Source organism: Saccostrea echinata, unplaced genomic scaffold (assembly GCF_033153115.1).
Source record: "Saccostrea echinata isolate AGI-Se365-2 ecotype Australia unplaced genomic scaffold, CSIRO_AGI_Sech_v1 ptg000014l, whole genome shotgun sequence".
Classification (NCBI taxonomy): domain Eukaryota; kingdom Metazoa; phylum Mollusca; class Bivalvia; order Ostreida; family Ostreidae; genus Saccostrea; species Saccostrea echinata.
The window spans coordinates 18,817,937-18,890,000 of NW_026889763.1; the positions used below are offsets into that span (position 1 = coordinate 18,817,937).

At 33.3% G+C, this 72,064-nt stretch overlaps 3 protein-coding genes across 5 annotated transcripts; 2 read left to right on the forward strand and 1 right to left on the reverse strand.

The window, feature by feature from the left end:
- Positions 1–31,027: 31,027 nt before the first annotated feature.
- LOC133186898 (RBPJ-interacting and tubulin-associated protein 1-like) lies at positions 31,028–50,994 on the reverse strand. The gene is made up of 2 exons (XM_061322285.1): positions 50,817–50,994; positions 31,028–33,684 (listed from the first exon to the last, which is right to left on the reverse strand). The coding sequence occupies exons 1-2, from the start codon at positions 50,963–50,965 to the stop codon at positions 33,069–33,071; spliced, it is 765 nt and encodes a 254-aa protein (XP_061178269.1). The 5' UTR covers positions 50,966–50,994; the 3' UTR covers positions 31,028–33,068.
- On the forward strand, positions 38,742–45,849 carry LOC133186897 (SUMO-specific isopeptidase USPL1-like). 3 transcript variants are annotated; one of them, XR_009721098.1, is made up of 6 exons: positions 38,742–38,829; positions 39,017–39,136; positions 40,933–41,984; positions 42,205–42,365; positions 42,831–45,186; positions 45,221–45,849. XR_009721098.1 is itself a non-coding variant. In XM_061322283.1 (5 exons), the coding sequence occupies exons 2-5, from the start codon at positions 39,026–39,028 to the stop codon at positions 44,075–44,077; spliced, it is 2,571 nt and encodes an 856-aa protein (XP_061178267.1). In that variant the 5' UTR covers positions 38,742–38,829; positions 39,017–39,025; the 3' UTR covers positions 44,078–45,849. The 3 variants fall into 3 exon arrangements, 2 of the variants coding, with proteins under 2 accessions (XP_061178267.1, XP_061178268.1); XM_061322283.1 differs by having other exon boundaries at positions 42,831–45,849; XM_061322284.1 differs by having other exon boundaries at positions 38,763–38,829; positions 39,020–39,136; positions 42,831–45,849.
- Positions 50,995–51,941: 947 nt separating the features above from the next.
- On the forward strand, positions 51,942–60,382 carry LOC133186563 (neuronal acetylcholine receptor subunit alpha-9-like). Its single transcript, XM_061321795.1, has 2 exons — positions 51,942–52,474; positions 59,329–60,382. Exons 1-2 carry the CDS (start codon positions 51,942–51,944, stop codon positions 60,380–60,382), a joined length of 1,587 nt encoding a protein of 528 aa, XP_061177779.1.
- The last annotated feature ends 11,682 nt before the right edge of the window (positions 60,383–72,064 follow it).

The window sequence follows — 72,064 nt, forward strand, 5'->3', positions numbered from 1 at the left end:
TCTTTTCGTTGTGGAGATATGCTGAATGGAAATATTTAGGGGCCACCCCTCAAAGTCCTTAATGGGGCCGTTTGACAAAAATTGAAAGGGTGCGTATTGTTTAGAACATTATTCCGACCATCTTTTGTTCAGTATTGCTTATCAAAATATTCCCCCTTTTCGAGATATAAAGCTTCAAAGATTTAGCATTCTGGCTCCTTGTGACCCCTTATTACGTAACATATAATGGGAATCTTATCATATATTGTTGTAAACCGTTAAGATAAGCATCTCTGCTTCAGTAATGTATTACAAATTATTGATCGTTAAAGAGTTATAGATGAAAGACTTTTGGCCCCTCTGAGCCCCTAATTTGAGGGGTCAGCCCCTTTTTCTTCATATCAAATAAAAGGTCTTGTGATTTTGAAGACTTTTTGTTCAACAACTATTCAGAGATTTCTTTTCGTTATGGAGATATGCTGAATGGAAATATTTAGGGGCCACCCCTCAAAGTCCTTAATGGGGCCGTTTGACAAAAATTGAAAGGGTGCATATTGTTTAGAACATTATTCTGACCATCTTTTGTTCAGTATTGCTTATCAAAATATTCCCCCTTTTCGAGATATAAAGCGTCAAAGATTTAGCATTCTGGTCCCTTGTGACCCCTTATTACATAACATATGATCAGAATCTTGTCATATATTGTTGTAAATCGTTAAGATAAGCATCTTTGCTTCAGTAATATATTACAAATTATTGATCGTTCAAGAGTTGAAGATGAAAGACTTTTGGCCCCTCTGAGCCCCTAATTTGAGGGGTCAGCCCCTTTTTCTTGATATCAAATGAAAGGTCTGGTGATTTTGAAGACTTTCTGTTCAACAACTATTCAGAAATCTATTTTCGTTTTCGAGATATGCTGAATTGAAATATTTAGGGGCCAGCCCTCCAAGTCCTTAATGGGGCCGTTTTGCAAATATTGAAAGGTTGCATATTGTTTAAAACATTATTCTGAACATCTTTTGTTCAATATTGCTTTTCAAAATATTCCCCCTTTTTGAGATATAAAGCGTCAAAGATTTAGCATTCTGGCCCCTTTTGGCCCCTTATTACGTAACATATGATCAAAATTTTAAACAATATAGTTGCAAATTGATAAGATAAACATTTTTGCTTCAGTAATTCATAACAAAATATTGCTCGTTCAAGAGTTATACATAAAAGACTTTTGGCCCCTCTGAGCCCCTAATTTGAGGGATCAGCCATTTTCTCTTCATATCAAATGAAAGGTCTTATCATTTTACACATCTTTTGTAATACATGTTTTAACAAAATATTTACAGGTAAAAAGATATAAAAGAAAATGTGTCAAATTTTGCGAGATGTTTGTGAGCTTATTTTTCGAGCCCAGGCGAGCTTCAACGCCATTTGAGCTGGAAAGATATAGATGCCCAATTGCACATCTACAATCTTTCCTCTATCTTCACTGAAAATCTGAACTCAATAGCTTTAGTCGTTTAGGAGGAGTTTCCAGGACAAGCCGACCCTCTGAAAATCAGAAAATCGTCAATATCTCACGACCGGAAGTGACGTCATCAAAAAACAAAAAAACCTATCAAGATCAATTGAATATCTTTTACTTCTGAAAGTTTGGTGTAAATCGGTCCAACCGTTTCTGAGAAATCGCGTGCACAAAATCGGTTGGAAGAAAAATAATAATAACTAGATGAGATCTCGTTGCGAGCAACGAGTGGGTCTTCCGTCCGATTTTTGATAAGATGAAATAAGAATTTGACTGAGATTTTTGTTCAAATATAATGATATAAATAAATTGTTAAGACGAACAATTTTGCTTTCATAATGTTTAAAAAAAATATTGATCATTAAACGGTTATAGATTAAAGACTTTCAGCCCTTCTTGGCCCCTATTGTGAGAGGTCAGCCCCTTTTTCTTGATATCATCTTAAAGCTCTTATGATTTTGATCACTTTTTGTTCAACAACTAGTCAGAAATTCTTTTTTGTTTTCGGGATATATGCAAAAGAAGTATTAAGGGCCGGCCCTTCAAGTCCTAAATGGGGACGTCTAGCAAAAAAATGAAAGGTTGCATATTGTTTAGAATATTATTTTGAACGTCTTTTGTTCAATACTGTTTATCAAAATATTCTTCCTTTTCGAGATATATTGCGCCAAAGATTATGCAATCTGGCCCCCTAAAGACCTCTTATTGCGTAATATATGATATCAACATCATGTTATTTAGATAAAGTGTGTGAAGATGAACTATTTCGCTTCAGTAATATTATTACAAAATATTGATCATTAAAGAGTTATTGATTGTATACTTTCGGCCCCTCTCGGACCCTAATTTAAGGGGTCAGACCCTTTTCCTTGATATCACCTTAAAGCTCTCATGATTTTGAACACTTTTTGTTGAACAACTATTCAAAAATTCTTTTTTATTTCCAAAATATATGCGAAGGATATATTTAGGGGCCGGCCCTTCAACTCCTTTATGAGTACTTTTAGCAAAAATCAAAAGGTCCTATATTGTTTAGAATATTATTTTGAACATCTTTTGTTCAATATTGCTTAACAAAATATTTCCCACTTTTGAGATATAAAGCGTCAAAGATTAAGAATTCTGGCCCCTCTGATCCCCTAATTATGTAACATATGATGTGAATATCATAATATATAGTTGTAAATTGCTGAGATAAACATTTTTACTTCAGTAATGCATTACATAATAATGATCGTTAAAGAGTAATTGTTCAAAGACTTTCGGCCCCTCTCAGCCCCTATTTTGAGGGTCCAGCCCCTTTTTCTTCATATCACCTTAAAGCTCTCATGATTTTGAACACTTTTTGTTCAACAAGTAGTCAGAAATTCTTTTTCGTTTGGGAGATATTTGCAAAAGAAGTATTTAAGGGCCGGCCCTTCAACTCCTTAATGGGGACGTTTAGCAAAAAATGAAAGGTTGCATATTGTTTAAAACATTATTTTGAACATTTTTTGTTCAATATTGCTTATCAAGATATTTCCCACTTTTGAGATATAGAGCGTCAAAGATTTAGCATTCTGGCCCCTTATGACCCCTAATTATGTAACATATGATGTGAATTTCATAATATATACTTGTAAATTGTTGAGATAAACATTTCTGCTTCAGTAATGCATTACAAAATATTGATCGTTAAAGAGTTATTGTTCAAAGACTTTCGGCCCCTCTCAGCCCCTATTTTGAGGGTCCAGCCCCTTTTTCTTCATATCACTTTAAAGCTCTCATGATTTTGAACACTTTTTGTTCAACAACTAGTCAGAAATTCTTTTTCGTTTGGGAGATATTTGCAAAAGAAGTATTTAGGGGCCGGCCCTTCAACTCCTTAATGGGGACGTTTAGCAAAAAATGAAAGGTTGCATATTGTTTAGAACATTATTTTGAACATCTTTTGTTCAATATTGCTTTTCAAACTATTTCCCACTTTTGAGATATAAAGCGTCAAAGATTTAGCATTCTGGCCCCTTATGACCCCTAATTATGTAACATATAATGTAAATATTATAACATATAGTTGTAAATCGCTGAGATAAATATTTTTGCTTCAGTAATGCATTACAAAATATTGATCGTTAAAGAGTTATTGATTAAAGACTTTCGGCCCTTCTCAGCCCCTAATGTGATGAGTCAGCCCTTTTTCTTTGATATCATATAAAAGATCTTGTAATTCTACACAATTTCTGTTCAATATGTTTTAACAAAATACTCATAGTTAAAAAGTTATCGTAAGAAATGTCTCTAAAATTCACTCATGATTCGCTTCCTAAATTTTGACCCCTACCGAGCTTCCATACTAGGCACTTCCGGAAGATTTGAAAACCCAGGTGATCAATGGCAACATGTCCTCTATCATCGCTGAAAATTTCAGCACTCTAGCTTTAATCGTTTTTGAGTTCCATTGCAGACAAGGAGGTCCTCTGAATGTTGATTAAAGGGCGATAACTTGAGACCGGAAGTGAATTTCAGGAAAATGAGAAAAACGTATAAGGATCAGACAAAGACACATCTTTCCTGAAATTTTCAAGTAAATCGATCGAGCCAACTCCGAGAAATCTTCTGCACAAAAATTGTAAAGAAAAAAAAAGAATAATAATAATAATAAAAGTGAAAAAGAAACAATAGAATAATAGAAGGGTCTTCCGTTGGAGACGGAAGACCCTAATAATAATAATAATAATAGGGAAAAAGAAACCGAACGAAAACAATAAGGTCTTCCGTTGGAGACGGAAGACCTTAATAATAACTAGATGGTTCTCGTTGCGAGCAACGAGTGGGTCTTCCGTCTGATTTTGGATAAGATTAGTCAAGATCTTGACTGAGATATTCGTCTGTAAGGAAGCATATTGTTTAAACTATTATTCTGAGCTTCTTTTGTTCATTATTGCTTATCAAAATATTTCCCCTTGTTGGAGGTGTCAAAGATTTAGCATTCTGGCCCCTTATTGCCCCTTATTACGTAACATATGATCAAAATTTTATAAAACATAGTTGCAGAAATGTTAAGATAAACATTTTTGCTTAAATAACTTATAACAAAATATTCATCATTAAAGAGTTATAGAGGAAAGACTTTTGGCCCTTCTGAGCCCCCAATTTGAGGGGTCATCCCCTTTTTCTTGATATCAAATGAAAGGTCTTGTGATTTTGAAGACTTTTTGTTCAACAACTATTCTGATATTTCCTTTCGTTTAAGAGATATATAGAATAACAATATTTAGGGGCCAGTCCTCCAACTCCTTAATGGGGATGTCTTGCAAAAATTGAAAGGGTGTATATTGTTTAAACTATTATTCGGAACATCTTTTGTTCAATATTGCTTATCAAAATATTTCCCCTTTTTGATATATAATGTGTCAAAGATTTAGCATTCTGGCCCCTTATTACGTAACATATGATCAAAATTTTATAATATATAGTTGCAGAATGTTAAGATAAACATTTTTGCTTCAATAACTTATGACAAAATATTCATCATTAAAGAGTTATAGATGAAAGACTTTTGGCCCTTCTGAGCCCCTAATTTGAGGGGTCATCCCCTTTTTCTTGATATCAAATGAAAGGTCTTGTGATTTTGAAGACTTTTTGTTCAACAACTATTCAGAAATTTCCTTTCGTTTAAGAGATATATAGAATAACAATATTTAGGGGCCAGTCCTCCAACTCCTTAATGGGGATGTCTTGCAAAAATTAAAAGGGTGTATGTTGTTTAGAACATTATTCTGAACATCCTTTGTTCAATATTGCTTATCAAGATATTTCCCTCTTTCGAGATATAATGTGTCAAAATTTAGCATTCTGGCCCCTTTTGACCCCTAATTACGTAATATATGATCAAAATTTTATAATATATAGTTGCAGAATGTTAAGATAAACATTTTTGCTTCAATAACTTATAACAGAATATTCATCATTAAAGAGTTATAGATGAAAGACTTTTGGCCCTTCTGAGCCCCTAATTTGAGGGGTCATCCCCTTTTTCTTGATATCAAATGAAAGGTCTTGTGATTTTGAAGACTTTTTGTTCAATATGTCTTAACAAAATACTTCTATTTAAAATGTTATTATAAGAAATGTCTCTAAAATTCACTCATAAATCACGTCCTAAATTTCGACCCCTACCGAGCTTCCATACTTCGCACTTCCGGAAAATTTGAAAACCAAGGTGCACATCTAGAATATGTCCTCTATCACCACTGAAAGTTTCAGCACTCTAGCATTTGTCCTTCTTGAGTTTTTGTGCAGACACAAGGTCTATGTAAAAATCGATCAAAGGGCGATAACTTCTGACCGGAAGTGATTTTTCAAAAACTGAAGCGGCGTTATAAACTTCAGATAGCAACGCATTAACCCTGAAAATTTGAAGCAAATCGATCGAGAGATCTCCGAGAAATCTTCTGCACTAAATTGGTAAGGAAAAAAAAAGAATAATAATAATAAAAAGAGAAGTGAAAAATCAACAATAGAATAATAGAAGGGTCTTCCGCAGAAGACGGAAGACCCTAATAAAAGTGAAAAAGAAACCTAAGAATAATAGAAGGGTCTTCCGCTGAAGACGAAAGACCCTAATAATAAGAAGCTTGAAAAAGAAACATAAGAATAATAGAAGGGTCTTCTGCTGAAGACGGAAGACCCTAATAATAAAGGTAAAAAAGAAACCGAAGAATAATAGAAGGGTCTTCCGCTGAAGACGGAAGACCCTAACTAGATGTGATCTCGTTGCTGGAAACGAGTTGGTCTTCCGTCCGATTTTTGATAAGATGTGATAAGAATTTGACTGAGACTTTCGTTCAAATATAATGATATAAATAAATTGTTAAGACGAACAATTTTGCTTCAGTAATCTATAACAAAATATTGATCATTAAAGATTATAGATTAAAGACTTTCGGCCCGTCTTGGTCCTTATTTTGAGGGGCGAGCCCTATTTTCTTGATATCTTCTTACAGCTTTCATGATTTTGAACACTTTTTGTTCAACAACTATTCTAAAATTCTTTTTGTTTCAGAGATATCTGCAAAAGAAATAAAAGGGGCCGGCCCTTCAACTCCTTAATGGGAATATTTGGCAAAAATTGAAAGGTAACATATTGTTCATAACATTATTGTGAACATCTTTTATTTAATATTGCTTATCAAAACATTTCCCACTTTCGAGATATAAAGCATCAAAGACTTAGCATTCTGGCCCCTTATGTCCCTTATAACGTAACATATGATGCCAACAACATGTTTTATAGTTAAGGAGTGTGAAGATGATCTATTTTGCCTTAGTAATGTATTACAAAATATTGATCGTTTAGGAGTTATTGATGAAAGACTTTCGGCCCCTATCGGCCCTTATTCTGAGGGGCCAGTCCCTTTTTCTTTATATCACCTTAAAGCTCTTATGATTTTGAACACTTTTTGTTCAATAACTATTCAGAAATTCTCACTGTTTCCGAGATATATGCAAAAGAAATATTTAGGGGCCAGCCCTTCAACTCCTTAATGGAGATGTTTAGCAAAAGTTGAAAGGTTACATATTGTTCAGAACATTATTGTGAACATCTTTTATTCAATATTGCTTATCAAAATATTTCCCACTTTCAAGATATAAAGCGTCAAAGTTTTAGTATTTCTGCCCCTCATGACCCCTAATTATGTAACATATGATGTGAATAACATATTATATAGTTGTACTTTGCTCAGATAAACATTTTTGCTGCAATAATATTTTACAAAATATTGATAGTTAAAGAGTTATTAATGAAAGACTTTCGGCCCCTATCGGCCCCTATTTTGAGGGGCCAGCCCCTTTTTCTTGATATCACATCAAAGCTCTTATGATTTTGAACACATTTTGTTCAACAACTTTACAGAAATTCTTTTTTCGTTTTCGAGATATATGCAAAAGAAATATTTAGGGGCCAGCCCTACAACTACCTAATGGGGACGTTTAGCAAATATTGAAAGGTTGCATATTGCTTAGCACATTATTTTGAGCATCTTTTGTTCAATATTGCTTATCAAAATATTTCCCACTTTCGAGATATAAAGCTTCAAAGATTTAGAATTCTGGCCGCTTATGGCCCCTAATTATGTAACATATGAGATTTTTGACATAATATGTGGTTGTAGATTGTTCAGATAAACATTTTTGCTTTAGTAATGTATAACAAAATATTGATCGTTAAAGAGTTATGGATTTAAGACTTTTGGCCCCTCTTGGCCCCTAATATGATGAGTCAGCGCTTTTTCTTTTATATCATATATATCATACAATTTCTGTTCAATATGTTTTAAGAAAGTATTTATAGTTTTGAAGATATGATAAAAAATGTCTCGAAAATTCACTCCTGAATCATGTCCTAAATTTCGACCCCTACCGAGCTTCCATACTAGGCACTTCCCTTCTAGAAAATTTGAAAACTGAGGTGCACAACTAGAACATGTCTTCTATTATCACTGAAAATTTCAGCACTCTAGCTTTTGTCGTTTTTGAGTTTTTGTGTAGACAAAATGGTCACTAAAAATTCGATTAAAGGGCGATAACTTCCGACCGGAAGTGAATTTTCAAAAAATAAAAAAAAAAATGAATAAGGTTTAGATCATGATACATCATCTCTGAAAATTTCAAGTGAATCCATCCAACCATCTCTGAGAAATCGTCTGCACAAAATTTGGACAGAAAAAAAAAAAAAATAATAACTAGATGCGATCTCGTTGCGAGCAACGAGTGGGTCTCCCGTCCAATTTTTGATAAGATGAGATAAGAATTTGACTGAGATTTTCGTTTCGAATATAATGATATAAATAAATTGTTAAGACGAACAATTTTAATTTAGTAATGTTTAACAAAATATTGATCATTAAAGGGTTATAGATTAAAGACTTTCGGCCCTCCTTGGCCCCTAATGTGAGAGGTAAGCCCCTTTTTCTTGATATCATCTTAAAGCTCTCATAATTTTGAACACTTTTTGTTCAGCAACTATTCAGAAATTATTCAAAATATTCTTCCTTTTCGAGATTTATTACGCCTAAGATTATGCAATCTGGCCCCTAAAGATCCCTTATTGCGTAGCATATGATATCAACATCATGTTATTTAGACAAAAAATGTGAAGATGAACTATTTCGCTTCAGTAATATATTACAAAATATTGATCACTAAAGAGTTATTGATTGTATACTTTCAGCCCCTCTCGGCCCCTAATTTTAGGGGTCAGACCCTTTTCCTTGATATCACCTTTAAGCGCTCATGATTTTGAACACTTTTTGTTCAACAATTATTTAGAAATTCTTTTTCTTTCCGAGATACATGTATATGCGAAGGATATATTTAGGGGCCGGCCCTTCAACTCCTTAATGGGGACGTTTAGCAAAAATCAAAAGGTTGCATATTGTTTAGAACATTATTTTGAATATCTTTTGTTCAATATTGCTTATCAAAATATTTCCCACTTTTGAGATATAAAGCGTCAAAGATTTAGCATTCTGGCCCCTTATGGCCCCTAATTATGTAACATATTATGTGAATATCATAATATATAGTTGTAAATTGTTGAAATAAACATTTTTGCTTCAGTAATGCATTACAAAATATTGATCGTTGAAGAGTTATTGTCCAAAGACTTTCGGCCCTTTTCAGCCCCTATTATGAGGGGCCAGTCCCTTTTTCTTCATATCACTTTAAAGCTCTCATGATTTTGAACACTTTTTGTTCAAAAACTAGTCAGAAATTCCTTTTCGTTTCTGAGATATTTGCAAAAGAAATATCTAGGGGCCAGCCCTTCAACTCCTTAATGGGACGTTTAGCAAAAAATGAAAGGTTGCATATTATTTAGAACATTATTTTGAACATCTTTTGTTCAATATTGCTTATCAAAATATTTCCCACTTTTGAGATATAAAGCGTCAAAAATTTAGTATTCTGGCCCCTTATGGCCCCTAATTATGTAACATATGATGTGAATATTGTAATATATAGTTGTAAATTGTTGAAATAAACATTTTTGCTTCAGTAATGCATTACAAAATATTGATCGTTAAAGAATTATTGATTTAATACTTTTGGCCCCTCTCGGCCCCTAATATGACAAGTCAGCCCTTTTTTTTTGATATCATATTAAAGATCTTGTCATTCTGCACAAATATTGTTCAGTATGTTTTAACAAAATAATTATACTTTAAAAGATATGATACAAAATGTCTCAAAAATTCACTCATGATCCGTGTCCTAAATTTCCACCCCTACCGAGCTTCCATACTAGGCACTTCCGGAAAATATCTAAACCCAGGTGCATAATGGCAACATGTCCTCTATCATCACTGAAAATTTCAGCGCTCTAGCTTAAACCGTTTTTGAGTTCCATCACAGACAAGGAGGTCCTCTGAATTTTAATAAAAGGGCGATAACTTCCGACCGGAAGTGATTTTTCAAATTTTGAAATGTTGGTATAAACTTCAGATGATAAGACATAACCTCTGAAAATTTGAAGTAAATCGATCAATTCATCTCCGAGAAATCTTCTGCACAAAATCGGTAAGGAGAAAAAAAAGAAGAATAACTAGATGCGATCTCGTTGCGAGCAACGAGTGGGTCTTCCGTCCGATTTTTGATAAGATGAGATACGAATTTGACTGAGATTTTCGTTCATAAATATATAAATAGTGAAAACGTACAATTTGCTTCAGTTATGTTTAACAAAATTTTGATCATTATGGCACCAAAAACGCAATATTTGATGAAGATTTTAAAATATTTATAGTAGAAGATCGTGAAGATGAACATTACTGTAGAAGGGTTATAGATGAAAGACTTTTAGCCCCTTTGAGTCCCTAATTCGAGGGGTCTTGATATCAAATGAAAGGTCTTGTAATTCTGAAGACTTTTCGTTCAACAACTTTTCAGTTTTCGAGATATGCAGATTTGAAATAGTTAGGGGCCGTCCCTTTAAGTCCTTATAGGGGCTGTTTAGGAAAAATTCAAAGGATGCACATCGTTCAGATCATCATTCTAAACAACTTTTGTTCAATATTGCTTTTCAAAATGTTTCCCCTTTTCGAGATATCAAGCTTCAAAGATCAAGCATTCTGACCCCTTATGGCCCCTAATTACGTAATATTTGATGAAAATTTTCAGATATATAGTTGCAGATTGTGAAGATGAACATTTTTGCTTCAAAATTTAATATCAAAATATTAAATGTTAAGGAGTTATAGATGAAAGACTTTTGGCCCCTCTGAGCCCCTAATTTGAGGGTTAGACCCTTTTTCTTGATATCACTTGAAAGGTCTTGTAATTCTGAAGACTTTTTGTTCAACAACTATTCAGAAGTTTCGTTTCGTTTTCGAGATATGTAGACTTGAAATATTTAGGGACCGCCCCTTTAAGTCCTTATAGGGGCTGTTTAGGAAAAATTCAAAGGATGCACATTGTTCAGATCATCATTCTAAACAACTTTTGTTCAATATTGCTTTTCAAAATGTTTCCCCTTTTCGAGATATCAAGCTTCAAAGATTAAGCATTCTGGCCCCTTATGGCCCTTAATTACGTAATATTAGAAGAAAATTTTCAGATATATAGTTGCAGATTATGAAGATGAACATTTTTGCTTCAATATTTAATATCAAAATATTTAATGTTAAGGAGTTATAGATGAAAGATTTTGGCCCCTTTGAGCCCCTAATTTGAGAGATCAGCCCCTTTTTCTTGATATCACTTGAAAGGTCTTGTAATTCTGAAGACATTTTGTTCAACAACTATTCAGAAGTTTCGTTTCGTTTTCGAGATATGTAGACTTGAAATATTTAGGGGCCGTCCCTTTAAGTCCTTATAGGGGCTGTTTAGGAAAAATTCAAAGAATGCACATTGTTGAGAACATCATTCTAAACAACTTTTGTTCAATATTGCTTTTCAAAATGTTTCCCCTTTTCGAGATATAAAGCGTCAAATATTTAGAACTCTAGTACCTTATGGCCCCTAATTACGTAATATTTGATGAAAATTTTAAAATACATAGTTGCAGATTGGGAAGATGAACATTTTTGCTTCAATAATTATTATCAAAATATTTAACGTTAAGGAGTTATAGGTGAAAGTTTTTTGGCCTCTCTGAGCCCCTAATTTGAGGGGTCAGCTCCTTTTTCTTGATATCACATGAAAGGTCTTGTAATTTTGAAGACTTTTTGTTCAACAACTATTCAGAAATTTCGTTTCGTTTTCGAGATATGTAGACTTGAAATATTTAGGGGCCGTCACTTTAAGTCCTTATAGGGGCTGTTTAGGAAAAGTTCAAAGGAAGCACATTGTTCAGATCATCATTCTAAACAACTTTTGTTCAATATTGCTTTTCAAAATGTTTCCCCTTTTCGAGATATAAAGCTTCAAAGATTAAGCATTCTGGCCACTTATGGCCCCTAATTACGTAATATTTGAAGAAAACTTTAAGATATAGAGTTGCAGATTGTGAAGATAAACATTTTTGCTTCAATAATTAATATCAAAATATTTAACGTTAAGGAGTTATAGATGAAAGACTTTTGGCCCCTCTGAGCCCCTAATTTGAAGGATCAGCCCCTATTTCGTGATATCACATGAAAGGTCTTGTAATTCTGAAGACTTTTTGTTCAACAACTATTCAGAAGTTTCGTTTCGTTTTCGAGATATGTAGACTTGAAATTTTTAGGGGCCGTTCCATTAAGTCCTTATAGGGGCTGTTTAGGAAAAATTCAAAGGATGCACATTGTTCAGATCATCATTCTAAACAACTTTTGTTCAATATTGCTTTTCAAAATGTTTCCCCTTTTCGAGATATAAAGCGTCAAAGATTAAGCATTCTGGCCCCTTATGGCCCCTAATTACGTAATATTTGAAGAAAACTTTAAGATATAGAGTTGCAGATTGTGAGGATAAACATTTTTGCTTCAATAATTAATATCAAAATATTTAATGTTAAGGAGTTATAGATGAAAGACTTTTGGCCCCTCTGAGCCCCTAATTTGAGGGATCAGCCCCTTTTTCGTGATATCACATGAAAGGTCTTGTAATTCTGAAGACTTTTTGTTCAACAACTATTCAGAAGTTTCGTTTCGTTTTCGAGATATGTAGACTTGAAATATTTAGGGGCCGTCCCTTTAAGTCCTTATAGGGGCTGTTTAGGAAAAATTCAAAGGATGCACATTGTTGAGAACATCATTCTAAACAACTTTTATTCAATATTGCTTTTCAAAATGTTTCCCCTTTTCGAGATATAAAGCGTCAAAGATCAAGCATTCTGGCCCCTTGTGGCCCCTATTTATGTGACATATGACGTAAAAATTATAATATAAAGTTGTAGGTTGTTAAGATAAATAATTTTGCTTCAATAATGTATACAAAAATATTGCGTGTTTAAGAGTTATCGATTAAAGACTTTTGGCCCCTATCAGCCCCTAATGTGATGAGTCAGCACTTTTTTTCTTGATATCATGTTACAGATCTTTTCATTCTGCACAAACATTGTTCAATATGTCTTAACAAAATAATTATACTTTAAAAGATATGATACAAAATGTCTCAAAAATTCACTCATGATTCGTGTCCTAAATTTTGACCCCTACCGAGCTTCCATACTAGGCACTTCCGGAAAATATCAAAACCCAGGTGCAAAATGGCAACATGTCTTCTATCATCACTGAAAATTTCAGCGCTCTAGCTTAAGCCGTTTTTGAGTTCCATCGCAGACAAGGAGGTCCTCTGAATTTTAATAAAAGGGCGATAACTCTCGACCGGAAGTAAATATCTCTTAACAAACTTGCCGGAATTAACTTCAGATGTTAACGCATCTACCTTGAAAATTTGAATGAAATCGAACGAGCCATCTCCGAGAAATCCTCTGCACAAATTTTGTAAGGAGAAAAAAGAATAATAATAATAACTAGATGAGATCTCGTTGCGAGCAACGAGTGGGTCTTCCGTCCGATTTTTGATAAGATGAGATAAGAGTTTGACTGAGATTTTCGTTTAAATATAATGATATAAATAAATTGTTAAGACGAACAATTTTGCTTTAATAATGTTGAACAAAATATTGGTCATTAAAGGGTTATAGATTAAAGATTTTCGGCCCTTCTTGGCCCCTAATGTGAGAGGTCAGCCCCTTTTTCTTGATATCATCTTAAAGCTCTCATGATTTTGAACACTTTTTGCTCAACAACTATTCAGAAATTCTTTTTTGTTTTCGGGATATATGCAAAAGAAATATTAAGGGCCGGCCCTTCAAGTCCTAAATGGGGACGTCTAGCAAAAATTCAAAGAGTGCATATTGTTCAGAATATTATTTTGAATGTCTTTTGTTCAATACTGTTTATCAAAATATGCTTCCTTTTCGAGACATATTGCACCAAAGATTATGCAATCTGGCCCCTAAAGACCCTTTGTTGCGCAATATATGATATCAATATCATGTTATTTAGATAAAGTGTGTGAAGAAGAACTATTTCGCTTCAGTAATATATTACAAAATATTGATCATTAAAGAGTTATTGATTGTGTACTTTTGGCCCCTCTCGGTCCATTATTTAAGGGGTCAGACCCTTTTCCTTGATATTACCTTAAAGCTCTCATGATTTTTTACAATTTTTGTTCAACAACTAGTCAGAAATTCTTTTTCGTTTCTGAGATATTCGCAAAAGAAGTATTTAGGGGCCGGCCCTTCAACTCCTTAATGGGGACATTTAGCAAAAAATGAAAGGTTGCATCCTGTTTAGAACATTATTTTGGACATCTTTTGTTCAATATTGCTTTTCAAAATATTTCTCACTTTTGAGATATAAAGTGTCAAAGATTTAGCATTCTGGCCCCTTATGGCCCTTAATTATGTAACATATGATGTGAATATCATAATATATAGTTGTAAATTGTTGAGATAAACATTTTTGCTTCAGTAATGCATTACAAAATATTGATCGTTAAGGATTTATTGTTCAAAGACTTTCGGCCCCTCTCAGCCCCTATTGTGAGGGTCCAGTCCCTTTTTCTTCATATCTCTTTAAAGCTCTCATGATTTTGAACACTTTTTGTTCAACAACTATTCAGAAATTCTTTTTCGTTTCTGAGATATTTGCAAAAGAAGTATTTAGGGGCCGGCCCTTCAACTCCTTAATGGGGACGTTTAGCAAAAAATGAAAGGTTGCATCTTGGATAAAGCATTATTTTGGACATCTTTTGTTCAATATTGCTTTTCAAAATATTTCCCACTTTTTGAGATATAAAGTGTCAAAGATTTAGCATTCTGGCCCCTTATGGCCCTTAATTATGTAACATATGATGTGAATATCATAATATATAGTTGTAAATTGTTGAGATAAACATTTTTGCTTCAGTAATGCATTACAAAATATTGATCGTTGAAGAGTTATTGTTCAAAGACTTTCGGCCCCTCTCAGCCCCTATTGTGAGGGTCCAGCCCCTTTTTCTTCATATCTCTTTAAAGCTCTCATGATTTTGAACACTTTTTGTTCTACAACTAGTCAGAAATTCTTTTTCGTTTCTGAGTTATTTACAAAAGAATTATTTAGGGGCCAGCCCTTCAACTCCTTAATGGGGACATTTAGCAAAAAATGAAAGGTTGCATCTTGTTTAGAACATTATTTTGGACATCTTTTGTTCAATATTGCTTATCAAAATATTTCCCACTTTTGAGATATAAAGTGTCAAAGATTTAGCATTCTGGCCCCTTATGGCCCCTAATTATGTAACAAATGATGTGAATATCATAATATATAGTTGTAAATTGTTGAGATAAACATTTTTGCTTCAGTAATGCATTACAAAATATTGATCGTTAAAGAGTTATTGATTAAAGACTTTTGGCCCTTCTCAGCCCCTAATGTGATGAGTCAGCCCTTCTTCTTTGATATCATATAAAAGATCATGTAATTCTACACAATTTCTGTTCAATATGGTTTAACAAAATACTCATAGTTAAAAAGTTATCGTAAGAAATGTCTCTAAAATTCACTCATGAATCGTGTCCTAAATTTTGACCCCTACCGAGCTTCCATACTAGGCACTTCCGGAAGATTTGAAAACCCAGGTGATCAATGGCAACATGTCCTCTATCATCGCTGAAAATTTCAGCACTCTAGCTTTAATCGCTTTTGAGTTCCATTGCAGACAAGGAGGTCCTCTGAATTTTGATTAAAGGGCGATAACTTCCGACCGGAAGTGAATTTCAAAAAAATGAGAAAAACGTATAAGGTTCAGACAAAGATACATCTTCCCTGAAATTTTCAAGTAAATCGATTGAGCCAACTCCGAGAAATCTTCTGCACAAAAATTGTAAAGAAAAAAAAAGAATAATAATAATAATAATAAAAGTGAAAAAGAAACAATACAATAATAGAAGGGTCTTCCGTTGGAGACGGAAGACCCTAATAATAATAATAATAAAGGTAAAAAAGAAACCTAAGAATAATAGAAGGGTCTTCCGCTGAAGACGGAAGACCCTAATAATAAAAGTGAAAAAGAAACATAAGAATTATAGAAGGGTCTTCCGCTGAAGACGGAAGACCCTAATAATAAGAAAAAGAAACAATACAATAATAGAAGGGTCTTCCGCTGAAGACGGAAGACCCTAATAAACAAATTAGAATTAATATAGAATATGAAGATAACGAACAGTATTCAATCTCGAAAGTCCAATGAAACGATACAAATTTGGAGCAGAACAAACACGGACCTCAAAATTTTAGAGGTGGGATCAGGTGTTATTGAGACTTGAGCATCCCCTGCGCACCGGTCGCACCCGCCGTGTGTTCCTTGTCATAATTGGAAAAAACACGGAAAAATCCGTAGACAGTTCAGTGTATAAATAATGGCCTAACAATGAGAATGAAAAGCATCAGTCAGCATTTGGCTCAATGATAGGTTGTATGTGCTGACAAGGTCATTGTATCGACCGTAAAACTTGCGATATGAGGACTTTAAACGAGGCTGTTGATATCCTTGTTTCTTTAATTTGTTTGTCAATAGTTTGCCTCGTTTTAGAAATTGGTCATACGTAGAGCATGCTCTTGCGTATCGAATCAACTGAGAGACATAAACCCCATATGCAGGCGATAAGGGTATATTGCTACATAAGTAAGGGAACAAATTATAGTGTATTGACCTAAATCAGAATAAAGAAATGTAAGACTTTCCCATAAGAATAAGCAATGTGTTAATAGGATTATAAAATGCGTAAGATACCAATATGTTTATCTATCCTGTGATTTCAATTCAGGAATAATAACCGAACATTGTTAAAAATTCATTATATTCACTCTGTATTAACTTTTGCTTAATACTGGGACTTGGCACTGAGGGGTTATTGTAATGCACTTGTGTGTGGAGGGGTGGGGTTGAGTGCAAGCTGAGTAAGGCAAGTAATAATTTATATCGGCATCGATATGCTCATTTGCCTGATGATGCTCTGCTTTGCGGTGCCTTTGTTAAAGTTTATGTTTAAATCATATTTGATCATGATTTTATAAAATTCAAGGATTGTGTCGAAATTCACTGTATAAGTTTACAATTTTAAAAATTTTATATGAAGTTGTCTCTTTTATATTAGATTTCATGCATTTCACCTCTTAATACAATTTATTGTATAATTCTAAGTTGCATTTTGGAAAGTAATATCACCTAACATAATCATAAGGAAACAGTTGGGAACATTTTTCAAGAGCCTTATATCTTTATATTTACATATATATCCATTTGTGGTATCTCTCTATTATATAAACATGCAGAGAGCAAATATCTTCATACCTGTAGGAAGTTTTTCGAAGGTCATAGGTCATTACATGCCCTAATCACACAGTGCATTAATATCTACATGTAAAAAAAGACTCTAATTAGCAATATAGCTTGTTTTTCATGCATAAAAATGTACAAAATACGCAAGTAAATAATAATCATTTTATTTACAATGTTAACAAGTATTTAATACAGTTCTTGATCGATTTTACATAGAGAATGGAAAACTACGTGTTATAAGTTTAATGTCTGAACTGCATAGTCTCAACGTTTATCCTTATTTTTCTCGTAGACCTCTGAATGCTATGATTTTTTTTCCATTAAACTTTACTTACAATAAATTTGAAAATCTGTTGGAAAATATCAATGTAATGCAAACACGCCACAAACACTTCGGAAGTTCGGTAGGCACACATCCATCATCGAGATCGTTGTCTTAACAATGTAAGCTGTCGCCAGTGTCACCGTGTCAACATCATAATAAATATGCCTTACTGAAATCGTAGATTTTATGTTTCTGATAAAATTTTAAACTTGATTTCAAGTTATCTGGTCCAGACAAGTGTCTCCATCCATCCCTTTCCGACCGAAATTCCTCCCAACTTTTTATTATCAAACATCGTGCGTTTCTTGTGTTTTTTAACATCGAATATGGGTTCTCATGAATACAAAAATTCCCAGACACCAATATGCTCACTATAATTAATCACAAGTAGCCTTTCACAGAATATTCCCTTCAAAACAGAATCCTTTGCCAGATGAATTTGAAGCGTAACCGCTTTTCAAGCCGATTTACACCTTGCGTAATTTGCCAAAATCTACGACGAACTGTTAGTGCAATATTTATATTCGATTGTCCGTCTCAAATGTATATATAAGTAATAAATAACAAGTTTAAAAACTTCACTGGGAAATGAAGTGGGTCGGTACGTGATCAAATCTTCTGAGAAGGCCTTCGGCCTTCACAGGATTTGATCACGAGACCGACCCACTTCATTTCTCAGAGAAGTTTTTAAACTTGTTATTTATTTCTTAATTGAAAATGTTTTCCTTATATAACACTATTTGAACAAGGTGTATTTACACCTGTGTATAAACGTGTTCATCATGTAACCATAATTTGATCGAACTTTTCAATCGTCAACTTCCCTTACTTATGCAGCAATATACCTTCATCACCTGCATACGGGGTATATATCTCTCAGTTGATTCGATACGCAACAGCATGCTCTACGTATGTACAATTTCTAAAACGAGGTAAATTATTGACAAATAAGTTGATGAAACAAGAATATCAGCTGTCTCGTTTAAAGTCATCATTTCGTAAGTTCTATGGTCGATACAATGACCATGTCAGCAAATACAATTTATCATTGAGTCAAATGCTGACTGACGTTTTTTCATACTAATTGTTAGGTCATTATTTACACACTGAATTGTCGACGGATTTTTCCGTTATTTCCCGATCATGACAAGGAGCACACGGCGGGTGTGACCGGTCGGCAGGGGATGCTCACTCCTCCATGGCACCTGATCCCACCTCTGATGTTTGGAGGTCCGTGTTTGCTCTGCTCCTATTTTGAATTGTTTAATGGACTTTTGAGCTTGAATACTGTTCGCTATCTCCATATATTTCATCCACAAAATGTCAAAATGACGTCATAATTGACCGACGTGTTCTTTACCTATGAGGCTTGAAAAAATAAATCCTTTTATATTTGTAATAAATCAGTTACAAATGTAAAAATAAGATATCGGGTATCATTTTAAAACTTTTATTGGGATGAATACGGGTTAATTAGCATGTAATCAAATCTACCACAAAGCCCTTCTGGCCTTATGGGATTTGATCACATGACCAACCCATATTTATATCCCGATAAAAGTTTTAAAAAAGATACCTATTTCCTAAAAATTTCTTGAACTTTTTATTCTTCATGAAACATAACATGACATCCATGCGTTATAGTTCAGTTTTTGCTTAATGTCAACAAGACAAGAAGTTTTCTAATAGTTTAACAAAAGGTCGTGGATCTTATGGGTGCTTGCGTTGAGGAGCATCTCACTTGGTAAAGTATAATGTACGATGCAAATTACTCTTTACATATGGGATTTATCAGGTACGATTGTAAGTAATTTGTATATTATAGATGTACATATGATGCTATGGGAAATGATTCTTTTCTTATATCAGATGTACAAAATGTAGATTTTTAAAGAAGTAATTCAGGCTTTTTAAAATAAATATTGTTGATTTTCTTAAAAACGGTTAGTTTTTATAACGTATTATAATTTACACATCAAGAGTAATGTAATATATTAATGCATTTGTAAGACACAAAATAATTGCTTTTGTATTGTGACTTTTTTTTTAAAAAAATTGTATCAGGAAAACACTATCTAGTTTTAGAATCTGTGTCTGATGTCTGGTCATTTACAATTTTTTGTGAATAATATACACACCTGTTCAACTTAATTTAATAAATGATATTTGTTCAGGTTTACATATACTAGTATCCGGAAGTAGCTTTCATCAGCACTTGCAGGTAGTATTTGACGATTTTTACATATCTGGGTGCGTAACCGTTTTTTTCACGTTTGAACTGATGGGTATTATAGGGTTATTGAACTTATACAATTGAGATGAGAACGTTGTGTGGTTTTAAGGACCCATGTCAAATGATATTGACCGAAGACACTGAAAGTAGTAGTGACTGAGCTTGCGAGGTAGCGATCATTTTCTGTGTCTGAGGTCAATATCTCTTGACATGGTTCCTTAAAACAACACATTGACCGTTCATTAAAGTCCAGCCATGGTTACTAAAATAGAGATTTTCGGGAAATACATTCAAAACGCTACTCCTCCATATCATATCCAATCAAAGTGAATAATCTGACACAGTTGATTTTTGCTTTATTATAACAGCATTGAAATGGTCATGTAATATTATATTTCGCGGACGCGCTTTCGCGTTAATATCAGAAAAAGACAAATATCACTTAAAGTCCTTGCAGCTAATGACAATTATGTCAACATTCTCCCCATATAATATTAAAGAATATTGGCAAGAGTTGGCTGTCCAAATGCACAAGCTTTCGAGAGCATTTTTACAGCTAACGAGTGGCAATCTTCTCTCAGAAAATGATAAGACTCCTTTCTTATACAGCTTAACATTTTCACATTACTTTATATTAATTATTTAAATAAAATAACTCAGAACTAATGAGAAGTAGATAATATTGATATCCACATTAAAAGTGTGCAGTATTCATCAGGGTCTGTTCGGGAGAGTTCAATATTGCATCATGCATTCCAATGAACCTACCAAAGTTTCTTTTTTTTTTTTTTTTTAGAATTTTATTGAGACTTAAGGGTACTACATTTTTGATTAACAATTCAAAGACGATGAGCGTATTTAGCGTGCAATCGTCAGGAATAAGATATACGAATCATTCACAGTTTAAATGTCTAAGCCAAGCAAACGAGATAGATCTATTTTAAATTCATCAGAAATGGTTTGAATTTGAATTTCCTGGTGTATTACGTGGTATATCGATCACTGTTCGTTATCTCCTCCTTTTTTCATTAGAATAAGTACTGTAGTATTGTAGCATTTTTCTTCTAGGGGCTGTGTTTTCAACCAATCCACTCAGGAAAACTAACATAAATTTCAACTTCTAACGGAAATATATTGGTGACAAATATAGTGCTTTGTGTGTGTGTGTGTGGGGGGGGGGGGGTCTCTGGTTATTATTTTTTTTTTGAAATTTCAAAGCTTAAAATCTCATAAACTCAACAACAGTGGTGATAAATTTGGAAATAACATGTGAATATACAAGTAATATTCAATTCAATATAAAAAATGTTCATGTATGAATTGGAGAAGATAGAATATAACAATCTGAAATTCTGTGTAAGATTACGCGATAGGTCAAACATGAAAAAGAAGACCTTGACACTTTGTCAGAATAGATTAATGAAATGTATGGAGATAACGAACAGTATTCAAGCTCAAAAGTCCATTAAAAAATACAAATTTTGGAGCAGACAAATACTGACCTCTAAAACATCAGAGGTGGGATCAGGTAATGGAGTAGTGAGTATCCAAGTAAATGAACTGTCTACGGATTTTTCCGCTTTTTCCGATCATGACAAGGAGCACACAGCGAGTGTGACCGGTTAGCAGGGGATTCTCACTCCTCAATGGCAGCTGATGCCATGATCCCACCTCTAAATTTTGAGGTCCGTGTTTGCTCTGCTCTAAATTTGTATCGTTTCGTTGGAGTTTAGAGATTGAATACTGTTCGTTATCTTCATATTTCATGTATCAGATGTATGATAGATTGTCGCATTAAGCAGCTGAGTAGCAGTATGAAAAGTGTCCATCCTTTTATCTTCAATAATGCAGAAGTGAAAAAAGAATCAGATTAAACGATCAGTATGTAGTAGTCCCAGCTGATAAAGCAGGTAACAACATTGTTTTTAATTGTATTTTAAAGGAACTTTTCAATCTGCAAGTGGTAATCCAACTTACAGTTCTCTTTCTAAGGAGAAAATTCTTCAAAATCATATGTCAGTTTTAGATATTTTTAATATTCCGAACAGTCTAAATGAAATTGAATTACCATTCCTAGATTTCTAAACTACATAAAATCCTTACAAACAAAGATACATACACGTAGCAAATTCCAGTGTAAATGATCTACCAAGCTTCTTTCTTCACTCCTCACTAATATTGACGGAACGTAAGGACAAACTTCAGGAGTACTATACAACCATATACATGTATTCAGATATTTAAAAACTCCTAGAAACTTTTAGATAAATTGAAATCACAAAATTTTACCAAAATCAGTAACATCAAAACGCACGACTTTTCAAAAATTATACAATCATTCAATAAATTCAAGTTCAGGCTTTTTGACATCATAGACACCTGCTTTTTCAATAAAAATGGAACTCGTAAAAGTACTTACCTTGTCATTGGTCATTTGCAAATTCATTTTGTTAAAATAACACTCTGATTGTACACACAAGTACTCCGAAGTTGATATTAAAAATTTGCCTTTAGTTTCTATGTAGTTTTTAGGACAAGTCTTCCAACAATATATCGGAATTTCCATGGGTAGTAATTGCGCCCCGTTATTAGCAGACCTATTTTTGTATTCATGTGAAGCAGATTTTATTAAAAAACTTCTACATGAAAAAAAAACATCTTGCTGTGACCTTCATTTTAACATTAAGATATATTGACAACGTTTTATCAATTAGCAATATTCATACTTAGATCCATGTTTGCTCTGCTCCCATTTTGTATTTTTCAATTGCATTTTGAGCTTGATTATTGTTCGTTATCTTCATATTTTTTCTCAATATATTATCTTTTCAAAACTGAAATATGGGTTGTAGAAATGTTTTAGATCCATGGAACTAGTAGAGAGATTACTGGTAATTATTTTCAGTATTCCTTTTCACTGAACAAACTGGTAGTCAACATCATACCTTTACAAATTCAGATCGATGCAAAACATCAAATCGGCCGAACTGAAGCATTTCAAAGTATTTCCACAAGAAATAGTCCAAGGAAAATACTTACTGTATTTATCATATGAAATTTTTTTTTTCAATTTCAAAGTGAAAAGCATATTTTTAAAGAAATGTTTACAAATCAGCTACACATATTCATTTGTAAGATTAATAGAAATGGCATAACTTTCATTTTCGGTGCAAATGATTATAATTCATACATATGAAAATCTAAGATAAAGGGAAGGAATGGTTCATCATCAAATGAATACAAATGTTATATCCTTATACCAAAACATTTATACGAGGATGATTTAAAATTCAACCAAATCTGGTAGATACGGAAGCCCGTTGAGGCCAGTTCAGAGAAAGAAATATTTTTTATTGCGTTTAAACTCAATAGTTTTTGCGTTTAAACGCAATAATTTTTGCGATTAAACGCAATACTTTTGCGATTAAACGCAATAATTTTTGCTATTTAACGCAATAATCTTTGCGTTTAAACGCAATAATCCTTCCTTATAAGGATTTGTTTTGCATTTAAACACAATGATACTGTAGTTTCAAAATCAAACATTAATTAGCCAAAGCTTATAATTACATATACATGTACTAGGATCCGACACTTCGACTTTAAGAAGATCCGATTTGGTCTGTGTCTTTTTGAATTTTCCAGTTTTTGAAAATTGTAGTAAAACAATGGCATTCTAACAACCTGAATGTCTTAAATGTATTAGAACCCAAAACTCTTAATGAAGTCTCTGATCAATTGCTTACGTATATCACAACTTATAGAGAATGTTTCAGTGGTATTAATAGCACTTGTCAATTTGATACATGTAGTACACATCGATCAATCTGTTTTTTGATTTTGATTTTGATCTCATATAAATCCATCACATATGTTCTTGTGTTTACTGTATGCAACCATAGAAAGGGTTTTGAATGTACATTTAAGTCTAAATACTTCATCATGTTGTACGTAATTCCAACATTTCCTCAGTCCTTTCCAAAAATCCCTTTATACATGGGTTAAACTTGTGACCGCAACGTAGGGGACATTTTTTTTAACAGAGCAACTGACCAAAACTTCATTAAGAATATAGACAATAATAAGCTTAAGACATGTCTCGTTCTTAGGTTGCCTTTGTTTTTACAACCCGACATTTTTTTTCTCCTCTATAAATATTTTGAATTAAAAAAAAGATATTATTTTGATATTATTATTTTGATATAAATCAAAATTATGTAAAACTTTAGACTCTGAAAATGGGGACACTGTTAAATTTGAGTAATTCACTAAAAATACACTTTACAATGTCTATATCGTTATATCTCAAATAAGTGGTGCTGAAGGGAAATAAAATTTTATGTTCAAATTTAGTATTGATACATCATTTCAGATGCCAAATTCTGATTAAGTATAATTGCTTCGCTGAAAATTAAAGTAATCAATTTCAGGAAACAGGTAGTCCTCATTAAAAAAAAAAGCATAAAAAGTTGACGTTGCAATACGTCCAGATGCAGCGAGTAGCAATTTAGCTTTGCATTGCACTCAGAGAACCTCTTTAAAACACTCCGAAAATGTTGGAGGAAGGGAGAAATATATGAAAAGTTAGCCATGCATTTGTACATAATTGGAAAAAACAGTTTTTAAGAGGCAGACCTTTTGAATGAAGGTGTGCGAGGAAACAGATTACTGCTAAAAATTTGGTCAAAATAGATAATATTACGTAATGGACAGTAATGTACTGCTGCGGAACTTGTTCTATGCTTTAATTGCTCGTCAACAACATTTATGTAATCTTCGGAGACCAAGTCTTCCAACAAACTGTTGTAATTATTCCAATGGACATTTATTGTAATCCTTTATTAGCTGACCAGTTTTTATATTGCTATGAAGCGGAATTCATTTAAAAACTTCTACATGAAAAGAAGAAAACACTTGCTATGACCTTCAACTCGACATTCAGATATACCTACGACGTTTTATCAATTATACAATATTTACTTCAGAATCAATTCATATATTGACTCTGTATATCCCAATGAAGTAAAAAGACACCTTAGAGTCTGGCACATTTGTTTCATATTTGGATGTTTTACGGACTATAGACGATAAGGGCTGACTAACAACTAATTTGTATGACAAAAGAGGTGACTTCAACTTTTCTATGGTCAACTTATTTATGTATAATATTCCGCTATCACCTGCATATGGTGTTTACATCCCCATACTTATTCGATATTTAAGAGCATGCTCTGAGTTCGATTAAATTTTATTAAATATAGCTACTGACAGCTAGGTTGATGTTACATGGATTTTAACAACCTCGTCTAAAGTCAGCAATTCGTTAATTCTATGGTCTTTATAATGATCTTGTTATCAAATAAAACCTATCCTTGGGTCGTATTTTGGCTTATTTGTTTCATACCAATTGCTGGGTCTGGTTTTATACTAAATTTGACTACGGAATGTTCCGTCTACCTGATCAATAATTAGGGTTCAAGCTGGTTGTGACTGGTCAACAGGGGGTGTTGACTCCTTCTATGCACCTGATCCCTCCTTTTGAATTTCCAGGAGTCCGTGTTATATGTCCTGTTTACAGATTTGTGTTCTTCGAAGATTATTTTAGATCGATTACTGTTCATTATATTTACTTTTTTATCTAGAGTTAAATATTTTTACATACGAAAATGTGTTGATCTTCAATTTTTTCTTTAAAAAAAAAAAAAAAAAAAAAAAAAAAAAAAAAAATTAATTATATTACTTCATTAATCAATATAAATCAATGGTAAAATGATTTATCTATATAAGAAAGGGGTTATATATTTTATTTTGGTGAATATTGGAACGAGTAGGCTGTGCAGTGTAGGAGCATTCGTTCGATCGAAATGCATGCAATTGATTTCGATCTTGGTGAAACAGAATTAAAATTTAGCTTTAAAAAAAGAGGCCATGGGCCTCAGCGCTCACCTGAGTCACTATGTCCATGCTGTTTTTCATCAGCTGATTCTTCCCCTCCCAAAGTAAAACTTTGATCGTCCCCACCCCCTACATCTCAAGGGGGGTCATGACTTGAACAAAGTTAAATCTACACAACCTGAGGATGATGCCATATAGATATGACCAATCATGGCTTTGTTGTTCTCGAGAAGATTTTGGGGGAAAATTATATCCCACCTCTGATGTTTCTGGAGGTCGTGTTTGCTCTGCTCCCGATCTGTATTGTCTAAATGGACTTTGAACTTGAATATTGTTCTTTATCTCCATATTTCATAAATTCCAATGTAAAACGTTGATCGCCCATTGTGACCCCACTCTACTCTCGGGCGTTATGATGCTTTAAACAAATTTGAATCTACTCTCATTGAGGATGCTTCCTTATCAATATGACATCATCATACCTTTGTTGTTCTTGAGAAGATTTTTAAAGATTTTTTCTTATATTTTTGATCGTCCATTGTGGCCCTACCCTAAACCCGGGGTCATGATTGAAACTTCACTACCTGATGATGCTTCCATATTAATATGACTCAATATGGCTTTAATATTCTTAAGAAGATTTATTGGGGAGGGGGGCTATATATTCCTATCTCAACTTCTGATTGTCCATTTTGGCCCCATCCCACCACCGGTGTCATAATTTGAAAAAAATTGAAATTACACTACCTGAAAATCCTGATTTTCAGTTTAATTAATCAGGCCTTTGCTATTCTTGAGAAGAAGATTTTTGAAAGGTCCTTTTACTATATATTCCAGTAGAAACCTTTGATTGTCCATTGTGGACTGTTATCTTACAAAACCAGGGCAAGAATGACTTTGCTCCAACATTCTTTGAATTATTCCAGTGGTGAACTTACCCGTTGTAAATACCTGTGTTGTAGAATAGGATTTGCTTCACAGCCAGCTTTCCCTCCGGAATCTATACTCTAGAGTAGGATCCCCCAGAGGGGAAATCTCACACCAGAGCCAAATTTCCCGCTATTTCTTTCTGATAGTAGGATTTCCCCTGCTTAAATCATGTCAACAATATTTGCCTAAAAGTTAAAATGAAAGTCAACTAATTTTTTAATAGAAAAATAAGCGTTTTCGACACAAGAATTGTCAAATTAAGTATAAAATTTTAGAATATATTACTTAAGTCACAGAAATTTTGAATCATAGGAAATTGTAAAATTAATCACTCAGAAGATTTTAAGATTCGATATCTCAGTATTCCTTGTTGGCGCAAGGGTACATATGTCTGTTCACGAATTTTAAAATGAATATCAGGTCACCTTTAGGCTAGAGATATAATAATTTGTTTGCTCTTAAACTCTTAAAGGCCCATTGTCTTATTTATTAGTCGATGCTTTTCACAAAGATTGTGTGAGAAAATTCCAAAATTTGTGTTCTTGATGGGCTCCACATACCATTTTGTGAGAATTGAATCGAATTGTTCTTTAAGGATAAAAAAAGAGAAAAAGTCAAAACCAAAAGCAAATCAATACAAGAAACATTGCTTTCGCATGCCGAAGAATAAGTATCCTCGACCCAGCGGTGTAATACTAGCATTGGATTTGAAGACACAGAGCAAGTACACTATTCTCTTCAAGTTTTGCAAAATTTCAAATTTTAAGAAATTAAACACCCATTTTAAAATTTTTAGTTCTACGGCAACGGCAGCTATTAATGGTATTTATAAACGAGAGTCTTGGATAGACACTTACACAATATAGTGTTTTATGTACATTTAGTTTGAAATACAATTGAAGAGAAAAAAAATCCATTCAAAATAAAATTCATTTTTTATTTCCATGGATACAGTTAAAGATTTCTCTCCAACCGATTACATTTTACCTGTTTTTTTCAGAAACCAGTTTTACCTGATGAAAAGAATAAGATTTTATTGCTTCAAGAGAATTAGTTGGACAGTTACTAGGAAAAAGAAATTTAAAATTTTCATACTTCGTATGTTTCAATAAAACTGGTCGCCATTTTGAAGAAGGGACACTTGTAACAATATGCCCCCCCCCCCCTTATACATAAATACAGTCATATTTTATGGGGGAATTGGCTTTGGGGGAAATCACACTCTATAACTATTGCACAGAGTAGGATTCCCCCCGGAAAATTGAATCTGGTGTGGGATTTCCATAGCAAAAATCCTACTCTACAGTCATTTTTCCTTGGGGGAAATCCTACTCTTAGAGCCTATTTTCCGGGGGGGGGGGGGATCCTACTCTAGAGCCATTTTTCCGGGGGAAAAGATTTTAGAGGGGAAAGTCTACTCTTCAAGACCGGAATATATGTCAGAGCCACTTTATTAAAATTTGCAGCCTGCATAGACATGTGAATATTCTATGATTAGATAATTTGATTTCGATTTATTTTAGCCAATCTTGACTGCAGGATTTTTAAAAATGTTTTAGAGGTTTTAGTCTAATGTTTTGTTTGTTTGTTTGTCTTTTTACCGCTATTCTTCTTCTTTTTTTAAGACTTTCTAGTTGAAATCTTCAGCCCCTGTCACACCAGGGCTGCTTTCTCACAGAGTTGGCAAGGCGTAGTTAAATTTCTGGGATCTCCGTGGATTATCAGGAAAATTAAATAAAATTTTCAAAAGACGAAAACGTCTCAGCGTCCTGACGGCGACCGTGGCGTTTCTTCCAAACTCCCGCGGCGGCATGTTACTACGTGTCTACGGAGTTCCAAATGACGATTGACAGAGCTCCCGCTGAGTGCAATCTTGACGGTGCTGAGAGTTGTAACTTCACAAAGAGCTGATAGGGTGCACAAGACTTTCTTTCGACGCAGTAACATCTCAAAGGATTCTTAGAGGTATCTATATATATATATGCAACACAGGCACTTGTTTTTGTGATAAATTTTTAACCCATAGTATAATAATATTATTATACTATGGGTTAAAAATTTATTACAGAAACAAGTGCCTGTGATATGCAAGCGCCGTCTATATTGCGATCATGAGCATCGTTTGAGCGCGCCAACGGAACTGTCGTAGCGCTGTGCGAGACCTCACCGCGCTGGCACAGTGACCCTTCCACGTAAAGCCGCGGCGCGTACTTTGTGCGTGCTTAAAGTGTGCGCCGTCAGCATGGCGTTCAAGACGACCCACCGCGTCACTTGGAGATCCCACGAAGTTCTTACGGCGCTGCAAGGCTCTATACTGGGCGTTCATCAGCGTTCAACTTTTTTGTTTCATGAACGCCGTGAGGACGAAGTCCTGGTGTGGCAGGGGCTTTACTTCAGCCATGTTGTGTAAAACGGGAAGGGGTGTGACGGTACATATTGTCGTTTTGTACATATTGTCGTCGGCGACAATATGTAACTCCCCTCACTGCACATATTGTCGTCCATCGGTACATATTGTCGCCGGCTGAAAAGTAACACATGCAGATATTGTCGCTGGCGACATTATGTACCTCACCCTCACTGTACATATTGTCGCCCCACAGATATTGTTGCTTAAAGACTTCTTCTGTTGTTTTTTGGTAGTTTCGTGAATGTAATTAGGGTGTATATCACACCGACGTGTCTCGTATGCTATTTCATGCAGCGTGATTGTGACGGTACATTTTGTCGTCTTGTTCATATTGTCACCGGCGACAATGTGTACCTACCCTCACTGTGCGTATTGTCATCCATCAAAACATGTCGCATGACAATGCACGGCAATGGTCCATATAAATATGGCCAGAGAAACTATAAATTTCAGAAATGGCCATATACACTTAATGTTCTCGTCAAAATATGGCTGAAATATTGCCAACTCGGCACAAAAATTGTAGGATTTTTTTTCTAAATATTCTTTGAAAAAAAGTTGATCACCTGTTGTAGCCACACCTTTCCTTCGAGGGACATGATCTGAATCTACACCTCATAATGAAGTTTTCACATAAGTTTTATTATTTGTGACACAGTGGTGTTTGAGATTTTTAAAAGATGTCACTAAATTTCTACTAATCCTTAACTTCTTCCCTTGAAAGAGGGCCTGTCCCTTCATTTGAACAAACTTGAATCCCCTTTATCCACTGATGCTTTGTGGCAAGTTTGGTTGAACTTAACCCAGTAGTTCTTGAGAAGAAGCTGAAATTGTGAAAAGTTTACAGACAGAGGGACGGTCAGCTAAAATGTGATCAGAAAAGCTCACCTGAACTCCAGCTAAGGTGATCTAAAAATGTGAACCTCAACACAATTATATCGGCATATGATTGTATATAAGAAAAACGCAAAAATACTTTCCAAAAAAAAAAAAATCATTACTGCTGAACAAAAAAAACAAACAAACTAACTAATACGTGCATTCAATTTCCCAAGTATATTTTACAAAAAAAAAAAAAAAAAAAAAAAAAAAAAAAAAAAAAAGGCTGATTTTGCAGATGTCTCAAGAATTACGGTATTTTGACATATCATAGTGATGTACATCAATCCTGGACACAATTTTCTGCCCCGGAAGTTTTCTCCCTACAGTATTGTTAGTAATGTTGTTTGTCTCCCTCCGTGTGTGTGTGTGTGTGTGTAAATCTCTCTTTCCTTTCTCAAGTAAAAACTAGTATTCGTCAAAACAATATATCGACGACAATATATGCCGACCTTGACTGTACATATTGTCGCCGACGACAATATGTGCTGGTGCTTGACTGTACATTTTGTCGTCCATTATGCAGGAAGAAAATAAGGCTCGTTTCGGTACATATTGTCGCCGGCGACAATATGTACCGATGGACGACAATATGTGCAGTGAGGGTAGGTACATATTGTCGCCGACGACAATATGTACAAAACGACAATATGTACCGTCACAAGTTGGGTTGGGTTGGGTTACACTAGTAATCTGGCTCATAAAAGTACTTTTAAAAAATCGCGGAATAGCCGGTTACACCAAAAAATGAGCTATTTTGTTGCGGTGAAGGATTTTTCGAAGAAACGACGATTTGCGGTAAAATGGAACTAGTATAATAACCTCAGACTTATTCATTACTGGTAATTAACTTATTAACTTTAAGTCTTCAAATTGATATTTTTAGTGTACAGTACTTTTACAAAAAAAAAAAAAAAAAAAAATGGATGGCTTAACAAGAAGGTGCTTTTGCTGAAGGAATAATTTTTAATTTGTAAATAATTCTAAAAAAATTTCACTACCTTTCACTTGATTCTCTTTTGCTTCCTATTAAACAACAAATTAATACTAATTTTATATTTCAAATTGGAAACTAAAATTTTATTATCATCAAAATACACATACTTTTACAATACAGATATTTTCATTTCACCAACCTATAACAACAATCAAAATAACAAAACTTAGAAAACCCCAATACCTGTGACAACTTTTTTTTACATCAAAGAAGTTGGTTTAACACATCTGAGTTAAAGACGTAATACATGTATACACATGAGATTGCTGCATCATGTGTAAGCTTTCGGGGCTCTCTAGTTTCCAGAATTGTCCTTTAGAATGATGAACAAAGTGAAATTACCTTAGTGTTGATAAGTTTTCAATGGCAGCACAAATACAGTATGTAAAAACTTTAGACTAAACCTATAATATACAAAGTAAATGTACAATTTTTTAAAAGTCTTTTCAGAGGCAGAATTATATATTTCTACATGAAAATTAACTTGGTATTCTTTCGCACAGATTGATAAAATTATACATTTATGTACACATTTTAAAATCTTTAAACACATGCACACTTAATCCACCAAATAAAATAAATTAATAGATTTCACCTAAAAGTATTTAATGAGCCCCTTTCTTGAGATTTTCTTTAAAAAACAATATACATGTATATGGTTCATTCAAAAATACGTAGGCTTTTATCATATATTTTATTTTTTACCGGTATTTAACGTCAATTGTAACCAAATTTGGTAGACGTAAGAATAAATCCAAATAATCTGAATAAAGAAATTCAAATATGTCATGATATATATCAAAATTATCTTAAATTTATCACTGCAAAAAATTGGGCCACGAAGCACAGTCAAAACAATACAAGTCTATGGCCATATCTTTTATAACTGGCCCTAAAACAAAATAAAATTTAATGATAAATTTAGTATCGTTACATCATTTTTTATAAAAATGCCAAATTGTGATACAATATATTGCTTCTTTGAAAAAAAAAAATCAATTTCAGATGACAGGTAGTCTTTGTTGAAAAAAGACTAAACAAGTTGACATTGCAGGACATCATGAAGCAGCGAGAAGCAATACAATTTTGTTTTCCTTTTTGGAATCTCTAAAAATAAAAAAAAATTTAAAAAAAAAAAACGCAGGAGAACCTAGTCAGTAAAATATATATATAAAATAAAAATGAAACAGTTAACAAAATAATTTTGGCGATGGTCCTGTTTTAGCGCTTTTAGCTTTTTTGTCTGCCAATTAAGTACATGCTATATAATAAATGATTAAAATTAATACGTGTTGTTTGTAAGACTAAAGTGCGTTTACTTCATAATTGGGCTAATCAGTTGATAAAGAAGATTATGACTTCTAAATTTGATGTTCATTTACAGCAATCCAACTGAGGCTGTAAAAAAAATAGTCTATGAATTGCATTGCCATAATATATAAAGGGAAAAAATGAGATCTTTGCCCCAAGCTATTATTTTTCAACGCTTATCTCAAAGTCATATAACTAGCACAATGTTCCGTTACATATACACATACTTTCCTACAATTTAATGTTAGCCGGTTAACAACTTATGAGATATATTCTAAGTAAAACAGGGGATCCTATACTGCAAGCAGCCCCATCCTGATCTTATTTTTTTAATCATACCTTGCAGAAACAATTAAGTGTCAATTATGTGGAATTCATATTCAAGATGCATTTTGAGGCAACATAATTTTGCTACATTTAGGGAAAAGTATTATAAAAATTTCCATACAAGTATACACACCATGTATTTAGATTATGATAACTCAAAATACATGTAAATGGCACCCTGGATCAAAAAAAATTAATTTTCATATATGATATTGAATCAATTATATCACACAAACCATTTCTTGTGCAAGAAGATTTTGAATAATTTTCTTATATAAACATATCCATTTTAAACATCAGCCTCTAAAAAGGGACATAAATATTAAAAATAATAATGGTTAAAAAGGATTGAAGTATGGAATCACAAATCAAATAAACTCTGGACATACACTGTACCAGGATCAGAAAAAATACTGACTAAGCAATCGATTCAGGTGAGCAACAGAGTTATCCAGTATATAGAATTCATGGCTTCCAATAGGACCGTGAACTTGCTACACTTTCCACTGTGCAAGGTCTGTTTCTGGTGCTAGCAGGTCGCCTCCCCTGTCTTGAAGGTGGCCTTCCATCCAAAGAAAATGGTTCATTCACAGAGTTGGCATTAGCTTGAGTCATTTGCCTTGATGAAGAGAAGTCTTGAGGTGCCCAGTTTAGTACGGGAGGCTTCTTTTTCTTTTCTGCCCATGGGGCTTCAAATGATGGCTCTTCCAGTTTATGTCCAAAGAGAGTTTCATCAACAAAAGTAGGTTTGTGGTTGTGAAATCTATACCTCTGTGACTCACTTGAGTGATTGACACGAGGTTTAAAATTATGGTAATTACTAGGTTTTTGCTCTGTTGGGCTTGGAGCCCAGAGCAAAGGTGGGCCTCTCTTCTTCTCCTTTGGAGTTTTTGTTTGGAATGGGAATTTACTGCTTTGACTGTCATGTACTTGTGTAAAATTGTGAGATCTAAAGAGAGTCTCGTCCACTTCTGCTGTGTTGCTCACTTTGCGGTAGCCACTGCGAGGTCGACTTCCTGAGGAGGAAGGAGGCCGAGTTCCAGTGATGACAAAAGTGTCTGCCATCTTCCTTGTGTAGTATCTGGTAAGATTAAACAATATTATGAATGAAAAATTGTAATATTGTCAAGTAATCAAAATATGTCAAACTAGGAAAAAAGATATGTCTGGGTATGTTTTAATAATCTAAATTTTTGCATTGGTATACAAGGTACATGAGGTATGTGTAGCAGTTAGACATTTCAATACACTGTCTTATATTAATACTAGATCTTTTACAAATACATCATTTAAAAAAAACCACATGGATGTAGAGCCCTCTTAGTGAGCATAAGGAGGCTTACGGTTAGTTATTATATAAGATCTTTTACCAATGTACTGTTGAAAAAATTTCCACACGGATGTTGAGTATGCCTAGTAAGCATAGGTATGGCACGCCAAATTCACCAAAAATAGATAAACATAGTTTAACAGTTGATAATCTAGGTTTATCGATTGTAAACTATAGTTTACGAACTGTAAACTATAGTTAACGATTCGTTAACTGTAGTTTGCCTTTGTAAAACTATATTTAACGGTTGTATAGTGTAGTTTACGAATGTTAATCTATGTTTATCTGCCTGAAAATAAACGTTAACAATAGATTTTGCTGATAAATATAGATTCTCATATGTAAACTATAATTTGCATTCGTTAACCATAGTTAAGAGTTGTTAATCAAAGTTTTACAAATCGTGAAACTATATTTATCAGATAAAATATGTTTTACATTCGTTAACCATAGATTTCGGTCGTAAACTATAGTTAACTGTCATTTATACTCACAAACTATATTTAACAGACATAAACTATACTTATCGATCGTAAGTTATAGTTTTGAGAGCTAAACTATGATTCACATTTGCCAATCATAGTTTATCGTCATAAACTATAATTCACACTCGTAAACTATAGTTAAGAGTTGTTAAATATAGTTTATGAATCTAAACACCTGTTAACGATAGTTTTTTAATTCGAAATTTCGCGGCGCCAATCGCGAGAAGCAATAATGGGGTATAGGTTTTATCAGTGGGGAGAATATTATGGACACGTGTTCGGCATTATCTAAAGCAAAGACCGAGTTATATTATAATCAATATTACTTTCTCTATTTAAACAGGATTAATTGTATTTGTTTTAAAATGTCGTGTATATATACATTTCCTATGGGAAATTTTTAAAAATATGATAAAATTTTAATTTCTAAAAAGACAGAATATTACGAGATTTTTGCTCAAGCAGAGGAGGGTGAAGCGCGTTTTACAATGTGCCAAGCATTTTCCCGCCACATCTCATCACCAAAACAGAGGAAATGCAGTGGCGGATATAGATAGGGTTGTGGGGGTTTCAACGTCCTCCTTTGAATTTAAGAGAGAGAAAATGAGAGAGAAGTCCCAAATATTTGTTGTGTTTGTTCCGTAAAAGGCCACTTTTATTTATGTATGAAGAAAATTCGGTTGTCGAAAAATAAATTCCGCGCCTGCAATGTTACATGCACTGTGTTATTTCCTTATTTACAGATTAATATAAGATATACATGTGTTTTATTAATGACAGATCACGCATTCCGGTCTCTATTTTTCTCTTTTAAATTAAAAAAAAATAACATTTTAATCAATAATTTTCCTGTCATTTTTCTTTTTATTTCCAAATTTGCTTTAAAATAATAGAACATTTACTTTTAATGCCAACAAGAAATATACATGCATATATATTTAACAACAATCGTTGTTACATAGCAAAATCTTATAAGCTGTAACTAGGATTAGACGATCTATAATTTACAAAAAATAACTATTGTTAACCATAATTTTGATCGTAAACTATGGTTTAGAGTCGTGAAATCTAGTTTCACAGAAAATTGTGCATCTCCGATACAAAATAAGAGATTCTGTTCCTAAACTGTGTTTCTCAAGTGTAAAACTATGTTTATCGCATTTTTGTGAATTTGGCGCTTTGTATGTCTGTAAAGTATACTTTACAAAGCCTAAACTATAATTTACATTTGTTAAGTATAGTTTAGAGTTGTAAATCATAGTTTACAAATCGTGAAACTATATTTATCAGATAGACTATATTTTGCAGTAGCAAATGATTGTTTTCCGTGTTAATTATAGTTTACGCTTGTGAAACATAGATTATCGTGTAAACTATAGTTTACAGATGTGAAATATAGATTATCATCGTTAACTATAGTTTACGGTCCGTAAACTATAGTTTACAGTCGATAAACCTAGTTTATCAACTGTGAAACTATGATTAGCTCATTTTTGTGAATTTGGCGTGCCATACATAGGGAAGCTTAAAACTAGTTATTAATTTTTAATGAGATCTTTTAGATTTATTACTTTTTTAAAAGAATTATACAGATACATGTAATATATAATGTGGACTTTAAACTCCATGATAAACTATGTGTGGCCAGATTCTGGGCTAATTACTAAAAGTGACAAAATTCTTAAGGAATTCTTCCCAAATTAATTTAATGTCATATAATGTTACTTATAAATTAACAAGAAAATTAAACACTCAAAGATTACTACAGACTGCAGTTTAAAATCACTGTTAAAATAATTCATTTTATGCATGTTTGTTTGTTTGTTTGTTTGTTTGTTTTTTTTTTTTGGGGGGGGGGGGTCTTTTGTTTTTTATCTATACTGCTATTATGTATGTTCAAATGTAATAAATTTTAATTCATACATACATAACCCCAGCTGTCTTCAACAGTATCATGTAAAAAGTAACATTTCTTTTAATCACAAATGTAAATAAAAGCACAGTTTTTTCTTTATATTAGTTTGCTTAGGTCACACATGCGCACCAGCAAGTAATCTTCAGCGCTCTGAAGTTTTGTTGTAAATAGAAGAAGAAGAAGAAGAAAAAATACATAAAATCCAATAAAATCAGAGTAATAAAATTACTAAAATAAAAGACTAAAAAATCAAGGCAAACAGACTTTGGGCAAACAAGTTTTAGAGTGAACAGACTCTGGATGAACGAGAATTAGGCTGAAAGGCATGAAGGGCAAACACATTTTAGGGCAAACGAATATAGTCCAGTATACATATGTACACATTCCTTTGTGATGAACAAGTAGCAGATTGGGTGTCCATGCTCATCAGCAGCCAATCATGTTCTAAACATGTAGCTACTATTATTACAGTAGGATTAAATTTCCTAATGCAAGCATAACATGTGAATTACCTGATTGTTTCTAACAAGATGCATTCAAGTTTTAATCTACATAAGCAAGTGAACACAAAATGTTAAACACTACAAACATATAGCAGGCCAATCACAATCTCCAGACTAAGCTACTTAGCTATATATTTGTACAGTTGCTTTCATGAACTACAGAAAAATATTGCTTGATTGGTTTTATAGTATCAGTATGACCTGTATAACTTAAATAAGATCAGCTATATAGATGCAGTGTACAGAAATAGCTAAACAATGAATTAAATCAATTTTCCAGATTAATGTATAGCAATAATTAATTACTTTGATATGGAATCTTTTATCTGAAATCTAAAGTCTTGTCATTGCTGCTTGGCTGCATGTCAACAAAAGATCAGGGTTCATAAAACGCTTGCTATGTGTAAATGTAGACCCCGGCACTTTATTGTCTTTTGTTTCGCTTTTCTTAAGCAAGTCTTTATCTCCAAAAAATAAGTCAAAATATTTAAAAAGGTTTTTTTTGCATACTTTTCATATGAAAAATTTAAGCATTATGTACTATGGAAGTTATTTTTATCTTTAATAAATTTCGGGTAAGTAGTGGGTTCTTAAATTACACATACCATTTTCCCATGAAGCTTTGCGTGAGTGTGACTAAAATGGGTAGTAAAACCCGGGCCGGGCCGGGAATTTTGAAACTGAAAACCGGGTTTTTGCTAATAACTGAAAAAAATATTTAATTATTTATCATGAAACTTACAGATATAATTAAATACAACACAATATGCCTTCGCTGAGAGTTTCGACTCCAAATATTACTTTTTTCAGTGATTATCGACGATTGTCATTTTCCCAGTGACTAAAATGGGTAGTAAGCCCGGTTTATTCATTTTGGTGTTTTGTACTTAATATTATTGAAATAATTGCAGTTTTTTCTATTGGATGGATCGAAATGAACTTAAACTGTCAAAAAATTATAACCATTTTATAAATATTTACCAATTGTAGGAAATAAATGCATTTTTTGAATACCCGGGACCGACCAAAACCAGACACGTTTACCCGGGACGAACCTTAAATTTCCGAGATAATGATGAGAGTAAATATTCCTGAACCAAACCAACTGCGTAGAATTTATTAAATTTACTGGTAATATTTTCATGATCTTAATCTAACATGTTCCAAGCTAGCTCTGCAGACACATACATGTAATTTCGGGGAAATGATTACCTGAATACGAATCTAGCTGTAGCCTACACTCTTTCTCTTGTCAAATCATTAAGATACATAACTCTATTAGTATTTGGAAAAAAAAGAGTTGTCGGGAATTTTGTGTATATTTCATTTATTTTCTCCATTTGTTTATATATTTCATTTTTTTTTGGGGGGGGGGTTACTATTTAAAATAAATTCTACATTATTCTAAATACACCCGGTTATCTGATGGCAATTTTTCGGAATATTCCAGTTTGTCCCGGGCAAACGCGTCCGGTTTTGGACTGTCCCGGGTATCAAATATCGGCGATTATTTAATTATCGACATTAATTTTTGCAATTAACGTAATATTTAAGTTCTTAAAGTTAATAAACAACGATAAAACACAAAGAAATCCCATTTTTGAGTGTAATTAGCTTTAAATCACCAAAATGAATAAACCGGGCTTACTACCCATTTTAGTCACCGGGAAAATGACAATCGTCGATAATCAGTGAAAAAAGTCATATTTGGTGTCGAAACTCTCAGCGAAGGCATATTGTGTTGTATTTAATTATATCTGTAAGTTTCATGATAAATAATTAAGTATTTTTTCAGTTATTAGCAAAAACCCGGTTTTTAGTTTCAAAATTCCCGGCCCGGCCCGGATTTTACTACCCATTTTAGTCACACTCGCTTTGCGTGAATGATAAGAAAATGGCGTCGGGCATGTGTTGCAGGAAAGTCAAACTAAAGAGAAAGTGATGCCTTTGTTTTTTACCTTTGCTGTAGGGAAGTTATGTGAAACACGAATAGGTAGAGAAACACTTAAGAATTCAAGCTTCTTAGTTATATAAAACAATGATGGCATCGAGCCAGAATTGTTGAAACGTACAGAAAACGATTTTTCCCCGGTCACATGTGCACAAACGTACGAAGTTCGTTATAGGAGGTTATATATGTTGGGAAGAAAAATGTTTTACATATATTTTTTTTAATTTAGCAGGTCAACATGAACCTTTCAGAGTTCTGTCATGTATGTGCGGCGGATGGGAAATCCAATCGACTACGAGTGTATCAAATCAACTTTGATGAGGCTGTTCGATTTTGTGAGGATGACAAGGTAATATTATTTGGTTTCTAACTTGGTCCTTCGAGAAAAGTGAAAAAAATCTATGTAAATGTTAAAATGTTAAAGTGTTTTGTACTGTATGATGAAACCTTTACTATAAATGAAATGTTTTTAAAGAAGAAGAAGAAGAAGAAATCTTCTTGTCAAAAAAAAAAATTCTATTCTTATTTCCTTGACATCAGACAAGTGCTGTAAACAGTGTTTGCTTTTGCATTTGAATGTGATGTTATTTCGCCATACATGTGGTAATTTTAAGAGGCAAGTACTATACAGGAGTCTTCAACAGGTCCGACACAATCTCTTGATTTAGCTATATAGCTTGATTTAGCAATATAGCTCTATTAAGCTATTCTGAATAGCTTGATTTAGCTTTTTTATCACACTATTTTCTTAGATGTGCTATTTTCTCAGCATGCACAAAAATTCGCATCTTGTTGCAGTGATAATATTCAACCTTGAACTCTTGAGAAAAAATGCATGTAAAAATCACTCATCAAATTGCATCTCCTAAAGAGACTGTACACAAAGTTCAAAAAAAATTTCGGCTATATTAAAGCAATTGATACAGTTACTTCTGCAATGAAATTATAAAGGAGGCCAATTGTGGTCAACAAGATAATTGATAGGTAATAATTCAGTACAATGAGAAGCATTTATACTTATCCACACCTCAGTGCTCACAAGGAAGAGTAGTTACTCAAACAATGGAAATACATCTTTTGCTTAAAAGTATTCAAATGCTGCAATGTTAGAACTATCTTTGATTTCGGTTGTTGTTTGATAGCCCATAGCATATATATGAATAGTCAAATACTTTCGACTTTTTGTCTATTTCTTACAAAAAACATTTTTCTGAAAAAACTGCATATAAATAGCTTTATCAGGGTATGTTGAATAGCTTTATAAAGCTATATAGCTATAGAGCTAAATCAAGAGATTGTGCTGAACCTATTCAAATACTGAAATTTAGGTGAAAATACTGTACATTGTTCATCAAAAAACAGTACAAAATATCAACCAAAAATCAATGTAAAGGTTCATTTTTTATGAAACGAACAAGTTTACCACTGCATGCAGTGTTATATGTAATTACATGTAATCATTTCAAGAAATTTGTACAGGTTTTAGAATTTCAACAATCCCTATGGTCATTGGTTAATGTTGAATTTTGTAAAGAGACTTCCCATAGTACGGTGTTCATGTGAGATTCTAATCAATTCCAATCACCTGCATTTTTTTAATGATACTAAAAGCATTTCTCTATTCTGTGTTAGAATGGACAATAGCTATACCTAAGCAGAGCAAAAAAGTCATGGATTATTTAAAATTTGTGTTGTTGTCGCACAGTTGCTTTGATGCTTGTCATTTTCTCTTTGAAACATTGTTATACTGACAAAATTTTAACGAATAAAATTACAGTTTATAAAAAACCCTTATATAACAATATTCAGCCTAAGAAAAAGCTTTGATGAGTTTTATTTTCAAAGAATTTATCGCGGGTATGTTTCACACCTTCGATCATGAGAGCAAGAATTAAAGAAAAATGTCAGTTTTCTGTAAACAATTCAAAATACAGGACAAATTTTCATTTCTCGTTACTGCTGTGAGTCCATAAATGGGGTCATAAATATGTGACATTTTGTGTACAGCCAGCACATATCACATGTATGTTTCACGAAAGATTATGCTGAATGAAAAAAATTTGCCAGCAGCACTTTGTGCCACTTACTGTGAACACTATTATTGCTCTGTCAATCTACATTCTTAAGAATTTCTTATATTTTCAGTGTACCTACCCTGTCGGCCAGTCATCTCCAGAGAGTATAATTGTCAATAGGAAGTACACAGAAATATCACCAAGAAAAAGAACTCCTTCCCAAACACCACAGAGAGCGCAACCAGTCATTGCCAATAAGAAACATGGAGATGTCATTCCATGCTCAGCAAATGTAAGGAAAATACTCAGTTCTACAATCAAGCCTGCATGTTCTTCAGCTGTAGGAAAACCTCATACACCATATGTACCAGGAAAATTAGGAACAGTTAAATATGAGGAGCCGTTAACAAACAAAGGAGCACCCATTTGCCAGGAGGACAGGAGAATCAAAACAAAAACTCTCTTATTCCCACAGTGGCAGAATAAAGAAGCATTATGCTGGCTTGATGTAGTAATGTGTTTATTTGTTCATTGTAAAAAGCTGCAAGAATCTTTTCATGAAGCAGACAAATCTGTGCTCAATACACTATTCACTGCCTACAACCAGGCCTGCAGCATTCTTAATGCCTCACAGGAATTGATACCTTCTGGACGGAAGCTTTCTACCTGTTTAACAGACCGTAAAGTTCAACAAATGTCTGGACGTCCAGTTGCTGTACAGAAGTCCTCTGACATTGTAAACAAATTCCAACATCTCTCTGTAGTTGATAACGGAATAAAAACCGGTGCAGGGATGAAACTCAGTTCCGAGCTTGTTTCTGAATTTCATCCAGTTGAAGATAGATATCATAATGCATTTTCCATTTTACAAAATGTTCGAGAAACTGTCTTTCAAAAGCTTCAGCCGAGTTTGCAGTGTGAGAAGGGAAAAAATGATAGCCCTTTGTTTGCCATTCCTCTCCTGGTAAAGGGGGATTCTGATGCCGAAAAGATGATGATGATGAAGTATAGGTTTGATTTTCACTGCAGGGCTTGTGGGTATGAACAAAGTGACTGTTATGAACAGGTACTCCCAACTATTCCAAAACCTCCCGAGAACTTAGACTTGGCAGAACCAACCACTGAACGATCCTGCTTTAAATGCAGGGCACCCTGGCAGCAACGCAAAATGGTATTTGAAAAGTGAGTAACTGATTCTAGCTGTAAAGAGAGGTAACCCCTAAATTATATTGATTCATATAGAAGTATCTAGGCAATGGGGTGAATATTGCAAGTTGTTTTAGTACTATGATAATTTTGCCAATTTTATCCATCTTTTATTTAATTTAAATATGATTTATTGAACACATTGATATTCTACATGTATTGGATAATGTCATTAATGAGATATTGTGTCTTTCAGATTATCGGAGGTGGTTATTATTCACTTTGTCGAGGGACTGAAGAGTAACAACCTAGAGAAACTGTCTTTTTCCTTTGGAGGAAAACTGTACAAAGTGAGGGGTCTAATCCAGTACCTTAATAACCCAGATCATTTTGTTACCTGGATATATGACAGTCAAGGTAAATGTTTAATGCTTTAAATGAGTAATATAAAGGTGGTTCTATACACAGACCTTTAGATCGCTTTAATTTGATCGACTAAATGGGGGGAGGGTGTATAAAAAAAATAAAGGTGTGGAACTCCTCAGGTATGGTACCCACATTTGCCAATAAAATGCTAATAAATGATTGAAAATCCTACTTTCTATTCATATCAATTCACACATAAACAATCAACATTAGTACCAAAGCGTATTACAGATGTGGTGTACTTCCGGAGATATGTGGATATGTGGAAATTAATTCCAAACTATTGACTTGTTTTTCTTTACTTGAAATTAGCTTTGGCTAACTGAACTACTTGTTAAGATATTTTTAGAAAGATTTATAACGTTGAGAAACTGCATGTGCAAATGGTAAATAAATATATGTGTATACAAAAGTTTCATAGACAAAAAAATATATTAATTTTTTTTTCTTTTGAAGAGTGTACTTGGATGGAATGCGATGATTTAAAATCTCCAGTTTGTCATTTCCAAAAACGTCCCTTCAGGGTCCCAGCAGAACAAATTCACATCATCATGTGGGAAGGTTCTCCCCAGTTGGACACAGATAAGATACTTGGTACTAAAGCAAAACCGAGTAGGAAGCTTTCCAAACAACATCAGTCTGAGAATGGAGAAACACCAATGCCTGAGGAATGTAAGCAGAGATCTGGTAAGAGGTCAGTGACAGTCGGTATCACAGCCTCACAGAGAATGGGTGTAGAAGAGCCCGCAGATCCCAGCTCCAGTAGAAATACGGAAAAGTTTGTGTCTCCATCAGTGCTGAAACCAAACATGATGGTCAAATTGACTGACACAGGACAAATAGTTCAAGTGCCATCAGAAGTCAAAGGTCAAGAGCTACAGTCACCTGGTCAGTTGCCTGGTAACTTGTCTAGAAACAATTGCTATCCAGGAGAGAGTGGCAGTGAGATCTCTAATGTTCTTAACCAAGCTACCATGCAAAACCAAACTGAAAGGAAAACTTTTTCACCTGCTTTGTCCAATTCTACCAGTGTGTATACACCAGCCTTTCTGAAGTCGCTGATTCAAAGGAAATCCAAAAACTCTCTAGTCTTACAAGCAGAGAAGAGGACGGGGAAATCCATTTCTGCTGTACATGGTGCTAGTAATATATCTAAGCCCACTGGATCTAGTTGTTCAAACTTCAGAACTCCATTCATAGGAAAAAAGAAATTTGAGGGCTATTTTTCAACCAAGAATTTAAAGTCTGAAATGTCCCAAGCTTCTAGACTTGTGAGGAGTGCTAGTGTCTACTCCATGTCTGGAGATTCCTCGCGCCCCAACAGCCCAGCTCCAAGTTCCTACAGTGATACTTTCACAGTACAGAAGCGGAAGTCTAAGATGGTGGGAGAGGTGAATGCCAAGCGAAGGAAATCCATGTGCAGTGACTCAAGTATCAGCTCCCCAGAGTCATTACCTCAAAAAGAAATGATGGATGTGCAGGCTTCAGAGGGTTGTGATGTCCTTCAGAGTCTATACAGTGCTTTAAATCTTACCATGCCTGAAAGTTTAGAATTACCAAGAGGTGCATATAATGTTAAGGCATCTACCTTAGATTTCGATGATAATGAATTAATTCCTGACATTCAGGATCTAGCTGATTTTATTGCCACTCCGGAAAACGATGTTTCAACTAGTTTGGATGAGTTTTTGGCTCAGTTATGAATTTCTGTCTGAATTTTTGTATTTTTAATAGTGTTAAAAAGCAAAAGCAAAGGTTTTAGTATTCAAGATTTAGTTGATGTATTGTTTTCATTCATCATTTTTGATGTGCATTTAGGAACTTATTTTTCTCCTTCACTCAAATTTTTATAATAAGACACAATAGTTGAGAATGATGATACATGTATAATCATTATTTCAATTGCTTATACATTAATCATATCATAAATATGTCAATAATATAACAGAGTGATTGATCAGAGACCACAAATGTGTTCCAGCTTAAAAATCCTATACATATATTTTGTACCATTGTTTTTTTACAATTGTTATTTTTACATTTTGTTAAAATATTACATTATGTTTTCCAAAAACAAAACACAGTAGTTTTCTTTCACAGTTTTAGAAAAAAATATGGTTCAGAAATGAGATAAAGTAGAAATGTTTAAAGATTTATTTGCCTACATTTAATATGTAGCATACTAATTACTAGGTCAAATTATTGTCTGTCTTGATTGGCCCCCATGTAATATTGTCAGAATATTATGTGTTCAAGTCAAACATTTGATTAGCAAAAGGTATCTGAATCAAACTCTGTTATAGGGCAAATTATAGTCTGTCAAAATCACACATTTTTATTGGTCAAATCATTGTCTGTCAGAATCAAACTGTTATAGATGACAATTTTTTTGTCTCACTGCTTCATTTTTGAAAATCTAAATGTGGTTAAGGTCATTTTTGTATTGCTTGAGAAGGTCTACTTTGATATTGTCTGTCTGTTTGTATTAAGGTCAATTATTGTTAGAAATATTTTAATTAAGGTCATTTGCTTTCTCTAGAATTCACATGAGAGACATATTGATTCATGTTTTTTTTTCTTGTGGTGTAAATAGCCCCGGTTTAAAAAATATGGATTCAAATTTAAGTTCATCTGATTGACTGCGCTAAGAAACTTTGGATTTGTCTGTCATCTGGAATTCTGAATAACCCCCCAGAAAAATCACCACCAGAAACAGAAATTGGAAACTAGTTCTGTCGTCAGCAAGAGGTGTTTTATAGATGATGTCCGTCATCAACAAAAGGTGTTAAATGATGTCTGTTGTCAGCAAGAGGTGTTTTATAGATGATGTCCGTCATCAACAAAAGGTGTTAAATGATGTCTGTCATCCTACAAAAGGTGTTAAATGATGTCTGTTATCAACAAAAGGTGTTAAATGAGTCCGTCTTCAAGAAAAGGTGTTGAATGATGTCTGTCATCCACAAAAGGTGTTAAATGATGTCCGTCGTCGAGAAAAAGGGTCAAATAATGTCTGTCATCAAAAAATGGTCTGGATGACAATGTGGGAATGCCCAAACAAGGAACAAAAAAATGAGTGCAGAAGAGTTCGTCGTCATTAACTTGTAAACGGCCCCTATTTAGCTAAGAGCTCAAAAGAGCTCTACATCTGTCTACATTTACCTGTTCCGTATAATTGCATTACAAGTCTCGGTGTGTAAAACTTTGTAGTGCAATATTCAAAGTTTTAACAAAGGCAGTGGAATTCTTCAGTGAAATCGACGAAAGATTGTCTGTGTCTAACATTCAGTATGAAAGTCTGTCGTCTGCGGTAAAGGATGTAAGGATGGATTAAAAAACAAACGGATGTGTTGCATGTCCGACCTCTATTTGATGTTGAAATGGAGGTAAACCAAACTTGAGACATGGAAGAGATATAATTTATGTTCATTTCTTTGAATAATTTGTAATAATAAAGTTCAGTATTTGTTATTTGTAATTAGGTGACAAGACAAGAGTTGTTCCAAAATTACTAAAATTTTTAAAAAGGGATTTGAGCAAGTTAATAATTGTTGGGTAGGTCGTTTTTGGACTAGCGTATTTGACAAAGTATAATATTTTTTCTTTCATTTTTTGGGACATCATCTGAATTCTTACCCCCCCCCCCTTTTTGATGTTATTTTTGGGATGTCTCTGAAACAACAAATTTCAGTGCTTACAGTGTTCTTCACGGTTTTCAACTATTTTTAGCTCTTCTAACGCAAAGGCCCAAAGAGCTAATGCTATGGCCATTTGTGTGGTGTGCGTAAACTTTTTGGAAAATGGGCCATATCTCAAGAACCCCTCAGTCAATTTTTTTCAAATTTGTCACAGAGTATCCTTGGCCCAAGGGCTTTCATTTATTATATAACTAGAGATGTGTCCCTTAAACAAGGGGAGATAATTAGGGAATAAAAACAGAAGTAGTGGTTGTTAAAAATCTTAAGAACTACGGGGCAGATTATAACCAAACTTGTATACAAGGATGAGGATATGTTGTAGATTAAAATATGCACGGGGAATCGCCCTGGGTCAAAGGGCGTGGTCTCAAGGTCACTTCAAAGGTGACCAAAATTCCTGTTTTGTTTAATCTTAAATTTGGCCGACTTTAAGGCTAGGATCATCAAATCTTGTCAGTTGATCATCTTCGGGCCTCGTAACATGTTGAAAAGTAGGTCACGGTGACCTATTTTTTGAATTTTGCAGGTATTCATTTTCATTTTAATTTTGATTCATAACTTGGATAATTTGAAGCCTATGATCATCAAAACTTGTCAGTTTATGCATCATGAGACCTTGAAGTGTGTCAAATAAAAAGTAGGTTACCATGACATACTTCCTGAATTTATGGCTTATCATTTTCAAAACATTAAAGGTCATTATTTTAGAAACTAAGAGGTTTAGAATCATCTAACCTTGTAAGTTGATGCACCTAGGGGCCTTAAAACAGATTTACATCTAAAAAGAAAAGTAGGTCACAGTGACCTATTTTTGGAATTTTACTGGTATTCATTTTCATATTGTTTTAGGAGCATATATTGGACTTTTTGAAGCATAGGATCATGGAACTTGGTCAGTTGATGCATCCTGATTCCACAGAGTGTATCAACTAAAAAGTAGGTCACTGTGACCTACTTTTGCAACTTGATGGCTAAATTTAATTATTTTGGATACCAATTGGCTCTGAATTATCAAACTTTGTCAATTGTTGCCATGCTGATGTACTTTTTGAATTTCAAGGCTTTTTTCCTTATATATAGGTTACCACAAGGCTTAAAACAGATGAGATTATAGGTTGTACAATTTTCAGAAGAGCGATTCTGAGCCCTTGGGCCTCTTGTTAGCTTATGTGAGCTGCTTTCTTGGACACGTTTTGTCCAGTGTCCATCTGTCTTTAAACTTTTAACATAAACGACTTCTCAAGAACAACCGAGCCAGTTTCAACCATACTTGTTAAACAAAGCACATTTTGGTGAGGGGGATTCATGTTTCTTCAAATGAGAGGGAGGAGGGAGGCAGTAGGAGTTTTACATGGTAATATATAAGAAAATATCGTAAAAATTTTCTACAGACGAGCGGGATGTTCGCTTCGTGATCGGGAGTCCCAGGTTCGTCTCTCGTATGCCACGCTGCGTCAAACCTAAGACGTAAACATAGGTACTGACTGTTCCTTCACAAAGCGACCGGCATTAGAAGTGAAAGTCACGGGTCTTTCAGATGAGACCTTAAAAATCGAGGTCCCGTGTCACGGTAGGCGTTGGATCGATAAAGAACCCTCACTGCTCAATGGCTCTGAGTGCCGAGTATGGTCTGAATTTGAAGCCCTATATACTGACGTCTCTGAGTGAAAATTCTCAAATGAGACGTAAAACAACATAAAATCAATCAATCAGACGAACAGCTGGACCATGATAAGTACCATTCATATGTTGTGTAGGTTTAAGATGGTTCAAACCATGACCCCCAGAGTTAAGGCTGCAATAGGGAATCGAAGTTTTAAGGGGGGGGGGGGATTGGACTAGGAACAACTGGCCCATGATTAGTCATTTTAATATAGAAATATCCTCAGGTAGTATATACAGGTATTTAAAAGTTTGTTCAAAGCAGTCCCAGATGGGAATGAAGGGACCTCAAAAGGATATCGAAGCACTGAAATACATGATTTTTTTTTTTTTTTTTGAAAATCCTCCTCTGAAGTAGCTGCAGAACTGTAGCGTTATGGTTTTATACATGTATTTTAGTCCTGTGTTTGACCATAACGCTACAGATCCCGTGATGTAAATAAAGTGCAATTTACGGAGCAAGATTTTCTTCGCACTTTGGGGATGTATTTCGCCACTTTCCAGCATTGGTCAATCAACGACCTTTCATCCCTTAATTCTAAACATACTCTACATATAAACAACCTGAATATTTTATTCACCTCCTAACCCTTTATAGTCGTCTCTACAGACCAATAAACCTGTTACGCCATCCGACAACAAATTTGCATAGCGAGTTTATTGGTCCACCCTGACCCTTCGCGTTCTACGGGCCTGAGGAAAAATATTTTATATAAGATATTTATTGGAAAAAGTCCTCAATAAGCCAATGATGTCTTATTAGCGTGCCAGAAGCTTCAGGTTAATATGCAGATTAAAATTGTTCAAATTGTGGCCCCAAGATATAAGGGAGGGAGGGGAATAAAGGCAATATGAATAGATGTAAGTTTTACTTGGCATTTTTTTTAAGGAAAAAAAAATCAGCAGGCCATTGGTTTATATAATCAAGATCAAAAGTCCATTGGAACAATACAAATTAGGAGTAGAACAAACACATACCTCTAAAATCATTGGAGGTGGGATCAGGTGCCACGGAGTAGTAAGCACCCCCCTGTCGATCGATCATACCTGCCATGTGCCCCTTGTCATTATCGGGCAAACAGAAAAATCAAGACAATTCAGTGTGAAAATAATACCCCTAAATATTTGTATGAAAAAAGTCGGTCAACATTCGACCTAATGATAGATTGTATTTGCTAACAAGAAAATTGATTTGACCATAGGATTTCTAAAATGTTGACTTTAAACAAGACTGTTGATATCCTTGCATCGTCAAGTTATTTGTCGATAGCTTGCCTCGTTTTAGAATTTGTTCGTACGGAGAGCATGCTCTTGCTTAGCGAATCTCACTACATCATTTAGAGACGTTGAACGTAGAAAAATCGATAGAAAAATTGGAAGTCATCACGTTTATTATAGTTTTGTTGTAGGTTGCCATTAATAAAAAAATCTATTGTCAAGTATATAAACGCAGTTTTACACATTTGACATTTTGTGGCCTCGATGAGGAACAAAAGATTTACATAGAAAATTGATTTATGATAAAATCTTTTGGCATTTAATTCTCTTTTAAAACAAATTAAAATACAAAGCTACAAATCGTAAAAGCTATTCAATACATCCTTCTTCGAACAGAGGATTTGTATTTTGATGTGGGGATGTACATGTATAGACATAGGTGGGGAAGTCCTTGAAGATATCGTCAGTACTTCCTAGAATTCTAGACAACCACAATCCCTTGTGCTGATCGATAACTGTGGACAAGACATATACATGTGGTCAAGATTTCGTTCCTTGTTGAGAATTCCTTAAGAGATGTGTTAGATAGTTAAAAGGCGGTATAAAAATCATCCACTGAATCGTCGAAGAAAAAAAAGAGATAAGCTATATGATCAATCAATATAGTTTCAGCGGACAAGGCTTGGGACAATATAGTCTTCGTTTGTAAGGATGAAATACTTCAAAATCACGTTTCAGTGTATAAACTTTTAACATTCCAGTCAGCCAAGGTGACGTCGATCTACTCTAACTATACTGGATTGCTAAACGTCCGAAAAAGTAAAAATCCTTACAAAGATATGTTGTCGGGTCCAGCAAATGCTCTACCAAGCCCCTATCTTTACTCTTCACAAAAAATTAACTGCAGTATTAAAAGGAGAAACTTGAGTCGCACTCTACTAGAAGTTAACGTATTGTAGAAGTGGTGTAAATCAGATGTTGATTCTCAAAAACTGCAAAGAACTTTCAGAAAATTTAAAATAACCATTTTTTTTTTCAAAAGCAACATCATTTGAATATAAATATAATATAATTATATGCTTGATCAATTTGATAATAACAAAAACTATCTCCAGATGTACCATATTTTAGTAATGGTGATTGCTCTATGACTATTTTGGCGCCTGATTTAGTCAGGATTACCGGTGTGTAATCCAAGGTCAAATTCATGATTATAATTAATCCAGTGGGTCTGTGGGAGTGGTTCTATTGACAAAGTTACAGTACACACCGGACGTGTGTACTCTGTTAGGGTTAAAATTTAAACGTGGGTGGGCTTTAAAATTAAGTATCTTGTTCAATTTGAATGCTATTTGTTTACATAGGATGGCAGAAACAGACGCGATCAGTTTACAACCTTATGAAACTGGTAATTAGTATACTCAAAGTATTGGGAATAATTTTTTATAATGAAATTTAAATTGTTTTATGTCAATTACTCTCCAAAAATTTTAATATAAAAAAAAATGTTACTTGTATATTGAGTATTAATTCTCAAGATATATTCTTTGATGTGAAATTATAGTGATAGATTAACACTGAATTTCAAAAAAATGTTCTAGAGAAAAAGCTTCCAAGTAATTGAAATGTCATAGAAATGTAACAGATAATCATAATAGTAAATCAAAGTTTCATAAAAATCATAGTATTTAAGGAAGTACAATATATTTTTAATAAAGAGTTTGTCATTATAAACCTTCGTTAAGTAAGGTAGATTATGTGAATGTCGACCCCCCCCCCCCCTTTCCTCGTTTGTTTAACCTAGCGGTAACATATAGTGTCTGACACAGTGAGTTGTCAGCATCAGACTGATCACGTGATGCCTTACCTTTCCGCCTTTTCAGCCTCTGTTTCACTAAGTAATCCCCATAATTTGAATTTCTCATAAATACTAGCTCTAACATTGCCAACCGGGGCTTTATCGTTGTCTTTGTCACTTGTCAACCAAGACAAACGCTCGCTGCTTCTTCCCGCCATTATGTCATACCGAAGTACAAGTGTAATCCATCCTTAACTGGCAAACTTGTAATATTTTGTTAAGGGAGTAGACTTTCGTAAAGTGTTAATTTGTAAACATAATCATATTAATCTTAAGCTGGTTTGGTATTTAATGAAGTAGAGCTTGATTGCACCACAGAGACAGGACAAGGACAACGGATTAAATGTCTCAATCAGCCGATATTAATCTTACACTGCAGTGTAATCACCCAGAATTTACTACTTATAACTCGTCATTATTAACCCCTCTTCTAATTTTATCTTACATGCTCAGGGTAATGGTTTAGGGATTATGGAACTGTTCCCACTGTTGATGAACAAAATAATTGCATAAATACAAATTCGTCCAAGTCAGCTGTTGATAATATTTCATTAAATTTCGAATTAAAAAATATTTGAACAGAAATGCCTTAGCAAGTGTTCATTGTATTACAAATGGCCAAGTTAACTAGTAAACAAAACAGCTAGTGGTGTCTTTTTGTACATCCATATCACAGAATTTTGGAATTATAGAATCAGACAGTGGTCTCTCTTTCTTATCCTTATAATCTGAATGACCTTGAATCGACCATCATCTTCACTTGCATTTACGTCAAATTTTTATTCATCTTAATCGATATTCTTGCTTTTAAAATCAATATTTCACTCTGTAAATGTACATTAGATCAGATTAAAAGACTGTGTACAGAAAAGATTGTGTTTCTGAAAGCAATAAACCGAGATTTTGTTTCTATTTAACTGTGTGCCTTTCTACTTTTCATTTTTAATTCGTGTTTACCCACCAGGCAGGCGTAGACGACTGTTCAGTTTTAAATTTTCACTTCTTGACAAAGTTTGCTTTTGGATGCGATACGTTCGTTCAAAATTTCTATTTCTATTCAAGGTAAACAACGTGCAGATTAGGTCTATGGTTGTAGAAAACCTGTCATTGAATTGAACTTCACGAAATAGAAACATGGAACATATATCATGTGTAATCTTCAGAACAGTGTTGTTGCTGTCATTTCTTGGGTGCACAGAATCCTGGTCCAGGACACAGTTATTCCAGGATGTTGTCAACAAAATGGATCCAGACATTGCTCCATTTGAATCTGCAGAAACAAATATCGGTGTAACGATAACCTTAAATTTGATGGAAATTTCAGAAGTCGACGAAAAACAGCAAACTGTCAAAGGATCGTACTGGATTGTGTTAACCTGGACAGACTGGCGTCTAAGATGGGACCCAAGCTCCTATATGAATATCAGCGCAGTTCAAGTGAAAGCCGAAAAGATCTGGTCACCGACTTCCATTTGTATCTTTAATGAATTAGGAAATGAGAAGTGTTTTAATGCCGATAAAGATCCAGTTACAGTGCATTCAGCAGGATACGTTTCCTATATGAAATACATGGAGAGTGTATCCCAGTGTGTAATAGATGTCACTAAGTATCCTTTTGATTCTCACTTCTGTGGCCTTTATTTTGGAAATATTAATTCCAACACTGAGTATATCAATTTTGAATCGAAATATTCTAGCTTCCTTCTTCAGTATCTTCAACCAAATGAAGTTTGGGGTGTCCGTAACACCTCACTTTTAATATACGAATATGAGGATTCTCTGACCAAAAGAATTGAGAAACAATTACATTTTAACATACTTTTGGAGAGAAAGTCGTTTTATGTCGTAATTTCGACATTGATACCCGTGATTATTTTATCAGTGCTAAATTTGCTTTCTTTCGTGGTACCTATTGATTCTGGAGAAAAGATGGGATTCTGCATGGCTATATTCCTAACCTTTGCAGTATTTCTGACCATAATTAACGATACCATGCCAAAATCTTCAGACAAAATTCCTTTTTTTACCATATATTTAATAACCCAACTCGTCATAAGTGCATTGACTGTTGTATTCGAAGTCTTTGTGTTGTTGGTACACTTCCATTTTTCGCAAAGTAAAGAAAAATCATCAAAGAGGGATGAGGAAGAGATTTCCAAGAGAAGATGTCACTGTACTGCAGTACAGTTGGATATAATTTTCTTTTTGTTTGTTTTAGCTTGCAATATATTTTCTTCGCTTTTCTATGGCATTAATGTAATGTGAATCCCAATCTCTCCCACAATGTAAAATTAATTTCCTTAACTATTAAATCTGAGGCCTACTGTACATCTTTGCGTAATTATAGTGTTGATTTGAAAAATACACTTTTTTCACATTGTAGAGATTTTCAGTTTATTCACTCTACAAATGAATAGAATATATACATAAAGATTCTTTTGATGAGATCAATATTTAGTAAACGATGTGAAAATACATCCCGTTTCTTGTGATGGTTTATAATGCAATCATCTTTTATCATAAGTCGGCATATACAATTTTAATAACTCAAACACTGGTAGAAGACAAAGGACCAGAGATGTCTCTTCTGAGTGAAATATGGAAATGTACTGCCCTTTAATATTAAATAGATCTATTTAGATCAAGATGAAATTGTTTTTATTGGTGAGTTTTGTTAGTCACAGGCACTCCTTTTAGTAAATAAAATATTTGCTTGTTCATTTAGTGCCTCCCTCCATCACATTTATTCATGTGAACATTATTTTAGATGTTCAATACATCTGCAAGATTGTTTTGCAAATTTAGAAACATCACTATAATGATGTTTTTGCTTTTTATATACTTCAGATATACCCAACTGTGTGACACTTAATTTTTCTGTTATCATTTCTGTTTTTCTTACATCAGACATTCACGTGAATGTAACCGGTTCTTGTAGGGATTTCTGACAACTGCAAGACGGTATATATAGGGTTGGATTATATTGTTATATTTCTTAGAGATAGTTGAATTGGAAGATGATACTATTTAAGAAGATATTTATCTTTTCAACCCTAAAATAACAATAACATCATATAGGTACACAGACAAACATACAAACAAACACGTGCGCTTAACAATACAAAAAAATCACAATTTTAAACACGTAAATCTTTCATTTAGGCCATTGCTTTACATTTCATACAAAAGCATTCAAAGGGTATTAAGTCTATAAAACATTCACGTCAGACTAAAATGGAATTGTGTACGACACAGGGAAATGAAACTGATCATTTTATTGACAAATAAGATATAAATAAATGTAAAAGCACAATGTTTTTGATGTACTGAAAAGATGCCAATTTAATAAAAATTACATTACTTACATTTCTCTCTTTATTAACGATTTCGCTGAAAAATGTTTACCAGAGGAAAAAACTTATGAGAAATATTCACTTAATTTTGGGCTTTCCGATCTCCTCTAGGAGCTGGGTGAATTAAAAAAAATGACCAAACGCATATTTATCAACCCACACTAAAAATACAGGCAATGAAAATAGATTTCTATGTCTCAGCATATGTCTTTAGATAGTGTCTAAATACCTGCCAAATATCTCGTTGATATCTCAATTAACAAAAAAGTTATGCCCAAAAATGAGGCTAAAATTGTCAGGAGTGCAACACCTTTTTGTGACATTTTGAAATTTCAACATTTTTTAGAGATCTGTGAAATAAAAAATAATGCTTCATGTTGAAAATAAAGTCTTTCCTGATAATATTCAAAGTACTGAGCTTTAAATGTGGACTGTCATAACTTCTGTTTAATCAAGTTGTGGTCATGGCTGATGTTTAAAAAAATGTTATACCATGTCAGGAGTGCAACAGAAAAAATGTAGTGTTGCCAAAAAAACATCAATTGTAAAATTCTGAAAGAAAATTAAGACAAAAAAGAATTTTCGAAGTGTAAAACAATAACTGATATACATTTTAAAACTTAAAAATGTTATATAAATCACAAGCAGCATTAATGAGAGTCAAGTATATGTGCATACCCAAAAATGTCAGGAGTGCAACATTTGATGTTTTGCTCCCAAGTATGAAAAAATTATTATCATTATTTGATTTTCTGATTTTTATTTTGGAAAATGAAGACACAAAGAACATTTTTACCAAATAGATTTATCAATTACAGGATCTGTCTGTGCTTCAGATCTATATTTCTATGGTCAGGAGTGCAACACATTTTTTTAAAGATTCAATTTGTGTGACGAAAAGACTTCTATTCATGCTTAGAAGTATTCATTAATTAATAATGTTCTTTTTGTATAATTTAATACTAAATTATTGACAGTTTTATTATTAAAATCCTTCTTTTTTCAATTTTATCAATTCAGATGTGTTATTATCTTTTTTGTGATTTTTTTTAATGAACGTTAAAAATAAACACACTAAAACATTGTCATAAAATTCAAGTAATTCCTCCTCAACTTCACTGAAACAACAGAGCAAGTTCTTATGTAATTTTCACTTCACAATTCTACTTTAAAGACCCCAATGCTTTTGGTCAGGAGTGCAACAAACATGTTAGAATTATAATTCATCCAATAAGAATAAAAATAAAGAAAAAATGATGAGTAGAATTTTTCTGGTGCGTTACAGTGTTTGTCCTCTAAAGGAAAATATGCTATAAAATATATTTTATCTTCTAAATATACATTTAAGCTAGTTTTTTTTGGCATAAAATGGGGTATAATTCCAGATAAAATGCGAATTTTAAATACTTTCATCTGTTTTAATTATGAAGTATTAGACTATAAGTATTGGACAATTTCATTACCATTTGATGTTGCCAACACTTCATGAATTTTTGTGTTCTATGGTTTTAATTTTAAACTTTACTGCAGTCAGGAGTGCAACAAAACTGCTTCATAATTACCGATGCTTTTTAACTATCTTTACTAAAAAATAAGTTGGAAAAAATGCTTGATACTATCTGATGTTCAAAACACTATGTCTATCAACAAATTACAGAAATTTTACAGTCAATTCAGGGAATAGTTTTCATCATTTCACATATATTTTAAATACAATTTATATATATTACACTTTGCAAATAATCATGTTTTAAGGTCTTCAAAATATGAAAAACCTGCTGTAAACGATGAAAAATACCAACACGACAAATTGATTTACAAAGTAAGAATGGGTTATTGTGTGTTATGATTTTTAAAACAATGTTAAATAAAATACATATCAGATGTCAGGAGTGCAACACAATAATGTAACATAGGGTCACTTCAAAATCTAGTATTTTTTGTAAGAGAACTCGTATATAACAATTCTTTTTTAGCTTAGATTTAAAGAATTGGCTTGAACGGACAAAAAAGTGAATTTTAGGGAATTTTATTGCTTCATATTTTTTTCATATTAAAACTTTTCAAACCAGAATTGAAAAAATAATGTAAAAAAAAACAAAAATTTTTTGTCACATGTACAAGAGAAGATACTCATTCAAGGTCTAGATTTAATCATTTATACCCCTTCTACCATTTTGAAGCATAAAAAACTATAATTTCTTGTGATTATGTATTTTAGAAAGTCTTTTAAGGTGTAATGATATTTTCTTTTTTCAAAAGAAATTTTACTAATAAAAATTCTGAAACTTTTTAATGCAATTGTCTATTCTATTGCCACTTCAGGATTTTAAACTAGAATGCATTTGCAATTTGATGATAAAAGTGAAAAATATGTTACAGGTAGTTGAATTTTGCCAAAAAAATTCAGTTTGGTGGTCATTTTTTTTTTAATTCACCCAGCTGCTAATTCAAAAATTGATTTTAATTTGCATCAAATATTGATAAAAATTAAAATGTTTGCAAAAACAGAACGTATATAGCTGTTGTAAATTCTTAAAAATAATTTAATTATCAAAAGAATGAAAATGTAGACATATATCCTTTCCATTACATTTGTTGAAAACACAGTAAAGCGTACGCAGCTTAATTCATTTGATTGCAAATGTACTTTGAAAACAGTCAGATATTTTCATTATCATTAACCAACGTTTAAGACCTTCAGGTTGATTATCACATTTCGCAATACAACTGTTTACTCTTTTTCACGATGTTTTCCCGGTTTAATATTGGTGACAGCAACAAGGTTATTTGTCAGTACATCAGTGGTACATTATCTAAATGGTTAGGAAGTGTTCATTGAAAAGGAGTATTCTCTACAATATATAAAAGGCTTTTTTGTAATTGCTTAAACCAAATATCAATCTGAAACGAAATACAAAACGCTTAATTGCATTGATCAAGCTATACTAACTTTTGGGAGTTTTCCGTAAGCTTGAACATTGAAATGAACACGATGTTTTAGTCTAATTGTCAGAACTCCTTTTCAGCTTTATATAGGCCTTATGTTATTCAGGATTACACGTTTCCAATCTACAAACACAAGGGAGGAGGTCAAAATAATAGTTTCCATGTCAAAAAATAAATAACAGAGGAGGGAATCCCTTTTATATGTAATAAGCTCTTAATGGTTAGGTTAGTGCTAGAAATGGAATCCGAGTTTATTCAAAGATATTTTAGTAGAAAACCAATATAATATGGACAACTTCCACTACATTTTCAATGAGAAACAATAAGAAATGTATAAGGGAGATGAGTTACAAAGTTACTTTTTATAGACATACGTCTCCTTTCATTTTTACGTAATAGGTTCTGGTGTTTGAAGGGCCGGAGGGATGGGGCCCTTTGTTATGCTAATATTTTAGTAAATAATTATTAAGTTATCTTCTTGGAGATTTAGCTATCAAACTACAAGAAGTCAAATTTATTTACAAAGAATATCTTCAAAGGTTTCCAGGTGTCTATATTATGCTCAAAGGGCAGAATATAGTTGGTCAACATGGGCGGCGGATGGCTATTTTGGCATAATATAAAAATCGATATCTGGATTGAGACAAGGTTACAGATCGTCAGGTTTATCTGCAGGAAGATAGAATATTATACAAGCCACAGGAAAAAGATATTCCTTGATCCTTTTTATTTATTTATTTATTTATTTTTTTTTACGTAAAATTGCCTTTTCTTTTCGAAATCATATGATACTGCGATTTCATTGCAATCCATTCAAATCCTACTGAAATATCAAATGTATATTTGAAATTGGTAATAGATAATTCCTCAATGAAACAGATAAAATTGTTATATCAGGACAAGACAGAGTTTAAATTTACGTTCATTTTTTTTTTTTTTACATTTCTTGGGAGTTCCATTATTTATGCATACTTTCTGATTGATTATGAAATATAGTATGATTATTCTAACTCTTACACAATTAGATTTAAATATCCTTTCAATAGACATAAGTCAATTTTGTAATTATATTACAAAAATTCAGAATCAGCTTTCTTAGTTTAAATCCGGTGCTATTTTTAGATAATGTGTATTTTGAAATTGTTTGTATTTACGCTTCTCCAGGCAGTGACTCATTTTATGAGAATAAACAAATTTCATAATTTTAAATTTCTGTTTTATTAGAAGACTTTTGATCGTAATGTGATAACTTACAGACATAATCATATTCATCTAAAGCTAAGTAGGCATTAAATGGGATAGAGAAAGAGACATAGAACAATTAAGTGCCCTTATTAAATATATGAAATAAATAATATTGTCCACATAATATAATTTGACCAGGCGTAACGTGATGAACTTTTGATTGATAAGAACAGATCCAAAGTGTAGGGTTGGCTGCAAGTATAAAACGTTTTGTTCCTTTATGAACCTTGTAGTCTCAATTCGAGTTAAAATTATTTGTATCATTTAATTGGACATGCTTTAATTTTGTGAGTAGAAAACTTATTAGCATGTGAAAGATTATTGGTCTCTGGCCACAAAATAAGACAGAGTAGACCCCGTGGTTAAGTTCTTTGTGGAACATTTATAGACCCTCGTGATTCGACTAATTTTAAAATATGCCCATTATCAGTGCAAATACCCTGGTTTACCTTTGCATTATACATTCAGCTGAGAAACAGATTTATTGATGTTCGCGCTTTTCTGTATCAATATTTAATTATGTTAATGGATGTTAGTTCAGATTGAAAGACTGTGTACAGAAATTATTATTCTACTCAAAATTTTGCTAATCTATTTAATAAAACATAAATACAGATTTTGTTTCTCTTTAACTCTGCTCCATGTCGTTCGACCATCCCTTTTAAATCTGTGTTTACCGAATAAGAAAGCGTGTCTATTTTCAATTGACGGTGATTTTTTTTTAGACATCTTTTGTAACTATAATCTGCTTGTGAAATACCGTCACTGAATACAGAGTGTCAAAAATCCTGCATTTGGGATTATTTCGAAATGTCCATTTTTTGACCGAATTGAATTATATATAAATCAGTAAAAAAAAACTTGCTCCCATTTTAGGCAACTGCAATCGAAAACATCACAACCATGGCACCATTAGGATTGTTAAGAATCGTGTTGCTTTTAACATTTCTTGGTTCCACAGAATCCTTGTCTAGGACGGAGTTATTCACGGATGTTATAAACAAAATGGACCCTGACATAGCCCCATTTGAATCTGCCGATACATTTATTTCTGTGACAATAACTCTAAATCTGCTAGGTATATCAGAAGTCAACGAAAAACAGCAAACTGTGAGAGGATCGTACTGGATTGTGTTAACCTGGACGGACTGGCGACTAAGATGGGATCCTGAATCTTACAGGAATATCAGCGCGGTTCAAGTGAAAGCCGACAAGATCTGGTCTCCAACTTCCATTTGTATCTTTAATGAAATAGGAAACGACAAGTGTTTTAATGCCGATAAAGATCCAGTTACAGTGCATTCATTAGGATACGTTTCCTACATGAAATACACGGAGAGCGTCTCCCAGTGTACAATAGATGTCACTAAATATCCTTTTGATTCTCACTACTGTGGTATGTCGTTCGGAAATATTAATTCCAACATTGAATACCTGAATTTTGATTCGAAGTATTCTAGCTTCCTTCTTCAGTATCTTCAGCCAAACGAAGTCTGGAATGTCCGGAATACAACACTTCTTGTATACAAGTATGAGGATTCAGTAACTGAAACCATCTCACAACAATTACATTTCTACATATTATTGGAGAGGAAGTCGTTTTATGTCATCATTTCTACATTGTTACCCGTGATTATTTTATCAGTGCTTAATATGTTTTGTTTTGTTGTGCCTATTGACTCTGGAGAGAAAATGGGGTTCAGCATGGCCATATTTCTTACTTTTGCAGTATTTCTGACAATAATTAACGACTCCATGCCGAAATCATCCGAAAAAGTTCCCTTTTTCACAATTTATTTAATAACTCAACTCGTCATCAGTGGATTGACTGTAGTGTTGGAATCTATTGTTCTCTTGGTCCACTTCCACTTTTGTACAAGAACAAAAGAACAGCTAGAGGGAGACGAAAAAGTGATCACTAAAAAGAAATGTCATTTAACTGGGACACATTTAGACATCATATTCTTCTTGTTTGTCTTAGGTTGCAATATATTTTCCATACTTTTCTATATTTTAAATGTGATTTGAAATTTTTCCATCAAGAAATAGTTTTGCCTAATCCTTTCTCACAGCCAGGATATTTTCCCGCATTGCCAGTACAGTAAATTGTACTGTTTTTTACATTAAAATATGAGGAACGTATATTTTGTCATCATTTATCACAAGATGGTAAAAGATTATTTGTATGTTAGGAATCTAGGATACAAAACACTCTCTTTAAACATAAAAGTGTCCACACTGAACAAAAGACGAAAGAGAAAATGTTTGCTTATGACTTTAAATGTTTCAAAAGGTAGTTTGTAGAAATTATGTAAAATGTTCATTATGCAGTAAATCGACCGAGAAAAAGGGATTGATTAAAGGAAATCAAAGATGGTAAAACCATACACTTTCATTTAGCCTTTTTGGGAGTATTTTATATAACCGTCTGGACAGTTTTGCTCAACATTAAGACATTGAGCACTGCATATTTTTGGACTACAAAGAATAACAGTTACTTAACATAGATTGTAAAATGTATCAACTGCAAAGAGCTAAAACAGAGCATATGACAATCGCCCCTTTGCAAATACATACACTTACAAAATATAAATATCTTTAATATAATAAAATTATGGATTTAATGAAATTAACATTATTTGTCAAATGTGAATGTTTCATACCTTGTTGGATCTTGATATATGTCAAATGATATTATCTTTAACTATTGCTATAATATTCATCACAGGTCGATGACATTATTTGAAACAAAGAATATAGTTTATTTTAAATTAGTAAATATTAGTATGTTATTTGGAGGTTGTCAATAGAGCAAGTACATGCCTTGTTGGCATTACATTTACTTTATGCACCCATAAATAGTAAGGCCCCATAAAACTTTCATATATTAAAAGAGAACTTTAATCATAGCAGTCTTCCGTTACTTTACTATTTGAACTTCTCCAGAAATAACTGGTTCAATTGCAACCAAACTTTATAATCTTGGTTGACGAAAATTCAATTTGCACAAATGTTAAATTTAAAAAGAACTTGCTCACTCTCCCCTGATTTGGTGAATTTTTGCTTTGTTTTCAATACCAAATTATAAAATTTAGACATTTATAAAGGAGAAATAAAACTCTCCTTGATTTGAACATGAACCTAACTTTGTGGTACTGTGGAATCACTTATTTTAGTTAGGAGTTTATGTTCGTTCTTTTCGTGATATGAAGTGACCTACAAATTCATGTCTTCCACGCAATATCCAGGGTTTTCATTATAAAATAATGAAATTCTTTTTCAACTACGAATTCAAATCCCTACCAACCAATATATTTTCCTCTAATCACGAGAATTCAACCCCACGAAAACAAGTGATTTTACAGCTCAAATCAACCATTTATTGTAAAAATACAGTTAGTTTTTTGATTTTTGATGTAGTTATAAGCAATTCAAATCAAGGAATCTCTTTAATAACCCTCTTATGACTAAATAATTACATAAACTTCATATTATAGAAGTATCCAATTTAGAATCATTCTCTCTACGACAGATATGCTTTTATAACTCTTTTGGATTATAAATAACATAGTCATTAAATAACATTCTGGGACTTAGGAGTGATGTTTTTACCACTTTGCAATATTAGTTACCGATTTGATATTGATGACAGCCACTTGGACAAGTACATGGGTAGTAGCCAATACAACAACGGTAAATTATATTTTGATATTGAAATAAACGGGTATGAAGTATTGGAAGACGTTCTACAATATAAAAGGCTATTTTAACTGGCGATGTCAAATACCAATCTGAAATAGAAAACAAAAAAAGGAATACCTACATTGATCAACCTAATATAACGTGTGTTTTCGTTTTGTTTGTTTGTTTATTGTTTAACGTCACTCTCGAGAATTTTTCACTCATATGGAGACGCCACCACTTGCCGGTGGAGAGCTGCAAATTTTGACGTATACTCGGCACTTAAGGTCACTGAGCAGTGAGGGATCCTTTTTGTGCCAGCACCTACTGCGACACGGGGCTTCGGTTTATACGGTCTCATCCGAAGGACCGGTCTCCACGTCCCACAGTGGGATTCGAACCCGCGACGTAAGGATCAACTCGTTACTCCGCGACTCTAGAGCAGACGCTCTGACCACTGCGCACCGCGCGGGCGACAGTTGTGTTTTCGTAAATCGCTTTAAGACTAGAGTTTATTGTCATTTTTTAGATCCCTTTTTCCTGTATATGGCCTCTAACAAGCCACAGTTATATGGGGACTAATTGTGCTCTACATGCAGGCATTGCACGTTTCCAATGTATTATCTAACACAGGCACAGAGGTCTTTATACATGTAACAGCTTCTATATCAATAAATCAATAAATAAAAAGCCATGGAGAATGTTCCTTTCATAAGTCACAAGCTTGTAATAGTAAGTTACTACAAACTGCATTCCAGCTTATTCAAAGATAAGCTTAAAACCAGTAAAATTTGATCAAACTTAATTTGCATTTCTGATGCAGAAAGTTGTATATTGAAGATTGAAAAAATATTTCAAAGACATATCCTTCGTTTAATTTTTTCCACATAATGGATTCTGTTATTGGAGGGTCAGTCGGAGGGATTGAGCCAGCAAGTGCTGTCGATATTTCTAGAAGAAAGATCTTCATATGAGTTTTTAAAAGTATTCTCCTGAGAACGTACTTCCAGCTGCCTACTAAATGTCTTTATTTACAAAGAATACCAACATCGCCTTTCATACTTTGACCAAAAAGGTTTTGGCAAAGAAATCAATTTTCAAATAATTATCAAAATCTTCCTCTAAAGAAAGAACTACAAAGTTACAATATCTAAGATTTATTTCACTCATTGAAGCACATACATGTATTCTGAATGAACAAAACAAATTAATATAGATATAAGATAAAAACTTTAATGGTTGTCCTTTCTTCCAAAAACTTGTAACTGCACTTGATCAAGAGCCTTATGACATATTATATGTGTATTTGGAGTTTGTACATGTAGTGCATAAATCCCTATGGAAACGCGTACATGAATATGAAAAACCATGACAACAATTAGTTTGAAGTTCGTCTGATTTGTGAATCGGGGGATGAGAATCACTGTTTGTTATCTTCACCTTTTACATTTCATTATTTATGATGCTGTAAATTTATGTCAATACTTTATCTATGATTATATATATATATATATATATATATATATATATATATATATATATATATATATATATATATATATATATATATATATATATATATATATATATATATATATATATGAAATATGTGGAGATATCGAACAGTATTCAAGCTCAAAAGTCCATTATACAATACAAAATAGGAGCAGAGCAAACACGGACCTCCAAACATCAGAGGTGGGATCAGGTGCCATGGAGGAGTGAGCATCCCCTGCCGACCGGTCACACTCGCCGTGTACTACTTGTCATGATCGGGAAATAACGGAAATATCCGTCGACAATTCAGTGTGTAAATAATGGCCTAACAATAAGTATGAAAAACGTCAGTCAGCATTTGACTTAATGATAAATTGTATTTGCTGACAAGGTCATTGTATCGACCATAGGACTTACGAAATGATGACTTTAAACGAGACAGCTGATATTCTTGTTTCATCAACTTATTTGTCAATAATTTACCTCGTTTTAGAAATTGTACATACGTAGGACATGCTCTTGCGTATCGAATCAACTGAGAGATATATACCCCGTATGCAGGTGATGAAGGTATATTGCTGCATAAGTAAGGGAAGTTGACGATTGAAAAGTTAAAGTCATCACGTTTATCATAAAGCTTGGTTGTTAGATTACCATTAACATCTTTTTCAAGTAAAATATCCAAATATGAAACAGATGTGTCAGACTCTGTGGTATCTTTTATCTCAAGTTCACCAGGATATATCGTATCGACATAAGAATGGAAATAGCCATTGTTAATTGACAATACGTCGTCGATATATCTAAATGTCGAGTTGAGGGCCACAGCAAGTGTTTTCTTCTTTTCACGTACAAGATTTTGGACAAATTCTGCTTCATATGAATACAAAAAAGGTCTGCTTATAACGGGGCGCAATTGGTACCCATGGGAATTCCAATAGATTGTTGGAAGACCTGGTCTCCAAAAACCACATAGATATTGTTAATCAGAAACTCAAGCATCTTTTTAATGTCAACTTCAGAGTACTTGTGTGTACAATCAGAATGTTTTTTAACAAAATAATTTTGCAAATGACCAATGACAAGGTAAGTATATTTACGAGTTCCATTTTTATTGAAAAAGCAGCTGTCAATGATATCAAAAAGCCTGGACTTTAATTTATCGTGGGGGAATGGTTGTGTATAAAGTTGAAAAGTCGTAAGTTTTTAAGCTGTTGATTTTGGTAAAATCTTGTGATTTCAAATTTTCCAAATGTTCCTTGGAATTTTATATAAATTTTTACACATGTTATATCAGTAACTTTTCAATGGAGCAAGCAGAAATAAATCAAATGCTTTAATTTAAAACAAAAGGATGTAATGGAAACTCAGCTTAGGTAAAAAATAATATTTTCCCCAAAGCATGTATACTTTTTATTTTTTGGAAATACTTTCTCCAATCTGTAACTACAATTTATGATAAAAATAAACTGTCTTTGTCATAATCTAGAAAGTATGTATTCTTTCGGATAGAGTACTCTCTTAATGTGGTAACTTGTGAACACAAAATAAATGGTGCTGTAATACTTAGTAATCAAACAAGGTCAATAGCAACACATTTAACGTCTGAATTAAGTTAAGCATTGAATCTTTATTTTATGAAAGATATAGTCTCATAACTCCAAAGAAGTGTGCAAGCAAATTGAGTAACTCGCGTTAGCTATATAGCGCACTACGAAAATTTTTTTTTGCACACACCGTTGCAGTTATGAGACTATATTTAAAAAAAAAAATAATGATTCAATGCTTATATTTATATTTTTTAACTCCCTGCCTTGACTGCAAATGTGATTTATATTTCAAAATCCCTGTATTATCCTTCGGGTAAGTTACAATTAATAGAAAAGCCATTGCAATGCCTGTTTAATGTGAGCATGAATTTTGATTTTCGCTTATGACGTTGTACTTCCACGGCATTCAAACTTTGTAACGTCAAAATAAAACGCATACCTTAAGCTTTTTGACCCCCTGTCCTTTTTATAGTGTTTTGAATACGGTAGTTTTCCTCACATTTTATATGCAAAATACACGTGGAATGCAAATACTGTTAAATCACATATTTTCGTGGGGTCAAATTTTCGTGGCTTAAGGAAAACATATTGGTTCGTGGGGATTTTATTTCGTGGATGAAAAATTGTTGAGTAGTAGTATATGTAAAAAAATTACATTTCGTGGAGGACATAAATTCGTGGTCTCTTCAAACCTCGAAAACAATGAAATTTAAACCCCCACGAAAATTAGTGATTTCCCAGTATTAGTGATATTAAAGTGTTATGCAAATCTGATTTATGTGTAATGAATACAACTCATTATATAATAGTGTTTTTTATATATATATATATATATATATATATATATATATATATATATATATATATATATATATATATATATATATATATATATATATATATATATATATATATATATATATATATATATATATATATATATAGTCAGGGTTTGACACATGGTACACGAGCCGCAGGTGTGTCAAACCCTGACTACTATTTAGGCATAGTACATGCTAAGCACAACACTGTTGTTATTATAATTCTGACTGCTGTGTGAAAACGTCAATTTCAATAAATACCTTTGTGCAGACGTCAAATCTCATCGATAATTTTTCTGTACCTTCCTTTATTAAACGTTACACGAACAAGCCTTTTCATTATTCCCTGGACTCAGTTTGTGTAATGATGTGGAAAGTGTAATAATAATAAGTACAAAATTTGTTTGAATATTTTTTTTCCCAATACCACTGTTTCATCACCCCTTACAGTGATTCTTTTTTTTTGTTCTCAAACCTGTTAGTACACACCTGTTATGACGTCACGTTGTGATACTCATATAATTTGTGTGTATTTTATGCAATCACGTATAAAAAATAGTTTTAAAGAATTTTAGTAAAGAGAAAAAAGTTTAAATGGCACTATTTTGGGAAAAAAATATTTTCGAATACATTGTATCAAGTAACGCCTTTGTAGCGTAATTGGAATTGCCTCGGACTGACTATCTCGGGGTCGTCATTTCAATACCTGGTGTAGGTGCTGTCGAATTTTCTTCAGAAAAAAGAAGCCGTGCACTTTCTCGGCATAGTATTCTGACGCTTAATTTATAAATCCTTAAAACAGTAAGCGAAAATAGTTTAATATTGATTGTATAGAGAGAAACTTACAGGAAGCATATTAATACATACTAATTTTATTAATTTCATTTTCAAAGAACCTTTATATTACAATTGTCTTAAATATGCAGGTAAATTAGGGTTTCGATTATTTTATTTTTCGTAGAATTATTAATAAAATTCTGATATTCACATAATTAATTACATGAATATCAAAAGACAACAATATTGGTTTTATAATTTTAATTACATATATTCAAAACAAAACTGCACGTATGTGAATCGAAATGGTTTTGTATAAAGTTAGTTTCACTAACACATGAAAGTTTCTGGAGGCATAACTGTCTTTAAATTTCACAAAGTTTAACCTCCCAACCCATCCAACCCCATCACCCCGCGTCATTTATCTTAATTCATTTATTCAGTCCATTCTGAATGGAATTATGTCCACTATCACTGCAAATGCCCATTAAAAGATCAATACACAGAATAAATTACCAATATCATTTATTTTTTGGCATCAATTTTATTCAATAATGTATTTCAGTGTAGGTCGAAATGTGATTATAAGTACCCCTGTCAAGTGATATTGACCTCAGACACAGAAAGTGATAGCGACCGGGCTTGCGACCTACACTGAAGTCCATAATAGTTACATAATATAATAACTCGAAAAAAATAATCTGACACAATCCTTACAGAACAGACATGGCTGTCATTACGTCACAATGAAAAAAAAAAACATTCTTCTTGTATTGTGACGACACGTCATAACGTAACTTTGATGCAGCCGAACGGTGAGTCGTGCGATATCATATTCCACGAACTCGCTTTCGCGTTAATAAAACAAAATGTTATATAGTCTATAAATAGTCCCTACATAATCTATCCAATGCCTTATTCATTCAAATCCTGACTATATAATAAAACAATTATGGACTCTTTCGGTGTTGAATATGGTTTGTTATTCACCAGTCAATATTGATATTTTCTGGTAAATAACAAACCATATTCACCACCGAAAGAGTCCATAATTGTATAATAACGATTATTATACTTTCATGTTAAATACTAAAATCTGATTGGTTTAGAGGCATTTAACAATCCGTAATGTTACCCTCAGCATTAGCAACACACTTGACAACGGGTAACATTACGAAAATATCACATGCGTTCAAATGATGCGCGTACGGTTCACCGTAGAATTCTCAAAACGTCGGTTGTGCGTTTGAAAGAAGTCGAATAAACGACGTCAATAAAAGCTTGCGTCCGATGTAGCTTACTTGAAAACAACAAACGACAGACGAAACATCCTTGCGAGTGCAAACTTTAGATGATAAAGGACTTTTTGAGTAGCAAACAAACAAAAAAGAGGTTGGTAAATCTTTTCCAAAGCTTTCTTATTGAAAAAATAGAAGTGGGGAGTGTGAAAGCTTTCTAAGCGTGAACTTAACGACGATCTCCGAATTTTTTGTATGATATCCGAAATCAAGACATTCAGTATAATAAAATAAATAGTGCACGTTTTTGAGGGTAACAGTTGAAATTGACACCCCTCGGAAAACCATTGTCAACCTCCGCTGACGCGTCGGTTGATAATGGTTTTCCTTGGGGTGTCAATTTCAACTGTTACCCTCCCAGCAGGCACACAACATTGAAAAAAACTTTGAATCAACGTTTATTATATATGTTGATTCAACGTTTAGTTTATGTAAGATTTTGAAAATTGTGTTCAACGTTGAAATCTTAACGTTGATTCAATGTTGAAAATCAATGTTGATTAGACATTGAATAAAAGTTAATTCAACGTTGTTTTTTTTTTCGGGGGGGGGGGGGGGGGGGTTGATGATGACTTATTTAAAATTTTAATTTTTAATTAACTAAGATGCCTTCATAACTATATAAAGGAAAACATATATAAATCTATATTGTAAACATTTAATTAACTTCCTATCAATAGATCAGTTACAATAAATTTCACAAAAATACATTTTATAAATTATGTGTAATCAGTACAAAACCCAAACATTTTACAAACGTTTTCTATTTTCACCTGTGGTCAAGAAATAGTCCAATACATGAAAACATTCCAAGATAAGATGTAAATCTTATACGGTAACCATTTTGATGTACCAGATGTGCATTTCGACAAATTATGTCTCTTCAGTGATGCTCATGCCAAAATGTCGGAAATCCGAAATCTGATAGATATTTCTTTTAAAAAATACATTTTTAATTAAATCTTGGTGTTAGAGTCCTGGTCAGGTGTAGGAGTCCTGAGGGTGGTGTTGGTCTTTGTGGGTGGTGATGGACTCCTGGGGTGCTGTTGATCCCCTGATTCGTGTTCTCTCCTGGATTATGTTGGTCTTCTGAATGGACAGATTGGTGCAGCGTTTTAGTTCATTACCCCTACAATGTACAATTTGATATAATAAATATTTGTATGAGGAAATTATTTGTATAATGTTAAAATTGTGTTCAATCTCATAATCTTTTTATTCCAAAATTATATTTCGGTGAAAATTGACGAAAACTTTAAGGAAGCTCTATACACTCACAAAAATGCTTTTTGGACTTGGAGAAAAATATATCATATAAAGGTGTGTATATTGAGTCTGTTTAGTTCATGTTCATCATAGGGTACCTGCCTTATTTCCGCAAGAAAAATGTTCAAAGACAATGGACTATTCGTGAGCAGAAATCACTGATGTTTACTTATATTGGAAAAATTAATGGAAAAATGAATTCAATTACTTATTCTCGGTCTAATATAATGCTAGGAATATTCTGATCTATTACAAATTGTGTAATTAACTGTAAATAACCGTTTTTTTCTATCTTACTTCTAAGAGCAGATGACTCTAACTGCATAAAACTACCCTATATTAAGTAGAACTCTTTAGTGTACAGTGTTTAGAGCTTCCTTGATAAACAATTAATATCTTGCACTTTTTTCCAATTTATGAATAATCAATCCAAAGACAAATATAATTATTAAAAACGAATTATTAAATAAATACATATATGTAAAAATTAGTTAATTTCTTGGCATTGCAAATGATATTTATTAATAAAACTTTAAAATGCAAATTTTTAAAGTATAATGAGAATGGTTAATGCACTGTACCATTTAATTTCCATGTGTTAACATTCATCAGCTGCTTAATTTGCTGGAGGCTGTGAGGTGCTGGAATGTCCTTCATTTACAAGGTACATCTATATCATTGTTTGGCAGTGAGATTAAATCTTTCTCTTCCATTTCCTTATAAGCCATGTCTACTGTTCACAAAACACAAAATAAAATGAAGTAAATTGAAACTGTAACAGGAAAGTAAAGAAAAAAATTGTTAAAAGTTTGTGTTCCATCAAAGCAAAAGACTTTAACATGAATTTTTCAACCCAAACTTGTGCAGCAGTTCAATATTTCATTAAACACCCGGGCGTAGGAACTGGGGGGGGGGGGGGGGGGATATGTAGATTACTATAGTAAACATAGATGCTATTTGCCTTGTGCCCCTCCAATAAAAACCTTCTTTTTTTTTTTTTTTTTTTTTTGCTTGTCAAGAAATTTTTGGTAGTTGATGACCTTTTTTTTGCTTGTCAGGAAATTTTTGGTAGTCACCCCTCAACTGTCGACTGAAAATGTATGGCTGTGCCCCCCCCCCCCCCCAACTAAATTTGCTTCCTACGGGCCTGAAACAATTATTTACAAGAAAAACTCAAATCCAAGACATGAAAAAAAATCATTAAAAGAGGACATTACTTTCAAAACAATGATTTACTCATCAAATAAAAAAAGGGGGGAAAGGGATATACCGGAAAACAGACGGGGAATTCCTGACTGCACCCCTCCCACCCAGTAAAGCTATACAATGACAGGTCCATAAGAATCTGAAAATAAAAAATTCAGGGTTCCTTAAGATGTTACAGACATGAGAATGGGATGTAAACGGGACTCGGTGTGCCGTGAAAACTGCCCGAAAGCCTTCGGTGGAGATGGTAGACTTCCCCTTTCAACACTGTTCAACATGTTCAAGTGGCCACCCCCCCCCCTTTTTTTTTTTTTACAGAATCTTTGATCCGTTTATGCTACATATCCTAACACTTAACATACACAATATGTAATACTCTCAAACTATGAAGATCAATTAACCAAACTATACAATGGAATTGTTTTCAACGTGGTTTTCATGCATTCTTAAAAAAAAATATTAAACTGAAATTGGCGTCAGCTGGAATTCGAAAACATCCATAATCACGAGCAATTAAGATAGATGCCAAATCGAGTTATATTTTTAAAATCTTAAAACAGCTGTATATATCTTAAAATTATCAAAACTTACCAGTAACTGTTATCCTGTCTTTTTGAATATTTTCCGGATGTCCTACTACGCATGCTCTTAATTCGTACATTGGCAAATTCGTACTAAATTCATATTAATCACTGAATTTGTAAAATTCATATGTTTACCATTCTTGTTTGTTGTAATAGTTATTAATGATATACGGTAGTGCGACTTTGTTAAGTCCGACCTCGTTATAGTCCGACATTATTATAGTCCGAATTATTTATCAGAGAAAAATACGATTCCCGCTCAACGAAGATCCGATGTTGAATCAATGTTGGCAATTCAACTCAATTTGAATTCAATGTTGAATCAACGTTACATTTTCAACGTTGAAAAGTCAACGTTGAATCAATATTGAATCTAGATTTATCAACGTCTTAACCCATTTTCAACTAATATTCAACGTTTAAACAACGTTGTGTGCCTGCTGGGCTCAAAAACGTGCACTATTTATATAATATCACATAATTTCATATTGAAACTTATTATTCCACTTGAAGTAATATTAGTTGTGTTAAATGTAACAAAAATCCATATTTTGTTTCTATTTACCTCTGCTCTATGTCATGACTACAAAGTATTCCTTTTAAATTTATGTTTACCGAGCAAATAAAAGTGTTCATTTTTCTTTAAATGATGGGTTGATTTTGAAATTTCTTTTGTTTAGAAAGTTTGCTTGAGGAATTTCATCACTGAAAAAATAATGTCGAAAAAAATTATAGAATTATTTCAAAACATACACGTCTAACTGAATTGGGATATATAAAAGCAGTGCAAACAAAACCTGTGCCCATTTTGAGAAACTGTTATCGAAATAAACAGAAAAATGGAACATAAATGCTTGGTAATATACAAGATATTGTTGCTACATTCATTTCTTGGGTGCACAGAATCCTGGTCCAGGACACAGTTATTCCATGATGTTGTCAACAAACTAGATCCTGATATTGCTCCCTTTGAATCCGCCATTACATTCATTGTTGTAAGTGTGCATCTCAATCTGCTAAGTATATCAGA

Bases quoted from the DNA above. Each gene is read 5' to 3' on its own strand.
- LOC133186897 (XM_061322283.1), top strand. From the start codon at position 39,026: ATGAACCTTTCAGAGTTCTGTCATGTATGTGCGGCGGATGGGAAATCC. The intron at 39,137-40,932 runs GTAATATTATTT...TTATATTTTCAG, and splicing joins GATTTTGTGAGGATGACAAG to TGTACCTACCCTGTCGGCCA. The intron at 41,985-42,204 runs GTGAGTAACTGA...TGTGTCTTTCAG, and splicing joins CGCAAAATGGTATTTGAAAA to ATTATCGGAGGTGGTTATTA.
- LOC133186563 (XM_061321795.1), top strand. From the start codon at position 51,942: ATGGAACATATATCATGTGTAATCTTCAGAACAGTGTTGTTGCTGTCA. The intron at 52,475-59,328 runs GTATATCAATTT...ATCCTTGTCTAG, and splicing joins AATATTAATTCCAACACTGA to GACGGAGTTATTCACGGATG.
- LOC133186898 (XM_061322285.1), bottom strand. From the start codon at position 50,965: ATGGCGGGAAGAAGCAGCGAGCGTTTGTCTTGGTTGACAAGTGACAAA. The intron at 33,685-50,816 runs GTAAGGCATCAC...TAATCTTACCAG, and splicing joins GAGGCTGAAAAGGCGGAAAG to ATACTACACAAGGAAGATGG.